The 72,089-nt window shown below is 37.9% G+C and overlaps 1 non-coding gene across 1 annotated transcript; it reads right to left on the reverse strand.

The window, feature by feature from the left end:
* Window positions 1–38,857: 38,857 nt before the first annotated feature.
* On the reverse strand, window positions 38,858–38,964 carry LOC141604434 (small nucleolar RNA R71). Its single transcript, XR_012526134.1, has one exon. It is a non-coding gene; the product is annotated as a small nucleolar RNA R71 (small nucleolar RNA).
* Between the last annotated feature and the right edge of the window lie 33,125 nt (window positions 38,965–72,089).

Consider the following 72,089-nt stretch of genomic DNA (forward strand, 5'->3'; position numbering starts at 1 on the left):
GTCTCTTTTTTTTCTTTCTTTCTTTTCTCGTTTTTCTTCTTTTTTTTTTTTCTTCAATTCAACACATTTTTCTTTCTTTCCCTTCAATTCTTCCACCATATTCTGAAATCAGATGAAATAACCATATTGCAATAACATACTCCAAGAACTACTCGTTACTAGCTCAGCTAGGGTAGGAAATATTATAGGAAGTAGTTGATGGGCAAAAAGGCAATTTGGCTATGTGAGGCTCATGGGTAGAATGAAATAAGGGGGATTGCCTCTCCTAACACGTGTCACCATCCACAGACCGAATGCATACAGGTATTAAGAAGACTAGACTCATGCTTATGCAAATTGATGTTACATGTCTTAAAGAGAGTACTACTCACATCCTAAATGAAACTGGTCATGAATGTCACCAGTTTAATAAGCTCTAACCTCAGAATGTTATTGTAGCTTGCCGACATAAAGAATCAAGTCTATTCGTTCAGACAAAAGAGAAATAAAAACTCGTAGACTATGCACATAAACACGCCAGCTAAATGTCAAGAAGATGCAAGGCTCAAAATAAAATTCAATGTAGCGTCAGTGTTCAAATGTTCCGACTCAATTTAAAACATGAAAATATGGAAAATTTTTTTGAATTTTATGATTTTTTATATGATGATTTTTTGGAATTGATTAAAACAACAATGCATGCGGAAATAAATAAACGTGCAAGCAGAAATGCAAGAAACATGCAGACACAGATATGGATGCATACCTCCCCAAACCAAACCGTACAATGCCCTCATTGTACCAAAGATAGGGAAAGAAATGCAAACTGAAAGGAAAAGGAGGAGTGGAGTCGGAAAACTTACAAAACGTCAAATAGCGGGACCTCCCCAAACCGACCATGAACATGGGAGGTCAAAGAAGGTCAAACAGCAGCCTTGCAGACGTAAAAACAGCGGCTGGAAGTCATAGCCACTCGATCGACCGCCTGGAACAGATCGATCGAGTGAGCAATGTATGGGAAAGGCTCGATCGAGTGACAACCAACTCGATCGAGTAATCATGGGTATGGATCTGGTCGATCGAGGACATAACCCCTCGATCGAGTGGCAGCCGCGTCAGAAAGTGCTCGATCGAGCTCAAAACCTTTCGATCGTGCACTTTTATTCTGCAAAAGACGCATAAAAGCAAGGAAGCATAAAATTTGTTCAAAAGCAGCGTCTAATTATTAACTTAAAGTGAAAGAAGAGCAAAAAAAAACTGAAAAACAAATAGTTCAACAAAAGCACAAATAAAACTGTCCGGGCTGCCTCCCGGAGAGCGCTGGTTTAAGAGGTCCCGCACGACCTTTCTGGTATCAGGTTACTGCTGCGTCGAGCTCGTCGAAGTGCAGGACTTCAACGGGGTTGTCCGCTTCACTCGCCTCATAGTAATGCTTCACGATCGGCCATTCACCTTGAATCTGTGGCCCTCGGAGTCTTCAAGTTCTACGGATCCAAATTTGGTGACGGCTGTCACCGTGTATGGACCGATCCATCCGGACTTGACTTCCCAGAAAACAGTCTCAACCGGGCATTAAACAGCAACACCTTCTGCCCCACATGGAACTCCCGAGGTATGATCCTCTTGTCATGCCATCTCTTCGTCTTCTCCTTGTAAATGCGTGAGCTATCATAAGCATTGAGCCTAAACTCCTCTAACTCATCAAGCTGCAAAAGACGATTCTGACCACACAGTTTAGGATCATAATTAAGCTCACGAATTGCCCACCAGGCCTTACATTCCAGCTCAACAGGTAAGTGACATGATTTCCCATAAACTAACCTATAAGGTGATGCACCAATTGGTGTCTTAAAGGCAGTTCTATAGGCCCATAGTGTGTCATCTAGCTTAAGACTCCAGTCTTTCCGTGATTTAGAAACTACTTTGGACAAGATCTCTTTCAGCTCGCGATTAGAGACCTCTACCTGACCACTAGTTTGGGGATGATACCCCAAACCACGCCGGTGTTGGACACCAACTCTAGACAGTATGGAAGTGAGTTTCTTTTCCTTAAAATGCATCCCCCCATCACTAATGACGACCCTAGGGACACCAAAACGGGGGAAGATGATCTTTTTGAACATTTTAATCACGGTCTTACCATCGCAATGGGGTGAAGCAATTGCCTCAACCCATTTTGACACATAGTCTACAGCTACTAAAATGTACCTGTTACCTTTACTGGATGGGAACGGTCCTTGGAAATCGATGCCCCAGACATCGAAAACCTCAACCTCTAGGATGCCGTTTTGTGGCATCTCATGTCTCTTCGAAATGTTCCCTGATCGTTGGCATGCATCACAAGCTGAAACAAAAGATTTGGCGTCAGCAAACAAAGAAGGCCAGTAAAAACCAGACTGAAGTACCTTAGCCACGGTGCGCGATGGACCGTGGTGACCACCATATGAAGAGGAGTGACAGCCTTCCAGGACTATTTTGGTCTCCCACTGCGGAATACACCGTCTGTAGAGACCGTCTGCACATTCCTTAAACAGGTAAGGATCATCCCAGAAGTACTGTTTAGCGTTATAGAGGAAACGCTTCTTCTGCTGAGAAGAAAGATCAGGCGGCAGCTTGCCACTGACAACGAAGTTAGCTATATCTGCATACCAGGGCTCCTGGTCAACAATAGACGATATAGCAGCAATTAAAGTATCGTCAGGGAAAGAATCATCAATAGGGAGAGAATCTTCCCCTTCTTGTCGCATCAGCCGCGACAAGTGATCAGCTACAACGTTCTCAGCTCCTTTCTTGTCTTTGATCTGCAAATCAAACTCCTGAAGAAGGAGTATCCATCTCAGTAGCCGCGGTTTGGCCTCCTTCTTAGCAAGGAGATGCCTCAAAGCTGCATGGTCAGTAAAAACAGTGACTTCTGACCCAACTAAATAAGTACGAAACTTTTCTAAGGCATAGACTACAGCTAAGAGCTCCTTCTCAGTGGTAGTGTACTTCACTTGAGCCTCATCCAGAGTTCGGCTCGCATAGTAGATCGCATTCAGGGCTTTGTCTTTCCTCTGGCCAAGCACCGCTCCTAGTGCATAGTCACTCGCGTCACACATGATCTCGAACGGCAAGTCCCAGTTGGGAGGCTGTATGATCGGCGCGGAGACTAAGGCCTGCTTTAACCTGTTAAAAGCAGAAAGACAAGCATCAGTGAACACAAAAGGGGCATCTTTAAGCAACAGCTGTGTAAGTGGTTTAGCAATTTTGGAGAAGTCCTTGATGAACCGGCGATAAAAACCGGCGTGACCAAGGAAACTCCTCACCCCCTTAACATTAACAGGAGGCGGTAATTGCTGAATCACTTCCACCTTTGCCTTGTCAACTTCTATTCCCCTATCAGAAACCAAGTGCCCTAAGACAACTCCCTCGTTGACCATGAAGTGGCACTTCTCCCGATTCAAAGACAAGGTTAACCTCAATACAAGTACGCAACACTTTCTCAAGGTTAGACAGACAATCGAAAAATCACTTCCATAAACACCGAAGTCATCCATAAAAACTTCCATGATAGACTCAATATACTCGGAAAATATCCCCATCATACACCTTTGGAAGGTGGCGGGGGCATTACACAAACCAAAAGGCATTCTGCGGTACGCAAAAACGCCCTTAGGACAAGTAAATGTAGTCTTGGCTCGATCATCAGGTGGATAGGGATCCGAAAGAACCACGAATACCCATCTAAATAGCAGAAAAATTTATGAGAAGCTAACCTTTCTACCATTTGATCAATAAAAGGAAGGGGAAGTGATCTTTCTTGGTGGCGGCATTCACTGTCTCGTAATCAATGCACATCCGCCGACCCGCCATTACTACTCGGGTAGGTATTAATTCATCTTTATCATTCTTAACTACAGTTGTCCCTCCCTTCTTCGGGACTACCTGTACTGGGCTTACCCATCTAGAATTACCTACCGAATAGATAATACCGCATCCAGCAGACTTCATTACCTCGCCCATCACAACATCCCGCATCTTACGGTTCAGCCGACGCTGACCCTGTCTGCAAGGCTTGTGATCCTCCTCCAGCTCTATCCTGTGCATACAAATATCGGGACTAATCCCCGTGATATCATCCAGTGAATAGCCCATTGCCTTCCTGTTTTTCTTAAGTACGGCTAACAAGGAAGTTAGCTGATCATCACTAAGCTTGGCACTAACGATGACGGGATACTGCTCTGTATCGTCTAGAAAAGCATATTTAAGATGAGAAGGGAGAGGCTTACGTTCCGGTACCTTTACCTCAATGGAGCAAAGAGTGCTGATCATTTGCTCCACCTGCTCTCCGTCATGCTCATCCAAATCATCAACAAGTAAATCCAATGCAGCGTCATCGTCCTCTGGGCTATCTGCACACTCATCAAAAAGCATGAGAGCTTCCAGTGGGTCCTTCATAAAAGAACCCGACCAGAAGTCATAAATAGACTCATCAATGATATCGACCGAATAGCAAGTGTCCTCTATCATTGGGTGGGCTAAAGTCCTGGGCAAACTGAATGTGATAGCGTCATCCCCTACTGCAAGAGTCAGACGCCCTTATCTGACATCAATGACGGCCCCAGCTGTACAAAGGAACGGTCTTCCTAAAATAATTTGGGTCCGGGTGTCCTCAGCTATATCCAAAACAATGAAATCTACGGGGATGTAAAGCTTGCCTATTTTCACAGGCACATCCTCCAAGACACCTAAAGGTCTCCTAACAGATCTATCAGCCATCTGTAGGGTAATGTTAGTCACTTTGAAGTGACTCAGTTTCAATTGCTTGCAAACAAGAAGGGGCATGACACTGACACTGGCACCCAAATCACAAAGGGCGTTATCAATAACCAAATTACCTATGACGCAGGTAATAGAAAAGCTGCCCGGGTCTTTCATTTTTGGAGGGGCCTTATTTAACAGTAAGTTACTAGACTCTTCCATAAATGAAATCGTCTCAAATTCGCTCAAATTCCTCTTACGCGTCACGACATCTTTCATAAACTTCGCGTAAGTGGGAACCTGAGTGACAAGTTCAGAGAACGGAACAGTTACCTGGAGGTTCTTCACGATGTCCACGAACTTACCGTACTGTTGCTCGATCCTCGCGTCCTTCAGACGACTTGGGAAAGGTACCCTGGTAGCTATGAGTGGTCCTGCGACCCTTCCTTTACCCTTGTCAATTCGTGACGTCTCCACAGCAGGGGGAGATGACACGGTGGCGGTATTAATTAACAAATTGGGATTCCCGCCACTTACAAAGATCTGGATCGAACGTCTTCACCGGTCGATCGACCGTTTCTTCCTCAACTTCACTCGATCGACTGTCCGGCACTCGATCGAGTGCTTCCTTCAGCCTCTTTACTCGATCGACCAACCTGGGGCTCTGTACTTCTCGATCGACTGTCAATGTCACTCGATCGAGTGACTGGGTGATTAGAACCACTCGATCGAGTGGTTACTGCACATGCAGCAAGCATTTCCTGCAGGAACTCATCTAAATCGTCCTCTTCATCAGCTGTCAACACCTCGTTTCCTTCGTGAAGAAGGTCACTTTGGAAATTCATCCCACTGACGGGATCACAATTTGGAGAAGTCTTGGCTTGATCTGCCGCGAGTGTTAACTGCGCGACTTGCTCTCTTAACTCCGATATAACAGAATCCGATTGTAACATGATGGATTTCGGTTCGGCAATTGCTTCTCTTGAAGAAGGAGAACCCTTTGTGATATTGGCGTAGAAGGGGTTGAAACGCTCTTTATCTCCTCATACAACTGGGAGAAAGGAACTCCCTGCTTGAACTTCTTGTATGCAATGGCACGCTCTACACCTGCCGTGCACTCATAAAGGTCATGCCCTTCCTCGCCGCATCTACCACATGGCTCTGTATGCTCTGTAATCGTAGGCATCTTGACAAATAGACTGTTATCCTGCAAAACTAATCAAAGCTTCGCGAAAATGAGATCAGTCTCAAGGAATGAATCCCTTGAGACGAAAGACAAGCTTAATTAAAGCAACAAAGATTGCGCCACCTCCCCGGCAACGGCGCCAAAATTTGACACGCCTGTCGTTGACCTGTCAAAAATAAAACCAACTGGTTCCAACTAACTAATATAGCTAGGGAAGTCGGGTCGAATCCACAGAGAGGTAGGAACTTTTCTGCTAAACTAAGTTCGTCAAGGTAACCAAAATGGGGGTTTAATAATTGTGATTTCTAAACTAACAGAGAAAAAGGGAAGAGAAATAAAGAAGGAATTTAACAGATAAGAGAGAATAGCTAAGACAAGCGGTTCGCCATAATCATCAGGTCGAGTAATCTAGGTCCTAGGTCAATGTAGTACAGTCTAAGGGGTAGCGAACGTCGCCTTTCGGTCCCTAGTTCACCCTAAAGCGTAAGCAGTTTAACTTTCGCCCTCGCTGCGATACTCTATTGTTCGCTACTAGTCTCCCCCTTCCAACCTTTCGGTCCAGGTCAAGGTCCACCAAGAATAAGGGTCTAATTGCGTCGACTCAATTAGGCAATTACAGTTATATGTAGCATTTTAACAACGAAGACGGTACCGGTATTAACCTAGTGGTTCGATTACCCTCCCTTCAAATCATGGGTCCCCTATAGTCTTAGCATAGGGAATTAGTTACTCATAATTACCAAATTAACGGAAACAATAACTAGACAATTTGAATTAAGCATGATGAGAAATCTAATTGATTGAACAAGTATGAAATAAAGAGAGGAAAGGAATTAAAATAACAAATACGATAAGGAATTAATTAGATAGATAATACCGAATTTGGGTAACAAAGTAGAGAATCGAAATCCAAGGAACAGTGACAAAGTAACCAGTGAAATGTACGCAGTAAAAGGGAGATAAAGAGATAGGAGTAACGTAGTGTTCTCCTCAGTCTTATACTGTAAAAATGTCTTAAACCTAATCCATAGACTGATTAGCAAAGCCCACGAGAGATTAGGCGGAAAAATAAACTAAAAGCAGACGAAATCCTCTCGATCGAGTAGAGATATTACTCGATCGAACTCCACGTCACTCGATCGAGCTAGTGCGTCCACTCGATCGAGCACTGCTGTATGAACTTCCTCGATCGAACTCCACTAACCAGTCGATCGACCATCTTCAATGTAAAAAGCATTCGATCGAGCAGTAAAACCACTCGATCGAGCTATATAAGCACGTCAGGACTCGTGTTTCTCCCTTGCTCAGCTCATGCGTACTCTAGGTGTGAAATTCCTAAGCTCCGGCTCCATATTTCCCATGAATGCATACAATTGGGACAATTAAGGCTCATTTTAGCTCCTCCTCGGTCAATTCCTGCAAAATACAACAAACGGACCAAAGTAGAATATTCGGGGGTATTTGTAGCTAGATGCTACCTAAAAAGCACAGAAATGCGTGTAAAAATGAGGTAAAAACCTTATATAAAAGACACGCATCAATGTCATAATTAATATAACATGTAAACATAAGAATATTAATATGAATCACACATAGCCTTAGCATATAGATGCTAGACAATCGTGCTTATCATGTGTACAACAATATAACAACACATAGTCCTAGCATGTGAATACTAGACCGACTCATACTACACTATCATGTGAATCACATAACATCCAGGAATCCAAACTCTATCAACCATAGCCGGCTTGCATCTCACCTTCTATGATTCATAGAATTATCAAACAAGAAAGGGCAATATATCAACAACAGGCATAAGTTCTTAGCACCGTCAATAGTCACTCTGTAACTCGAGTCTATACCACGAGGTAGGGAAGGTAATCGAACCGGTATCTTGCTCAGAGGTCTATCAAAACATGGCCAAGACACAACACAACCCTAGTCCTAAATCTGCGCAGACCTAGACATGCGGATACACACCACCGCACCCAAGACCCACAATTTTTTTAAAACAAAGTGAGTACCCTAAGGAGTCCACCAAAGGGTTGGCTAGTACTTAAGCTGACCACTTACTCTCAAAATAAGTAACGAGGTCATGCCCCAACTTGGATATAAACCCACCAAGTCAGGAACACAAAGGCTATTAAGCAGTGAACATATACTCGTCAAAGACTATAAAGACCTATCTATGATGAAGGCCGGAATACTCACCTAGGACCTAAATAAAACCAATCTAGGTCCCAGCTTGAATATTTTAGCCCACACCACACAAGACAAATAGGACACCCACTTAACCATAAGAGGGCAAAGAGTCCAACTTACCAACATAAATGCTAACATTCTATCATGTGAAAGGCTATATAAATGTCTATTCAGCAGACAATCCAACAATATCCTCAATATCAATAATAATCCAAACTCCAGCTAACCGTTAATCTCATAATTCATGAGAACAAGCTAAAATGGCAACAAGGCAAGAAGACTCAAGTATAAGGCAACCAATTCATCCAACAACCAACATGTGAAATGATAATTACAAATATCAAGGCATAACATAAAACATCCAATCTCACCTCAAAGACAAACCCTCGACCCGAGTCCCGCGACGGGTCATCGGTCAAATCGAGGTTGACTGGTTTAAACCTAGTTTGACCAAACTCGTTCGGTCAATAACGGCCCACTCGAGTCTTGGCCTACTTTGGCCCAAATCACAAATTTTATCGCAATATTATTCTCATGCTATTTCCAATTTCTATCATGTGAAAAACGAAAGTAACACATTATCAATCACCTAAACACTTAACAAACAACAAACACCACATCAACTACTAATGTGACATTAATTCGTCGAGTAACTCGGAATAGTTACCTTAAGCTAGCAAAGAGACAAGCAATAAACTTGAGAAAGCTTCTAAAACCCAAAATTACTCTTCATCTTCAACCACATGTGAGGCACCTAAAATAATTATGTGAAAGGACGATATTAACGAATTATCTTTATATAAAATAAGAGGCGGAAATTAATTTAATTATATTTTAAATAAACCAAACTAGCGTCAAAACAATTTATAGACACGGCCCAAAAGTTATTATGACAACCTCAAACTCGGCCTAACCCCCAACTACACATGGCCTCAAACTCGTGACTTAGCTAGGCCACTGCCTAGGCCACGGCCAAAGCCATCGCTAAGCTGACCCGCCAAAGCCACACTGTCTCCAACACTCCACCTAAACAACTACCCATCTCAGCCACTAAAACCCATGCTTGACTGTTCTAAAATCAGCCCACTCAATCACGTTAAAATAGTCCCAAAACCTTGCAACAGAACATCCCAAAACAACCCCATCGCAGTCCATGAACAACTCTGAAAAACCTGCACAAAGTGACCTCAAAACAGTCCTAAAATAGTCCCTCATCACCCCACGAAACAGCCTACTCAACACATTATAGCGGTCCCAAAAATACACAGAAACCGTCCAACATCGGTCACTCTTACGCCCTAAAAACAGTCCGAAAGGCACCATTTTATCCATCCCAAATCGCCCCAAAACAAACCCTACATGTCGGTATACACCGTCTCAAATATAAAAGACAACAATTAGCACCCAAAACAATCCATACATGTCAAAGATACACCGTCATAAATATACCACTTACTAGCTAGCATCCCAAATGATCCCTAGAGGTCAGTATACACCGTCTCAATCATCTCCACATATCAGTATACACCGTCTCAACTATACAACTGACTAATTAACATCAATAAGGATCCCTATATATAATTATACACCGTCTCAACTATAAAACAGACTAACAAATCTTCTACCATACCGTCTATTTTAGTACATACAACCGTCTTATAATAAATAAAGCTGAAAGTATAAATTGGGTTTGTAGACATACATAACGAAAATGAATGTTACTTACATCGGAATGACGAGAACGACGAGAGGAGCGCTATGGAACAAAAATAGTTGAAAACGGATAAGGAACGAAGTACCGACGTCGATTAACAGATCAAATTTTGAAAAGGAAATAAAAATCGCCAGAAGAAGAAAAAAAGAACCAAGAAGAAGAAAAGAGACGTGAGAAATTGGAAATGAGACAGCAGCCTGCTAGCCTGCTATTTATTATACGTATCTTTCTTCATCGTTAAGTAATTTCGCTCGTTTTTAAAACCGTCTCGAGTTAATAAAATCGGTTTTAGTGAAAGTTTTCAAAATAAAACGAGTCAATAATAAATAAATTTATTGAGTGAAAATATAATAAACTTTGACTAACGGAAATAATAGGAATTCGATTCGAATCGGAGTTATTAACGATTTTTACTAAATTAGCGGAGTTTAACGAAATTTGATAACTTAGCAAAATAACTCAAAATAGCTAATTGGATGACTTTTCCTAAATCCGTTTTGAATCCACTAAGGGCCGACTTTCATAAAGGACTCGTAAAAGGAACATAATTTATTAACGATTATTAAAATTTAACGTAACGAATTATAATAAAATTAATTAATTAGCTGAGAAAATAAATATATAAATCGTTAACCAACGTAATTAAATACAAAGTAGCAATTAAAATAATTTTATCCAACTTAATAAAATACGGGGTGTTACAATCACCCCATCTTTTAAAAAGTTTCGTCCTCGAAACTTGAAAGTAGAAATGAAAGGTTATAAAAATAAAACTGAAATTGGAATCGGTAACCAAAACATTTTAAAGGTTATTTATCGTAAGAATCAAAATTCTTTCAAAAGTTTCAAATAAAATTTTCCGACAGAACCAGACTCTCATCAGAGGAACGGAAGTGTTCTCGTTACGTATTCAAGAACATCTCATTCCAAATCAAAGATAAGGTCAAAAGGCAAATCATTTGTATAAATCAAAAATCAAAATACCTTCAAAAACATTAATGAAGAGTTTTCAAAAATATAAGTCTCATTCATGGAACGGAATTGCTCTTGTCGTGCACACAAGAACGCTAACTTTCCAAGTCAGAGACAAATTTAAAACAAATACTATTCGCCGACAAGCGTAGAACAAGTTATCAAACGTTTCCAATAACTAGTTCTAACCTCTGATCAACGTTAAAATCAAAATAAGAGAAAGGTAATCTACTCAAATTTTCTTTTGCAAAAAGCCAAAATAGAAATAAAGGTTTCACTTTTAAACCCAAATGGGGGTCAAATCCCTGAAAATGTAACATTAAACTTTGACAAAGAAGTCATAAATAGATCAAAGTTAACAGAAATTGGATAAAATTTAAAGAAATCTCGGGTTTAGCGATTAAAATCATGATAAAGAAGTCTGTACTCAAATAACAAATATGGAATTAAATCAAATTTTCATTTTCAAATCTTTAAAAATAGGTTAGGTTTGCAGAAGTGACATAAACTTTTAAGAATGAATCGAAACTGGTAACTTGAAAGTTTAGAAGTTGTACAAAAAGGAAAGTAACTTAGATAGCATAAAAACAAAGTATGTTAAGAGAGCTCAAACTTAACCAACAAGAGAGCTATAATGACTTTCATAGGGTAAAGATTGAAGTCAAAATTACAAGGATGTCAAAGATAGAGTTTCACAAGATACAAGTGTCAAACTTAAAGGAGGAGAAAGATGAAGCGAGGAAATGAGGTATGAACGGTAACGCTTATGATCAAGGAGAAAGGGAAATTAGCCAACAAGGGAACGCCAGACACTCTTATCTCAAACAACAACATCACTCAAAACGGTTCCGAAAACTTCCTAACAACAAAACTCATAACCACATCACTCCCAAGGGTTTCCTCAATCGCTTATGTTACCTCATCTAATCTATTCCCTAAAACAAGGTACTCCACTATAAGTGTTATCTCATCGCTCCAAATCCTCAAACATCCAGAAACAACTTTCACAAGCCTAAGGTCAAGGCTTCCGACAAAGTTATATTCGTATCCAACTAGTGTCAACTATGGGTTCCTTAAAAAAAAATAAACCTTCAATCAAGAATCCCAATACCAAGCTCTAAACTCCAAGAGAAGGTTCCTCAAATATTCCATAAGGTTCTCATTTCAAAACAAGGTAGTAACATACCAACCCCAAAATCTGAAAAATCAATAGGATCTCAAGTTTCTCTATCCTTTTACTTATCAAGGATTCCCAAAAGCGGAACTACACTCAGCTACACTCAGCTACGACATCATCCCATCATCTCAAGTACTCAATGCGACCTCAAGGTCTATACAACTATAGGGTTAACAATTTCTTCTCAATACTAAGTCTCTCTCAACTCTCATACCATACCTCAAGTAGTAATCAATATCACTCACTAAAACCAACTAATAATCCCACCATTAGCTTTTCTCATATGGTTATACACATTATCAAACTCTCATGTCCAAAGTGATTATGGAAGCCATTCACAACTCGACTTACTTAGTCAATCCTATATCCTCAAACCCACCATTCAGTTTCATCCATTTTAAGTCAAGTACTAAGCACTAGTATCCCAAACATAAACAACAATGCCATGTTCCATAACTTTAATCACATAGGCAACTCATTCCTAACACAAAGAATCCACCAATCGATTATACTTACTTTGTCAAGGAACTAGGTATAAGAATCACTAAGTATGTCTCATCACCTTACCTAAGTCTTTCTAACATCACGACTTCTCAAAGCCAGGGTTAAGGGTCAGACACAAACAATCTCCTCAAAAGTCGAATTTTCCAACCCAGGTCAACATTCCTCACAAGAAAGAGTACTATCAAATGGCGTTAAGGGAGGATAAGCAAGGAAAAAAAAAAGACAAGTTAGGAGTACAAGCGTAGCTTTTAAAGTAAAACAGAAGGGAGTTTAGAAGGAGGATAAGCACCAAGAGATTAAGAATAAGGCGAGATACAAAAAGAAAGAGAAACATCTTCAAGGAAGTAGAAGCATTCTTCAAAGGTTGAACAAATCTTCAATCCTCAGCAATAGGCACTAAATCTTGATCTTCGTAAAATATAAGTGTCCTTTCAATGGAACGGAGATACTCTTGGCGATCACTCAAGAACATCAATATTCCAATTCAAAGACATAAAAATACATTTTTACACCAACAAATGATAAAACTAATTATCAGACGTCTCCAATAACAAGCTTTAACACTAATTGACGTTAAAACCAGTGAAAAACTTTAAAATATTTTCAAAACCTTTAGTTCAAATTTTTTTTTTTTATAATAAGGGTAATAACTCCATTAGCTATAGATAAGCTCACGGTCATTGATCCAAGAACGCAACAATTACAAAATGACAATCAACAAACATGTTAGTACCTAACAAAGAGCAATCACAAGGAGACTACAACATAAGGTCCTAAGTCTACCCATCCTACCCATCTCTCAAGTTTGTTATTTTAAGGTCAAGTTATTTATATTGGGGTGCACAAACGTGCGTCGGGAGCAAATATGCTCTGATACCAACTGTGACACCCTCAATTATTGCGGAAAAGTAAACACGTAATTCTAGAATAAAACTGCATGGATATGTTTGTAATAGGTTCATTATAGTAAAAACCTGTAATTTTTAAAAACTTTTCTAAACCATTCACAAACATTTCCAAATGAAGAGTGCCAAAACCTGCAAATACTAACAAACTTATTTACATAACAATACTAAGTTGTGAGAATAAAGTGATACAAACCAAAGTAAAAGAGGGACATATGTTCCTAAAATGTATGTGACATAAAAAGGGTTTAAGGGTCACAATAAAATAAAACCAGTCTAGGTCCCAAGGTTACTTTGCTCGCTAGCTCGTCCATGTACCCCATATATGCATCACCTACCTGTCATTCGCATTTTATACAAATACGAAAGCCCAAATCAAGTGGGGAGTAACTCCGAGTTCTCCCAGCCACGAAATGTCATAATTAATATAACATGTAAACATAAGAATATGAATTTGAATCACACATAGCCTTAGCATATAGATGCTAGACAATCGTGCTTATCATGTGTACAACAATATAACAACACATAGTCCTAGCATGTGAATACTAGACCGACTCATACTACACTATCATGTGAATCACTTAACATCCAGGAATCCAAACTCTATCAACCATAGCCGGCTTGCATCTCACCTTCCATGATTCATAGAATCATCAAATAAGAAAGGGCAATATATCAAAGACAGGCATAAGTTCTTAGCACCGTCAATAGTCACTCTGTAACTCGAGTCTATACCACGAGGTAGGGAAGGTAATCGAACCGGTATCTTGGCTCAGAGGTTCTATCAAAACATGGCCAAGACACAACACAACCCTAGTCCTAAATCTGCGCAGACCTAGACATGCGGATACACACCACCGCACCCAAGACCCACAATTTTTTTAAAACAAAGTGAGTACCCTAAGGAGTCCACCAAAGGGTTGGCTAGTACTTAAGCTGACCACTTACTCTCAAAATAAGTAACGAGGTCATGCCCCAACTTGGATATAAACCCACCAAGTCAGGAACACAAAGGCTATTAAGCAGTGAACATATACTCGTCAAAGACTATAAAGACCTATCTATGATGAAGGCCGAAATACTCACCTAGGACCTAAATAAAACCAATCTAGGTCCCAGCTTGAATATTTTAGCCTACACCACACAAGACAAATAGGACACCCACTTAACCATAAGAGGGCAAAGAGTCCAACTTACCAACATAAATGCTAAAATTCTATCATGTGAAAGGCTATATAAATGTCTATTCAGCAGACAATCCAACAATATCCTCAATATCAATAATAATCCAAACTCCAGCTAACCGTTTATCTCATAATTCATGAGAACAAGCTAAAATGGCAACAAGGCAAGAAGACTCAAGTATAAGGCAACCAATTCATCCAACAACCAACATGTGAAATGATAATTACAAATATCAAGGCATAACATAACACATCCAATCTCACCTCAAAGACAAACCCTCGACCCGAGTCCCGCGACGGGTCATCGGTCAAATCGAGGCTGACTGGTTTAAACCTAGTTTGACCAAACTCGTTCGGTCAACGGCCCACTCGAGTCTTGGCCTACTTTGGCCCAAATCACAAATTTTATCGCAATATTATTCTCATGCTATTTCCAATTTCTATCATGTGAAAAATGAAAGTAACACATTATCAATCACCTAAACACTTAACAAACAACAAACACCACATCAACTACTAATGTGACATTAATTCGTCGAGTAACTCGGAGTAGTTACCTTAAGCTAGCAAAGAGACAAGCAATAAACTTGAGAAAGCTTCTAAAACCCAAAATTACTCTTCATCTTCAACCACATATGAGGCACCTAAAATAATTATGTGAAAGGACGATATTAACGAATTATCTTTATATAAAATAAGAGGCGGAAATTAATTTAATTATATTTTAAATAAACCAAACTAGCGTCAAAACAATTTATAGACACGGCCCAAAAGTTATTATGACAACCTCAAACTCGGCCTAACCCCCAACTACACATGGCTCAAACTCGTGACTTAGCTAGGCCACTGCCTAGGCCACGGCCAGGCCACTGCTAAGCTACAGCCAGGCCACAGCTGTCTCCAACACTCCACCTAAACAACTACCCATCTCAGCCACTAAAACCCATGCTTGACTGTTCTAAAATCAGCCAACTCAATCACGTTAAAATAGTCCCAAAACCTTGCAACAGAACATCCCAAAACAACCCCACCACAGTCCATGAACAACTCTGAAAAACCTGCACAAAGTGACCTCAAAACAGTCCTAAAATAGTCCCTCATCACCCCACGAAACAGCCTACTCAACACATTATAGCGGTCCCAAAAATACACAGAAAACCGTCCAACATCAGTCACTCTTACGCCCTAAAAACAGTCCCAAAAGGCACCATTTTATCCATCCCAAACTTGTTGGGAAATGTGTCCTCAACAATAGTGCGATCACATGATTTAAATATCATTATTAAATCTCATATAAAGAATACGTAAGGGATGATTCAATTATATAGTCAACTGATCAACATTAATCGGTAACGATTGGCTTGCTAGAGTTTGACGTTACTGTCGTGAGACGGTGGTGGTCAGTTGATCCCTTTAGGTCACACCTATAGGATGAGGCCCAAATAGATATTTAATTAATTGTATGCGATACGAATTAATTAATTTCTTAATTATGGGAGTGCAATTTTGCGTCTTATTTTAATGTGATTAAATAAGATTAAATTTAGTAATTAAGTGTTATATTACTAAATTAGTTGAGGTATTAATATAAGTTTTGAGGTAGAGGTAATTAGTTATTTAAAGTTACAAGAAGTTGTAATTTTAACTAACTAGTAATTATGGGACCCATTATATGATGATATAATGGTAGTATACTACTCAAAAAGTGGAGTGTATATTATATTATTAATTGTAATATTTAAGAGTTAAATGATTACATTAATAATTAATTATGTAAGATAGTTAAACATATGACTTATAAGCATTTGTGGGACAAATGACAAAAGGCAAAAATGGTCCATAAAAAGACCAATATTTCAGCCAAAATAAGATGAGCTAAGATGCTCTTTTGTCTTATGTTGATGTTGGTTATTGTGTGAAAGAGACATTACATACTAGCCTTTTCATACTATATCTTACACTAGTGTTCCCTATACACTACTTATTCTAAACAATAGCTAAAGACAAAAGGAAAAAGATTCCTACACTTGATGATGCCACCGGTTTTGGCACATACAAATGGGCATTTTGGTTGCTCATTTTTTGTGTGGTTTTGTCTTTGCTAGTTTTTGCATATATCTCTCTAACTTCCCTCACATGCAAAATTAATAAAAGCTCTCTACAATACTAATACTTATTATCCTATTACTAGAGGTAGTAATACAAGTACATTAGTATTATTAAGGATATATTTCTACTACATATCTAGTTAATATTAGTAGGAATTTTTGGGATTAATCTTGGGTGCAATTTATTGGAGTGGCTTCTATACTTGGAGTCTTAGGAGGATCATCCATAATTATAAGCTCAAGAACAAGTGAAGGAAGGTGACCTTGCTTGTGCCCATAATTTCGAACCAACCAACAATGTAAGGAACATTGTTTCTCTTATAAATCTTTCATTTTGTTATGCATGCACTAGATCTAAAGAACAAATAATTAACAAGTTAATTAGTTCACTATTAGAGGAGTCTAATAATAGGTATATGAACCTAACAAGTGGTATCAGAGCATAAGGATGTTGCATGCATAATCGGTTATTGTTTTTCCGAGTTAAAAGGTTAACATATAAAACTTAAAAATTTGTGATTTGTAAGTATAAGCCACGAAATCACCATGCATGTTATATATTCTGGTCCTAAAATATTTTTAGGTCATTTTTATGATTCATGGAAATTTATTGCTCATTTTAAGGATTTTTGGTCATTTTATTACATTTTTATGACTAAAATGGGAATTAAAATGCTAAAAATAGTTAAATTTCGTTTCTGACCTTGGAAAATTTATATGACCTCACATGCATATTTTACAAGTTGTGTGTAAAAGGACGAGTTAATTTGATTAATTTTGCATGATTTATGATTTTTATGAGATAAAAATGGATTAAAAGAGGTAAAATGGTTAAAATTAGTTAAATTTCGAATTAAGCCATGATCTTTTAATATGATGTCACATGCAAGATTCAAAGAGAGTATGTAAATTTCTAGATTTAAATATCTTTATTAGCATGATTTATGGATTTTTGAGTAAAAATGGCATAAATAGTGACTATTTTAGCAATAATTAGCTAAAACGTATTGCATGGCTTGAGAAAATTATTTTAAGTTGCATTAATATCCCAGTAATCAGATCTAAAGTATTAAAAATTATTGGTTTAATTTTCGTATACTTTATACATTTTATGAGATAAAAAAACGATAAAAATGCAACTATATTTTCTCAAAATTAATTCAAAAATTTTAACCATGTTTTTTGACATTATGAGGGTCATGGAATTATTCCAGAATGTTCAAAAATTTTAAATTCAAATTTTGAAACTTTTATGATTTAATTTGGATTTATTTCATATAAATTATGATTTTAAGGTTAAAAATGAGCATAAACTTAAATCAAGTTGAATTATTGTCAAAAATTTAGTGTTGACTGATTTTTGAGTCCTAAAATGTGTTAGGATAATTAACTTGAGCTTAGATGTGATTTAAGTGTTAATTAGTGATTTTAAAAGGTTATTATCACGCATTTCCATGAAACCGGGTTATATGTACGACATAAGTTAAATAGGGCGATTTGGTACATCATTTGGCATGATAGGAACATATTATAATGCTGCATATTTCAATTGTTGAATGTCTTTTATTTATATAATTTTGAATTATGTAATTTTATCTTAGTATGGCCTTAGTTTTAATCGATATTACCCGTAATGAAAGGGAATATTGATTCGGTTGTAATTTAATGTGATCTCGTATCACTTTTACTTTTATTTTTATTTCATTAGTTTTTCCATTTTACAAATGTATAATAGGAATAGCTTTGTATTTTTATTATTATTTGTAATTATGGAGCATCTTCAAAGACGGTGCCATTCGGAAAGGTGATCCGACAAAGACGGTGTCTTGGGAGGCGTGCCATTTGAAGATTCAAGGGACCAAAGGAGTTGGTTTCCGAATATGTAATAGATTATTTGATTTTCTATTTTTAGGAAGGCCATACTAGGAATTTTATTTATTGCTTTGCATTTCTTTTAATATGTTGTATGCATTGCCAAATCGCCATAACAACACATGCATATCATATCGAGTCATCGACCGTGTCAATTATAATTATCGTAGTTCACCGCTTTAGTTCACTTAAAACGTGATAGATAATAAATTGACAAGACCTCTCACATATTAAAAATTGAGAAAAAGCCTTACCAAATAGTAGAAACCCATGAAGTACCAATTTCATAAGGGAGTTAATCCGGCTTCACCGTAATACAAACCTTGTTACATTGGCGAAGTGGGGTAGTAAAAAGTTATTACATCGAAATTTGGATTGAGCTCAACGGAAGTATTGTTGACCGTAGTCGCATGTGTTCCGGGCTAAAGATGAGAATTAGAGTAATTTTTATCGACCGAGAGTTCTAAAAGTAGAATCGATTAAAAAGTTAATCCACCGAGTTATATTAGTAAGGGATGAATCGGCTCACCGTGCCCGAGTTGATATGAACTTGGATCTCGGAATCATTTATGTAGTTGGGTGGAGGTCACTATATAAATGCAATGCTTGTAGTTAAATTTACGAGTATTATTAAAACGATAGATGATAATTATTTCATTCATTTCCGTTTTTGTAGTTAATTATTCGCAATGAATTCATCTAATACTCCTACACCAATCACCGTTGAAACGTGGCTCCATTCATACGATGGAAAATGCTCCGATTATGACAATAATACGATTAAAGAATTACGAGTTGGCTTTAGTGAGGATGGAAATCTTTATCTCTTTACTACTTCTTCACCTCCCACTCACATACTCATGCCTACCTCTCAGGTAAGAGGATCATATGAGGGGAATCTCACAGATTCCAAGATATCCTTGTTTGATGAAACAAGGAGAAATATCATATTAAGTGGGAGTTCTAGCAAGAGTGTCCTTGCAAATGAAAGAAGTGTTGGTATTAATAAAGGAAAAGCAAAGAAAGGTAAAAGAAACCCAAATCCGATTGTGAATTGGAAGTTGATAGTGAGACTACCAAGATGGGTATCCAATCCTACCATGAATATCATTATTTTAATGTCATGGGCCATTGGAAGCGAAATTGCCCCGAGTATTTGGAAGATATCAAAGTTGGGCTTGTTACTCCAAGTGGGACATGGAAATGTGGAAAAGCTAAACAAGAGTGATATGAATCTCCGACAATGAAATGGAGCTCAGGTAGCCGCCACTTCAAGAGAAATTTATATACTTGTTTTTGCTAATAGCTTTGAGTTATGATTTACATAATTATTATTATGTTCCCACTTAGTCTAAAACATTATTTCCATTTCTATGTGAGACATGAAAGGATTTATATTTTGTCATCAAAGACAATTGTTGTATTTTAATAAAAATAGACATGGATGTGAGCCATATCACTTATCTTTATGATACACAAGTTTTAGACAGTTCCAACTCATGTAAAGATATCTACATAATATACACCAAAAGACTCATAACTGGTAATCCAAATGATTTGTACATTTGATTTTTCAATTAGGTTACGTAAATAAGAAACGCATTAAATGCTAGTGTCGACTAGAATTATTGGACCATTTGATTTTCAATCATATGGAATATGCGAATCTAATCTCCTTTGCAATATAATTTGTACTTCCTTTAGTGGTAAAGGAACACGAGCAAGTGATTTGTTAGGACTAATACATGCCGATGTATGTGTTCTAAATATGCATCACCGCAAGGGGAATTTATGACTACTTCGTCACTTTTACCTACGATTCAAGTAGATAAGGGTATATTTACTTAATCAAATAAAAGGTGAAGCATTTGAGAGATTTGAGAAATTTCTATAATGACGTAGAGAACCAATTGAACAAAGACGAAAGCATTACGATCCGATCGTAGTGGCAAAGATCTAAGTAATAGATTTGATTTATTAAAGATGGATTATGACCTAGCGTCACTACCCATAAGATCAAACTAATATGAGTCGATTTGAGTTGATGAACTCAATTTTGGGAATTTTCAATCCAATACGAACAAGTAATTCTAAACGGATGGTCAACCATGAGATACCAAGAATAGAGAGTCTATTAAACCAAATTACATGGATCAGACTGTCATATTACATGTATCTAGCTGCCATGTTTGTGATGGCCTTTTGAAAGCTAATACGTAGTCTAGGTAAACTCCTAATACTCCGTTAAACATATATGTTTGTGTCTCACAAAACTATCTCTCAAGAAGATAGATGTATTTCTGAGAGATAGAGTGGGAGAAGATTGAATCGTCACAAACATCTCTTATAGTTGAAATGTTACTTTGTGAAAGTAATAGAATTATAGAGTGGGAGTTGGTATTGAACTAATTATCTATGAAGATAGTATAAGAGCATAGTTCAGTGGGAGTTTATCGCATATGTCTTATTGTTAAAATATTACTTTGTGAAAGTGATGGTATCATGACCTTGTTACATACAAGCCAAAGCATTACAATCCGAAAATCGTTACTCAAGAGTAGATTTACTTTAAGGCGCGGGTCTCCTCAAAAGTAAAAAGAGCTCTGAGTACACATATGCATAAAGATTTACATAAAGATGTTGATCAAGTTAAATTGTGTTAGGAATTGCTGCATTTCATTTTAATGATGAATGGCAAATAAAATTCGCTTTTCTAACATGGGAATTTAGAGAAGGAAGTGTTTGAAACACAAAATCTTAGATGAAGATCTAAGAATCCTAACATCTTATGCGTAGCTTTCTTAAGTGATCTTAGTATGATCTTAAGCAAGCATTAAAGGATTATACTTTTCGTTCATGAGATTATAGTGAATTGTTTCATTCACATGATTGAAGAATCATGATATACATGAAGTTAAGTGGGAGCTAGAATTGTTTCTCTATGTCTTATATGTTGATAACATATTACTTATTGAGAATAATGTACCAATGCTCTGTTCTGGCAAGAGTGATTGGGAGACTAGGAAAAGGTGCAATATACTTTAGATTACCGAATCTATGTGAGAGTATATTGGCATAGAGTTGAGAGTCTTATGAGGATAAGATCTTTCGTATCAGTTGTAACATCAACAAGGTTGAATGGCTTATTCATGATGATGAAAGTGGAATTACTATGATGGAATCATAGTCGTTCACTGAACCCATTAAGTTGTTGATTACATGAAATCGATTGCTAATGTTTCCGCCATTAGAACGATTATGTATACCAACAGACGCATGTGCTGTGATGAAACATATGCCTAGGGCATTATAAGTCAATAACAAGATAATTCCCGATCATATGGTTTGTGAGAGACTTAAAGAACATCCTTGAGATTCTTGAGAAGAATCAAGGATTCGTTCACATGTTTGGATGACAAACTAAGTTACGTGTTGAAGGGTTACACAAACTTTAGTTTCCAAACCAAAAGGGATTTGTTGAAATCCTAGGGTGTCTTATTGACAAAGGAGTAAGAGACTAAGAAAGGTGTTTTAGTTTCGTGCATTGCAAATATTTACAAAAGGAATCTAAGTAAGTTGTGATAAAATGGTCAACGTAAGGATTAAGGGTGAATCCCTCTACAAATGACTTTATCACAAGTTATGCGATAACAGTGGGAGCATCTTTCAAGTTAAAGAGCTCATGTCTAGTAAGATGTCTAGACATATACTTGGATAAAATTCGTGTCATTAGAGATGACATTAATTGAAAGGAATAGCAATTAATAAAGTTGGAATATATGGATATCAGGTATATCCACTTGCCAAGCTTGTATTGCATTTTAACTAGTGTTTTAATACACTAAAGATTATAGAATATGAAGTAGTAATAGAGTATTGACTGTTCATATGTGATAATCACATTTATCGTTTGAGTTTTATTAAACTCACTCGCTACCTTGTCGTATCCGAATGGGTTGTAGAGACAAATTGAACCCCATTAAAGTGAACTGGATTGACATGGTATTTGCCCCTAGTTACTTATATGAGGTGACGTCTCCAAGTGACTAGAGTGTGATGCGATTGATGGCAAGTTCAAGTGCCATAGAGTCATATGGGATGACTAGTCGATCACATAGGCGGATGTATGGGACAACGTCGGCAAAGTGACCGCTTATAGAGTTCTGGTAATTCATAAAGCCTGGTCGTGGCAAGAGCTACTATAGTATTCTTATGAGTCAATTCTTTCGACTAGAGACTATTCGCCCAAGTTGGCACAACTTCTGATTAGCTTTGATTTATACTCTACGATTTCGTAAATGAGGTCAAACTGGGTATATTTTGGGTTATGATGGACTGTGGCTGAACGAAGGGAATAGGGCGATAGGAATTGTCCACCCCTTGTCAGGGTTGTTTGAAATCTCAAGGCCACTCGAGGAGTAGTTAACTGGAAATGCGTGGCCACGCTCGGAAAGCATCTATGATAGATAATTCCGGTCAGACAGTTAATCTCCAGATCGAGAAAACCACTCAAGATATGATCAAATGTAAGTACGACCTGCAAGACACCTTGCATTGAGTGGGAGATTGTAATAGGATAAGAGAATTGGTGACGCACACTTGTCGAGGACAAGTGGGAGATTGTTGGGAAATGTGTCCTCAACAATAGTGCGATCACATGATTTAAATATCATTATTAAATCTCATATAAAGAATACGTAAGGGATGATTCAATTATATAGTCAACTGATCAACATTAATCGGTAACGATTGGCTTGCTAGAGTTTGACGTTACTGTCGTGAGACGGTGGTGGTCAGTTGATCCCTTTAGGTCACACCTATAGGATGAGGCCCAAATAGATATTTAATTAATTGTATGCGATACGAATTAATTAATTTCTTAATTATGGGAGTGCAATTTTGCGTCTTATTTTAATGTGATTAAATAAGATTAAATTTAGTAATTAAGTGTTATATTACTAAATTAGTTGAGGTATTAATATAAGTTTTGAGGTAGAGGTAATTAGTTATTTAAAGTTACAAGAAGTTGTAATTTTAACTAACTAGTAATTATGGGACCCATTATATGATGATATAATGGTAGTATACTACTCAAAAAGTGGAGTGTATATTATATTATTAATTGTAATATTTAAGAGTTAAATGATTACATTAATAATTAATTATGTAAGATAGTTAAACATATGACTTATAAGCATTTGTGGGACAAATGACAAAAGGCAAAAATGGTCCATAAAAAGACCAATATTTCGGCCAAAATAAGATGAGCTAAGATGCTCTTTTGTCTTATGTTGATGTTGGTTATTGTGTGAAAGAGACATTACATACTAGCCTTTTCATACTATATCTTACACTAGTGTTCCCTATACACTACTTATTCTAAACAATAGCTAAAGACAAAAGGAAAAAGATTCCTACACTTGATGATGCCACCGGTTTTGGCACATACAAATGGGCATTTTGGTTGCTCATTTTTTGTGTGGTTTTGTCTTTGCTAGTTTTTGCATATATCTCTCTAACTTCCCTCACATGCAAAATTAATAAAAGCTCTCTACAATACTAATACTTATTATCCTATTACTAGAGGTAGTAATACAAGTACATTAGTATTATTAAGGATATATTTCTACTACATATCTAGTTAATATTAGTAGGAATTTTTGGGATTAATCTTGGGTGCAATTTATTGGAGTGGCTTCTATACTTGGAGTCTTAGGAGGATCATCCATCATTATAAGCTCAAGAACAAGTGAAGGAAGGTGACCTTACTTGTGCCCATAATTTCGAACCAACCAACAATGTAAGGAACATTGTTTCTCTTATAAATCTTTCATTTTGTTATGCATGCACTAGATCTAAAGAACAAATAATTAACAAGTTAATTAGTTCACTATTAGAGGAGTCTAATAATAGGTATATGAACCTAACAAAACTGCCCCAAAACAAACCCTACATGTCAGTATACACCGTCTCAAATATAAAAGACAACAATTAGCACCCAAAACAATCCATACATGTCAGCATACACCGTCTTAAATATACCACTTACTAGCTAGCATCCCAAATGATCCCTAGAGGTCAGTATACACCGTCCCAATCATCTCCACATATCAGTATACACCGTCTCAACTATACAACTGACTAATTAACATCAATAAGGATCCCTATATATAATTATACACCGTCTCAACTATAAAAAGGACTAACAAATCTTCTACCGGCACCGTCTATTTTAGTACATACAACCGTCTTATAATAAATAAAGCTGAAAGTATAAATTGGGTTTGTAGAAATACATAACGAAAATGAATGTTACTTACATCGGAATGACGAGAACGACGAGAGGAGCGCTATGGAACAAAAATAGTTGAAAACGGATAAGGAACGAAGTACCGACGTCGATTAACAGATCAAATTTTGAAAAGGAAATAAAAATCGCCAGAAGAAGAAAAAAAGAACGAAGAAGAAGAAAAGAGACGTGAGAAATTGGAAATGAGACAGCAGCCTGCTAGCCTGCTATTTATTATACGTATCTTTCTTCATCGTTAAGTAATTTCGCTCGTTTTTAGAACCGTCTCGAGTTAATAAAATCGGTTTTAGTAAAAGTTTCAGTAATAAAACGGAGTCAATAATAAATAAATTTAATGAGTGAAAATATAATATACTCAGCCAGCTAACGGAAATAATAGGAATTCGATTCGAATCGGAGTTATTAACGATTTTTACTAAATTAGCGGAGTTTAACGAAATTTGATAACTTAGCAAAATAACTCAAAATAGCTAATTGGATGACTTTTCCTAAATCCGTTTTGAATCCACTAAGGGCCGACTTTCATAAAGGACTCGTAAAAGGAACATAATTTATTAACGATTATTAAAATTTAACGTAACGAATTATAATAAAATTAATTAATTAGCTGAGAAAATAAATATATAAATCGTTAACCAACGTAATTAAATACAAAGTAGCAATTAAAATAATTTTATCCAACTTAATAAAATACGGGGTGTTACAATGACGGCATAAAAAGGTGCTTTTGTAAATGGTTTTAAAAACCTGTTTGAAAATCGTCATTACGGCGGCATAAAAAGGTGCTTTTTTAAACGGTTGTAAAAACCGGTTTAAAAATCGTCATCACGACGGCATAAAAAGGTGTGCAACGGTCGGCGAAAGACCGAGGTTTGAAATGGACATTATAACGGCGTAAAAAGGTGTTTTAAAAGTTTGGAAATGACACGGAAGGACTTATGGTCACATAGCACATAAGCACTCGCAGTTCATTATATTATGCATAATGCTGACACGGGTTTTGGCTTAATAAGGGTGGTTACACACCAAGCGATAAATCCCCGATTTTCGAGAGAGATACCAATCCAAACAAAATGTGTAAGGAGGGTGCCCTAATCTCGTGCACGAAGGAAATGAATGCTCTTTGACGAAACAGAAAATGTGTAATGCCAATGGTATGCTTGACGCAATCGGGATTCGAAGCGCGGGGACGAGAAAACTCACGCCGACGGGACGAGCCAATTGGTCGATAAAGGTTAGGTTATGGGCCCGGACAAGGAACACGACTTATGACCGTAATATCAATTAATGCATTTCAACCAAGACCTCGTTCGAGTCTCACCATCTAGGGATCGCAAAGCCACAAGTGTCCTAGTTATCCCCAGCGGAGTAGCTAATCTGTGGACGTGGGCCCACCTATACGCCGATCTGTGGACGTGCAGCCGTCTGAAACCCACGCTCGACGGCGTAATAGATGCTTTCGACCAGATTGTTTTAGATCGGACAGTTTCGTCTCGGCAAGGGTCTCGAAACGATGCTATAGATGTGAGGAGTCGGCACCAATAAATATAATTATGGGATGCCTTGAAACCGTTCGAGTCCACTTTATACGTAGGTCAATCAAGGCAAAAAGCGGTGCTTGACATAGGTACTAAAGATAAGGAATCGTCTCTATTTAGCATTCTATCGCTAGAATGACTCTCGTTCGCCCTGGTTAAGGTCGTCCACTATCCAAAGTTTCTGAGTAAGAGGTGAAGGTACGTATTGGGAAGCCTTTAATCGGACACCCAATCACGCCCACGGTAGCGGCCTCTACTGATCGATCTTGGTTGGTTGAATGCAAAAGTTGATAGAACGGATAAATGCATGAATGCGCATCCACAAGTTTAAACCTAACATGTGAAGTTTGCTATGTCAGTTGTTTATCTAAAAATCAAGTAATTGATGTCAAGTTGGATTTAATGTTGATTTGCATGCAAGACGGAAATTAAACACCCATCTATCGAGTTAGGTTTATGGTGCATAACGTGATCCATTTGTCTTAGAAAAATGTTAAAACATAGTGTAAAATGTGGACTCATCAATTTGATCCGTCCTGTATTCGGGTTAACCGAAGTCGGGATCGTCCTAAACGAGTGCTGAAAACGAAACAGGAACTGCATCAGGCAGCCTATTGAGACGCGAGCCATGAGGGAATGCAAGAGAGCCTATCCAAGTTTGAAAACTGGAAATCGGAGGGCCTATTTAGGCACGGGGTAGGCGACGACCTAAAGGGGTGTCTCTTGGTTGCTGAAAAATGTTTATGAAATTGTTTGTAAAAGGGTGTTAGAACCCATTTTTGTTGGAAAGGGTCGTTAAGACCGTTTTTGTGTTAATATGAAGAGCGGGACTTAGAATAACCATCATTATGTTCAGAGTATTCGATGTTGGGTTCGGTTTTCCAAGCTTGACATGAATAGTTTTGTGAGAAAATATGCAAAAATATTTGATATGAACTAAATATGTTAAGTTCATTGCTTTGTAAATAAATTGTAAAAGATGCTTGATATGAACTAAATATATTAAGTTCTTTGCTTTGTAATTAGTCAAAATTCATCATCGTACTCGAATTAAACCGACATGGTATGTAGAACCAAGGATGATTATGCATGTATAACTAATATGGTTGTTTTGCAAATGTAAACAAATGAAAAGGGGATTTTAAATAGCCACTGATATGTAATTAACCAAATATTATCACCGAAACATGGATTAAACCATCATGGTATAAGGAACCAAGGGTGAATACAATTTATGGTTAAAAATACTATAAAAATGATTTGAAACGGTAAAAACCGATTGTAAATAAGAAATAAAAATGGAAAGAATGAACTCAAACACATTTGAGTTCTGGCCTTGGCAGGCAGAATAGGCGCGAGCCAGCTAGTTATGACTAGGGGTTTCTACTTCAGGTCAAAACTCAGTTTTGGCTCATTCAATCCATATTTGGGTCCATGTTTTATACATGTTTTAGCATGTTAAGGTCATAAAAACAGATAAAAGAACATGAAAGAATAGGATTAATTACACCCTCATACTTACATGCTAGGTTGTTGACGAGAAATCGATAAAAGTGTAGAAACTTATTGAGTCGGAAAACTCGGTTTAAAACCGTTTTTGTAAAGTAAGGAGTGTTGCTTTGTTTAGTGATGGTGTAGTTGGTCGAAATGGTCGGTCAAGTGATTTAATGCATGATGACGGTACCAAACAATGTGTAAGGCTCGTATTTTCGACTGGTAGGTCGGAAATACGTGTTGTTTTTTGACTCGGGAAGTCGAGGTCTAGAATTTTAAGGGAGAAAAGAGGGGGCGGACGCTCGCGTACCTTCAAATAGTGGCATTTGAGGGATATTTATAGGGGATTGTGTGGTTGTGTGCGTTTTGAGCGACGTAGCCATGTAGGCTACTCGAAGAGGCACGAGCATGTCCGCGGGTCTTCGAGCTGTCTTTTCACTATCACGCATTTGGAATCATGGTTTATTTTATTTTAGGTTTTGGATGTCATTATTGTTGTACTTGACCATCAAGTATACCGTGTATACTTGGCATGGAAGGTTTGTGATGTTTGTTTTTTATGTTTGACTCGGTTTGACCCATTGTTGGAGTCGGGATTTGAATTTTCGAGTCGGTTTTTGGTCCGGTGTCGGTTTTGACTCTAATTAGTGTCATTCCGACCCGTTGTCTTACATAAAACACTTCAGGTACTTTTGAAATGTTCTGTAAATGTTTTGTTTTCGAAATTGTTTTGAGTTTTCCGACTTATAGTTATACAAATTGTCGATCAAACATAGCGATTCATAAGCATGTCGTAGTCCGATAATCATCGGGTATTTGTTGGAGATTCAACAGATACTGGGTATTTACACCTCCCCATAAGAAGCATTGTGTCTTCCTATCATTTTTGTCGCAAATCGACCTTAGGAGCTTTGTCATTTACATTACTTGAGAAATTGAGAAAAACAGGGAAGTGTTTTTGTATTGATAATCAACTTGATATACATCCATGCACATATATACTACTCGAAACACAAAGAAACTTTAGATGGCCTCCCACAACTAATGGCAACTAAATTATTCACTTACCTATCAAAGAAGATTGTATACATTGTATAATATACTACATAATATCCTCAATATCTTTACTATAATTCTATTACTCCCCCTCAAGTTGGAGCACTTGGTAGTCCTAGTCCTAACTCGAATTGTAGGTGATCAAATGCTTCACCTCCAAGCGCCTTAGTAAATAAATCCGCAATCTGTTCCTTACTCCTGACATGAGATGTGGTAATGGTATTAGTAACCAAATGTTGGTGCACAAAATGACAATCTATCTCGATGTACTTTGTTCGATCATGAAAGACGGGATTCTTTGCTATATGTATCGCCGCTTGGTTGTCACAATATAATTGCATTGGTTTTTCGTGGAAAACTCCCAACGATGCTAAGAATGCCTTGACCCATATTAATTCACTTGTCACTGCTCCCATAGCTCGATATTCCGCCTTCGCGGTGGACTTTGCAACCATTACTTGTTTCATTGCCCTCCATGAAACTGGCGACTTCCCTATCGACACAAAGAAACCACTCAACGATCTTCTAGTTATCGAGCAACTTCCATAGTCCGAGTCACAATAACCTTTAACTTGCAAATCCGAGCTTTTCTTGAATGAAATACCTTTACTAGGATTTTGCTTGACATAGCGCACTACCCTAAGAGCTGCTTCCCAATGCTCCTTCCTTGGTTCATTCACAAATTGTGATAATATATGGACTGCATACACTAGGTCCGGCCTTGTGATAGTTAAATACACCAATCTTCCAACAAGGCGAAGATATTTTATGATATCCTTCAAGATATTCCCCTTCGCTAAGGCCAAATTATGGCGTTGTTGAATTGGCGTGTAAGCCGTCTTCGCGCCTTTCATTCCTGTCTCCTCAATAATACTTATCGCATACTTCCGCTGATTTAGAAACAAACCATCTCCTCCGTGTACCACTTCTATCCCAAGGAAGTACTTGAGCTTTCCCAAGTCTTTAATCCCGAAACTCTTGTCAAGAAACCTTTTGAATTTCTCATAAGCTTGTCCATCATTACTAACCAATATCATATCATCAACATACACCAATACCCCCATGAATACTCAATTTCGATTGAAAGTGAAAAGCGAATAATCCGTTATCGATTGAACAAATCCGTAGCCCTTCATTGATGTGGTTAATTTTGGAAACCAATTTCGGGTCGCTTGCTTCAATCCATATATCGATTTCATCAACCTTTTTTTTTTTTGGGGGGGGGGGGGGAGGGAATGTAAGTATATTAATTAAAGCATCGAAACAACATTACATTTTCCACCTATTTTCAGAGTTTTCTTACCCTGAGTTACATAACCTATCAATCTATATGCTAGCTCTTCGTGATAGTAGCCTTCCATTCATGAGTTTTAATCGCATACACATACTAGCTTTGACCTGTTTAACAACTACGACAGGCCGTGGCATTACATTCTCTAACCTGCATTTGTTTCTTACTAACCAAATCTCATAAATGAGGCTTGCAAGACAAGCCGCTATTACTTGCTTCCGTATCAGAGATCTGCTTCTGAAGAGTCTATCACGGTAAAAATACTTGAGAGAGGGGGGGTGAATTGAGTATTTAAAAACTTATGCCCACTTTTTATTTTATCTCTAAGTAATTAATTATTTAAATTTTATTGATTAAACTTTAACTAATTAACTAAACGATTATAAACGTAATGAAATGAACGGAAAAAGAAAACAACAAGGACACACGATATTTGAAGTGGTTCAGCTTCACACGTTGAAGCCTACGTCCACTATTCTCGATTAATAATTTTAGTAACTTTCTCCGGATTACAAAATTATCAACCCAACTCGTATAACTAACTCTAGTTATAACTCGATTTGAATATTACTAGATATTAGATTTGACTATCTTAAGTTACTAAGAAAGCACTTGATTATTCTTCTAGGTGTTCACACAATTGAACGAGGAAGAAACAATATAAAGTACTATTATCTTATAACGTAACCTTAAGAATAACACGCAAATTAAGAGCACGACTTTTCGTAAAGATTTTCAAATATGAAACAATAAAAATACTTGATTAAAAATAAACTCAAATTGTTTGCAAGGGATTTATGTATTTCGAAAAGCTTATTTAAATTGATGAATATCATGAGTATATATAGTAGAGGAGACACACTAGGGTTTTGATCGAAACCCTAGAGGTGTCGTGGGGCATGATAAAATTGTTCAACAAGAAACAAATCTTATCTCTTCTTAATTTAATCTACTAAATATCTTGATTAAGTAAATAAGGTAAATCTAATATAATTGGTAAGATATGGAAATATCTTATGGCAATATAATATAGATTTCACCTAATAAGATTTACTTGCATAGGGAGTAAGTTCGGCCTTCACACGGCTCATAAGCCCACCTTGACCGAAACCCTAGGTCAAAATATCAAGGGTTAGATTAGGGTTAGGTTTAAATAATTTAGCAAACCCTAGGTAGCATGACGACTCATAAGTCATTTTACTAACCAACAGGATAACGTAAATTATTCATTCTAAACAACCCGTATTTCATCTCTATTGTATACACACATCATTTCGAAACATATTTGAAGAATTTTATCTTTTGAAAATTGATTTTAAAACTATTAAAATCGTGCCTTGAAATGCAATCCAAAGTTATAGTAGAAATAGCTATAACCTTAAGTTTGGTAAGTAAAGTTATAGGTGAAATAGCTATAACTTTACCTTACCAATATTACTTCTTAAGATACCGTTATTAGATGAAGTCCTATATTAGCTAATCTTGCTGGAGATCTTCAGCAATAGGATCTTCTTTTTATCTTGATTATAAGCTCTTCATCATGAGATTCTTACACATTTGATCGAGCCTGTTGCTTGAGTAATCATCATACTTGAAACTTGTTACAGTTACTATGACGCTTTAAGAATTTTCGATGTTATAGCTCAAGCTGCTATAACATTACTTGAATGATTCTTCACAAATCTTCAATGTTATAGCCAAGACTGCTATAACATTACTTGCTTATATTATAAACTTTAATTAATTTATTAAAGACTAACAAACGATTACGGGCAAGAGTATATATAATACAAAGCACACACTTGTCATTATCAAAACTAATCATATACCTATATGGTCCAACAAATTCCCCCTTTTTGATGATGACAAGTCTCTTATGATTTGTAACTAAGTATAAGTTCCCCCTCAACATAATACTATAGAAGTCATAGTTAGTTGAACGCAAGAACAATCCACTTATATACAAAGTATAGCATCTAAGGACCTTAAGAGATTAAAGGTTCTGATAAGGAGAAAGCTTAGGGAAATACTTAAGTCACGATCATTTTCTTCCCCCTCTTGACATCATCGAAAAGACGAGAAAACACATTAAACAACTAGAATAATATAGATCGAGACACTTATTAATCATGCAAAGAGAGATTACAAAACGAGAAAGTAATCTACGATAAGCATGCAAAATATAAAATATGTCTACTACAAACCATGGAGTCTAATGCCAAAGGACCGAATAGATAATAAGTTTAATGCCTAATAGGCCGAACAGATAAGTAAGCCAAAATTGGCCGAATTAGACAAATTATCCAAAATATAAAGTCTAATGATTAGAGGCAATGCAAAGTAAGGATAGAAATAGTTTAGGGCATGCGGTGGTTAACACGATGAGGATTGACATAATCGGGACGAGTTCGGAACTCGAATGAAGAAAGACGATCAAGGCATGACCCATGTGCGCAGACTGAGCTGTAAGACAACGATCAAAGTTAAGCACTTTCATTGACAAAGCTTTTGTTGCCTCAAAGATCAAACCCATCTCCTCCCTCATAGCCCGATCCTCCATCATGATCGCACCACCTTGACTGCACAAATTGGCCAACGAAGTAGTTTGACGGATGGTCTCATGCATACAAGAGTCAGCAGCCCTTTCGACAACCGAGAGATGTGCTTCGAACGCGTTTAAACGAGCTAGCACTTCATCAAAACCACGGCCAAAATCCCGAGGAGCCACAACCGATTCTTTACCCGCACCTGAGACCAATTTTTCGAATAACCTAGTTTGATTTCCCATGACCGCACCTATATTCTCCATAAACAAATCAAATTTCCTTTCCAAAGCAACAACCGAATCATTCGGCTTTTCCTTAACACCACCTTTCGGTGTAAAAACCAACTCGGGTCCAACCGCCATAATACCCATTTAACCGAGATATTTATCACCCATTGAATCAAACGCCTTAACACCATAGCTACCCGGATTGACCACCCTTTTAATTTCCAAAAGACGGGATATCCACATCCTATATGGTAAATCAAAAATGGTCAAGAACTTTTCACCGGTCATCGACAAACTAACTTGAATAATCTTATAAAAGATAAGTAATGGAAGACTTACTTTTTCGCCTTCGAGCCATGAATAAAGAAGAATTAATTCGTAGCTTGAAACCTTGTCTCGGCCATTCTTTCTTGGAACGATGGTGTTCCATAAATAATTTAAAAGAACTTCAATTTTGGAGGAAACAATCTGGCTAAGACATTTTTGTGAAATGTAGCACCGTCATCAAAATAGCGTTTGATGATCATCTTCTTTTCATCCGTGACATTGCCCCATTCTTGACTCAGATTGCTTTCCAAACCATCTCGTGGAACCTAGAAAGCCGAGCAGAATTCCTCGATGGAGATTTCAACCTCATGACCATTCACCATTGCATCGAAGACCCCATTATTTGCCGAAACATAGGCAAAGAATTGAATGACTTCAATCGGGTAAACCGAATCCGAAAACTTACTTATGGTCTCCCATTCTTGAAATTTCAAGAAATCGCAAAAGAACTTGAGAGCATCAATTTTCGTGTACCAAGAAGAAGGATAATATCGACCTCCATGGATAGGATAACGGAGAGTACGATTAATCCGAGTTCTTTCATCATTGGTAAGACGGACTTTATCCAACCCGGCAAGAGTAGCATGTTCTAAAGCTTCCCGAAACAGAGTACGCTGAAACCCATCACGCACAACAACCTCACTGACCTCATCTTCGACTACACCTTCCTCAAGAACAAACCTTTTTCGCCTTTGCGAGCTTCCGTCTATTCCCACTTATATCAATATCCGCACGCTTAAGGTTAGGATTGGGCAAAGTGTGGTTCGATGATGGTGAGGCAGTGGTTTGAGATTGATGGGAGGGATTGCATGGTGTTTTTGGAGTCTCGGACTTAGTGAAAGACCGAGTTGAGTGAAACTGGGTTTTGGGTTTGGGAGACATGATGATGATGAAGGTTGAGTGTTGGTAAAATTTTTGAGTGAATAATTTTGAGGGATTAATTATGGTGATAGGCGGTGGAAAAAGGAGGAGTATTTATGGTGATGGTAATTGTATGGTTGGGTAGGATTAGAAAAGTGGAGTAGGGTGGCGTGTAGAGGTAGGTAAAGAAGATTTTGATAGATTTTTTTTTATATAAAAGATATAAAAGATTAGGAAATATAGTTAGGGTAAATCTTTTGGTAAATATGATAAGATAAAATTAGGCAAAAGGATAGAATTATGATATAAATTTTGGTAAAAGGGGGTATGAAAGAATAATTTGTTACCGAAATTATGGTTCGTAATAAAAACACAAAATATACATGACTCGCAAACGGAATATTCTCGTAATATAATATTACAATTAACACAAATAAACTTGCAACGAAGAATACGGACACAGTCATACAATCTCGTCAAATCTAGTCAGTCATACGAAAAATAAAATATTTGTGACAAGTTTAGTTGCCACCAATTAAACCAATTTCCAACCGTAAAATCTCAAAACGTTCTCTAGCCAATGCTTTGGTAAAAATGTCAGCCCATTGTTTTTCTGTACTACAAAATTCCAGTTTTATATTGCCCTTATCTACATGGTCACGGAGAAATTGATGTCTAATGTCTATATGCTTAGTCTGTGAGTGCTGCGCAGGATTCTTAGATATAATTATGGCACTCGTGTTATCACATAAAATAGGAATACACCCAACATTAACACCGTAATCACATAACTCTTCTTTAAGCCATAAAAATTGAGAACATACCAACCCAGCGGCAATATACTCGGCTTCAGCTGTAGATAATGCAACGGAATTTTGCGTCTTTGACCCCCATGTAATAATACACGGTCCAACAAACGTAGGTATGCCGGAAGTACTTTTTATGTCAAGTGAACAACCTTCATAATCTGCATCTGAATACCCTATGAGATCGAAATTACACTGAAGAGGATACCACAGATATAATTTCGATGTACCAATTAAATACTTCAAAATTCTCTTAACTGCGATCATATGCGATTCTTTAGGGCACGATTGAAATCAAGCACATACGCATACACAAAACAATATAACAGGACGACTTGCAGTAATAAAGAAGCGAGCCAATCATACCTCGATAAGTTATCTCGTCAACAGACTTACCGTCTTCATCCTTAGTCAACTTCTTATCTGTAACCATAGGAGTTGGCTTAGAATTAGAATTTTCCATACCAAATTTATTGATCAGCTCTTTGATGTATTTCTGTTGGTGTATCATAATTCCTTCAGTAGTTTGTTGAATTTGAAGCCTAAGGAAGAACTTGAGTTCTCCCATGTACAACTAATAAATCGGAATTTTCTGATTTCAAGAATAGAGTTTTGTCGACAGATCCTTTTTTAAAACCGCTTTCAAGAAGATATTTTGACAATTTGCCTTACCAAGACCTAGGAGCTTGTTTCAAACCATACAAGGCTTTATCTAATTTTAAAACATGGTTTTGAAACTTGCTATTAAGAAATCCTGGAGGTTGCTCAACAAAAACCTCCTCATTTAAATAACCGTTAAGAAATGCTGTCTTAACGTCCATTTGAAATAGTTTGATTCCTTTGTTAGCTGCAAAAGCTATTAATAGCCTAATAGCCTCAAGTCTAGCTACGGGAGCGAAGGTCTCATCGTAGTCAGTTCCTTCTTGTTGATTATACCCTTGTACGACCAATCTTGCTTTATTTCGTACAATAACTCTCGTATCGTCCAACTTGTTTCTAAAAACCCATCTTGTACCAATAACAGTTCGGTCTTTAGGTCTCGGAACCAAATGCCAAACTTTGTTCCGTTCGAACTGTTGTAGCTCTTCTTGTATAGAAACAATCCAATCTGGTTCTGCAAGTGCTTCTTTGATATTTGCTGGCGCAATGGTGGAGAGGAAGGAGTAAAATGAGCAAAAGTTGTTAAGCTTTGTATGAGTTCTAACCCCTACATTTAAACTGCCTAGAATGGTTTCCATTAGATAAGAATCCTTATATCTCCATTTCTTAGAAATAGGAGGCACATCGTCATTTGAACTTGGCTCGCCTTCTTCGAATGATCGAGGTTCAAGCCTCGTTCCCCCTGAATCCAATCCTGGGGGTATAACAGAATCAGGTATAACTTTGTGATGTGACCATAATTAGCGCATATTTAGCCCCCGAATTAGCCTTGTTCCCATGCTTTTTAGTGCATATTTGGGTCATTTATTGTCTTTAGTTCTTTGTTTTGCATATTCTTTGAGATTTTGATCCCTTGGTAGGAAAGGAGTGCAAATCTTGTATTTTCATGGCAAAACAAGACTAAATTTATTGAATTCAATGACTAAGCATCAAGGAGAGACAAGATTAGAAGGCCTTTGTACATATGATAGTAGATGAGCAATGTTGAGAAAGGATCATTGCATCCCCGAGGAAATCCCCAAGGATTTTATGAAGAAAAGGGAAGAAAAGAAGAAGAAATAGTGCTGAGCTACAATCCGAGCGGATTGTCCACAATCCGTCCGTCCTCCTCAAGCACAATCCGTGCGTCTTCTTCCAAAGACGCCCGGACAGCAGCCACAGAATCCGTCCGGATTCTCCTGAAGACGCCCGTCTTCCCTCGCCTGAATCCGCCCGTCCCGACTCCAATACGCACGGATTCCAGTGCAGCCAAATTTCGTCTTCTCCAAGCTACAAAGAAAGAAGCCCTTCCTTCGAAAAATACCGGCTCCTCCCTGCTCAATCTAAAAAGTGTAATTACTAGTTTAGCCTTTAAGTAACCCTAATGCATCCACCTAATTTCCACTAAAAATACCCCATTAGTCTAATTAGAAGAGCATGTTCTTCTTATCAATATTTAGAGTAGTTAATATCAATCAAATCTCTCTTTAGTATTGTAATCAACAATTAATCAAGTTCTAATACAAGTTTTATTTCCTTAATCTCTCTTTTGTTCATCTTTTATTTTGGGTAATTGAGGATTATTTGGGTTATTATTGGGAGATTGACAACCTCTCAATCAAGCATCAAGTACTTCTTTTATTCTTTGCTTTATTATTGGAATCATTAGTAGGTATAATTCTCTTAATCCCTCTTTAATTATTGTTAATTACTTTCATTTATTCATCATTTTTCCTTTTGTTGCTATGATTGAAAACCTTGCTAGCATGATCAACATGATAATGAGTGAGTAGTGACCTAGCTAGGGTTAATGGGTAATTAGGGGAAACCAACATGGGGAATGATTCATGCTTAAATTAATATGCTTTCATGGTTTATTTGCTTGCTTGTTTTGATCTCAACTCATGCACATGTTATGTTTGATGAAATGTGAGCCTATGAATCCTTGCATTTTTACCCATCACCTATCTTTTCAATGAGACTTGTAAGACATAAACCAACTCGAGTCTCATTAGACCATGCATGTTGTTGAGTAGGGAAGACTAAGTCGACTCGTAGGTGTTGTACAATCTAATCGATTCGGCTCCGGGACCCAAACTTTCCTAGGATTGTAAGATATAACCCAACTCAATCCATCACAACAATAATTGCTTGCTTATAATTTGAGAACATGTTTGTATGATCAATTCCCATGATTCCCCTATGACCCCATGACACCCTAGTGCTTTTTATCAATTGTTTACAATCCTTTTAATTCATCTTGCTTATTTACTTCCATTGCTATTTAGTTTAGTGACCTTTTACATCAACCCAATTTGTGACACCCCTAAGACACCACTAGTTTCAATAGAAATCTCATCTCAATTCCCGTCCCTTGGGATCCGACCTTTACTTGCCTCTTTACTAATTGTAGAGTTGTTTGTGAAGCTATAAATTGTGTTTTGATTCGGACGTGACCCAACGACAACATCTATTAAATTGTGAACACGAAACGGACCGATCAAAAATGGCGCCGCTGCCGGGGACGGTGTTTAGTTGATTTAGATTTTCTTATATTGTTATTAGTTGTGTCTTTCTTTGCCTTGGGGAAGTAAAACTCCTCAAGGTTTGTTCTAATTGTTTTCGAGTTGTTTGATATTTTGCATGTCTAGAAGGTCACAAGGTGATTTGTTACCTTTTGACCGTGAAATTGAAAGGACCTTGACAAACAATAGGAGATTTGCTAGGAGGAATTTGAGAGGTATTAGTGAGGTTGTTCAACCAACTATTGAGTTCATCAACCCTTTTGCAAGAGAAAGTGAGGAGAACCCAACACAAAATACCCCACAAAATCAACCTACAATGCCGAAATTTTCATCACATTCCGTACCCACCGAGGAGAACCTACCAAATGGTACTCCCACACCCCAACATTTGACCAGAAATTTTATTGCCAAATCCGCCTTTATCCAATTAGTCGAAAGGAGCCAATTCGGGGGGATGCCTAGTGAAGACCCTCATTCTCATATGGAAACCTTTTGTGACTATTGTGATGCGATTTCTCAAACCGGTGTGACTCAAGACCAAATTCGATGGGTCTTATTTCCTTTTTCTATAATCGACACCGCGAAACAATGGTTGAAGGGCCTTGATAAGGCCACTCTCGGAATAGATTCTTGGAAGAAGTTGGCTCTAGCTTTCTACAAAAAGTTCTACCCACCGGAAAATACTAACATGCTAAGAGCTCAAATTACGGGTTTTAAGCAAAGGGATGAAGAATCTTTGTATGAAGCTTGGGAGCGGTTCAAGGGAATTTGTCGCTCATGTCCTCACCATGGACTTAGCCAGTGGTTCTTGGTACAACAATTTTGGAACGGTTTATATGAAGATTCAAGGAACATTCTCAACATGGGATCAAATGGAATGTTCACCGAAGTTGATGACAATCAAACATGGAACAAGATTGAGGAAATAGCGATCCATAACTCACAATATAGTAGACCTCGCAAGGCTACTAGAGGAGGAAGGCATGAAGTGGACTCCGTTACTCAATTGGGTGCTCAACTTAGTGCTCACATTGACACAATCAATTTGAAGTTTGAACAAGCTATGGCTAGACTTGAGGAAGCCTCAAAATCACCAAAGCATCATGTTAATGCCATGACGGCATCCTCATCAATCCCAAGTGGGATATGTGAGAATTGTGGAACTTTGGGACATTACCAAGGTGAATGTAGGGGAACAAATGAACAAGTGAATGCTTTCCAAGCATACAAGAGTGGTACCCCTTATTCCAACTATTACAATGAAAACACCAAGTTTCATCCAAATCTCTCATACAAAAGCCAAAATGTTCAAAACCCTCAAACAACATACACCCCACCTCCCATGAGAAACCAAAATCAAAGACCCTTTTTCAACCAAAACCAAGGCTACCAATACCAAAATCCATAGAATCACCAAAGTGACCAAGGTTTCGATGTTCAAAAAGCGGTCCTCCAAATGCAAAAGAATCAACAAGAGTTTTTCACTCAAATGCAAAAAGATAGTCAAGCAAAAGAAACCACCATCAACAACATTCTAGCTCACACCAAGATGTTGGAAACACAATTGACTCAACTAGCATCTTCAAGCTCACAAAGACAAAAGGGGCAATTACCACCTCAAAGTAATCCCCCAAGACATGAAACGATTAGTGCCATTCACTTGAGAAGTGGTACAAGGTATGAAGCACCGAAGAAGCAAGTTGAGGATGAAGTTGTGGAAGCTAGTGATAAGGAAGAAATTCTGCAAAACTCCAAAGATGGAGAATCATCAAAAGAAGAGATTTCAAAGAAAAGTGAAGACAAGGCCAAGGAGAAGGAGCCCATTGTGATTAGACTTCCTTTTCCAAGTCGTCAAGCCAAGCCCAAATTTGATGACCAACTTGGAAAGTTTATGGAAATTGTGAAGAATTTGGAAGTCTCAATTCCTTTCACGGAATTAATCAATCACGTGCCGGCCTATGCGAAATACATTAAAGACATCCTCACAAAGAAGAAGTCGATCCGGAAACTTGAGACTATCGCCTTCACTAAGGTGAGTAGTGCAATACTTAAAGGGAGTTCACCTCCAAAACTAAAGGATCCGGGAAGCTTCCCAATACCGTGTACCATTGGCGACACCACGATTAACAAAGCCTTATGTGATCTATGGGCTAGTGTGAGTGTTATGCCGTACTCGGTGAGTAAAAGGTTGGGGATGGGAGAGCTTAAATGCACCAATATCACACTCCAAATGGCCGATAGATCGACGAAGACACCATTAGGGATATGGGAAGATGTCCCCGTGCGAATTGGGAAGTTTTTCATCCCGGTGGACTTTGTCATTGTTGATATGGAGGAAGATTTCAACATTCCAATCATTCTAGGAAGACCCTTCTTACACACCGCGGGTGCGGTGATTGATGTAAAACATGGTGAGCTCACTCTAGAAGTGGGAGATGAGAGTATAACTTTTAATCTTGACAAGACTATGAGAGCTCCCCGTTTACATGAACCGTGTTTTATGATCGATCATTATAGTCGGAAGGATGAAAGGAAGAAGTCGAAACTCTAATGGAAGAAGAAAATTGAAGATGCTCCATTCAAAGAGCAAGTGAATTGTGACAAAGAGAGCTTGCAAGGCTCATCAATGACAATCAATGAAGAAGATGGCCTCATTGGCCAAGAAAAGGAAATGGGAAAGTTGTCTCCATCAAATCAAGAGATTTTCAATGATCAACTTAATGATGTTTGTGGTCTTTGGGACGACGAATTTGAAAGGATTTTTAATCCCTACATTGGTAATGCCATCGATCAAGACCGATAACAAGGGCCAAGGTCTATTGAAGACCTCTATCATGATAATGAACAAGCTTTTGATTACTTTTTCAAGGTGTTGAGCAACATCAGCAACACCTTGAACATGCCCCCTTGACATCTCATCAAGAATGAGAGTTTGGTGGAGTCCTCCCTAAACCACCATTTGTAAATATTTCTAACTCCCTAACTTGCATTTCAATTCTTGTATTGCATTTTTGTTATTTTTGGATTTTTATACTTTGATCGAGATAATTATCATGTTTGAGAGAAGTGAGGGAGGGACTAATAATTTCAATTAATGTGTAGTGCTTTAGCTTAGTGTGGGGATGGCAATTGCCTAGGCTATCCATGCCTTAGTAGTGCCCCCACAATGAAGAACACAAAATATGAAGAAGAATGGAAGAATGACAAGGGATATGCGTTGTACACGGATGGAACTGAATCCGGGTACAAAGGGGTCGAATCCGAGCGGATTCAGAAGAATCCGCCCGTCTTCAAGCAATCCGGACGTATTGGGTAGAAGACGCACGTCCTGAAATGAGCTGAACTTTTGATATTTTTGACTGTCAGCGAATCCGGGCGTCCTGCATCCAAATCCGCCCGTCTTCAAAAATCCGCCCGTCCTGAAGGGTAGACGCCCGTCTTCTTGGCTGAGGAAAACAAGAAAAAATTCCTGGACTGAAATCCGCCCGTCTTCTACAGAAGACGCTCGTCCCGTGTTTGCAATTCCGAGCGTCTTCACTGAAAGACGCCCATCTTTAGGCGAGATTTTCCAAACCCAGAAAAGGCAGAATCCGCCCGTCTTGCCCCTGCAGTTCAAAATTTTCGGGTTTTATAAACCCCTCCCACATTCATTTCTTCATTCCTTCATTCATAACACTACTCAAAACCCTCAAAACCCTCATCCTCTCCATCACAAAAACAAAATTCCTCAACAACATTCACCAAAATCAAATCAAAACATCCTTTTAACAACAAATCAATCACTCATTTTTCAACAAAAATCAAAACCAAGCACAAAATCTTCAACCTTTGAGTCGATTTTTGAATTCATAAAGGCAGAGCCTTTCATCTTTAAATCGATTTGGGTGCACTAGAAATTGAAGATTTTTCACTCTTTCTTGGTTAATTCATCAATGGCAAGGACTAAGGGATCAACAAAGGCACCAAATGCAAAGACACTTTCATTAAGTCAAAAGACTCTTCAAGCAAAGAAAGCATTGGCTATGGTGGTAGCAAACCCAAACTTGGAAGTACAACAACAACAACAACCTCCCATGGGAGCAACAACATCTACTACTCTGGAAATTGATCAACTTGCAAACTATCCGGAGGTAATTTTCATTTCAAAATCCCATAGGGACACTTTTGCCAAGTTTGCTAGAAAATCATTCCAATCCATCAAGTTTATTTGTGAAGATACCTTAGAAAAATTGGGTGTCCTTGAGCAAACTAGAGCCTTTTTCAAAGCCATGGGGTTGGAGAAATTGTTTGAATCAAAAGAATTGACATACCCCTCCCTTATCTTAGAATTTTTGAGTTCTTTGAAAGTTAACAAGGTTGAGACCATGGAGACCATCGAGTTTCGTCTAGCTAATGTTAGTAGGCGCATCTCCTTCGAGGAAATGGGTAAAGCTTTGGGTCTTAGTGATTCTCCGAGTTATTTTAAGAATGTTGGCAAATATGACCCCGACCCTCTTTGGGAGGCGATTTCCGGAAGGAAATTTGAAGACTTTCATGCGAGTCGTGCTCTTTTGGTCCACCATCCGGGCACAAGAGTATGGCACAAGGTCGTGGGGAACACCATCAATCCAAGAAAAGACACCAACCATTTCACCAAACTCGATTTTGTTCTTCTTGAGCCAGCTTTGAACGTTGGTAGGAAATTCACCAAGCCTTTTAACTTTCTAAGGCTCTTGGTGGATAGATGGTTAAATATTGATTGTGGAAAGAAAGGCACTACCGTTATTGTGAATGGAGGCCTAGTCACTATCTTAGCTAAATACTTTGATCCTAACTTCAACAAAGATAACAAGTATGAGGCGAAAGAAGGTGGTCATCTCGTTGATTTGCATACTATGATACACAAGTACAAGTGGGTTGCCCATAACCCTCTTGACACCAAGTATGGATGGCTCACTAGTGAGGCTAGTTCTTTCACTTTGCCTTCAAAGATTTGTCGATTGAGTGTCCACCGGACCAACTATCTACTTCCCCTTTCAAAAGAGGCCGAGTATATTATCCAACAACAAAAGGGTGAACTTGAAATACCCTCCTCTTCCATTGTCACACCACCTTACCCTTTTGAGTACCAAGAGTTCAAGCCGGAAGGTGTTGAAGCAAGAAATGATTATTTGACTCTTCTCATGCAAGCAATGCACAAGCAAGCCTTTGAGGATCGGAAAAATGCTTACTTAGCTCAATATCCACCCCTCTTACACTTAGATAGGCAAGGACTACTTGACCGATCATGTCCTTTGCCTTGTTGGGCGGATAAGGAAGTCCTATTTCCGAGTGCATCTAGGGTTGTTCTGGGTGATAATGAGGTTGTTGGTAATGAAGAAGTTGATGATAACATTGATGAGGAAGCAAGTGAAGAAGGAGAAGTGGATGATGAGCAAGATGAAGAAGAAGGTGAAGAAGAAGGTGAAGAAGCAAGTGAAGAGGGAAGTGGTGATAAGACCATTTCTAATGAGGATGATGATGATAGTGATGATATGACGGAAGATTAGCAAGCTTTGGAGGCTCCTACCCTCTCAAGGTTTGTCTATTTCTCTCTTTGTTCTATTTATTTTTCTTGATCATTGTTGGAGTAGTCCTAGCACCATTGAGGACTCACACCTCGGTACTTTTGAGGTGTTCCCCTTTTATTGTTCCCACCTTTCAAAATCCAAAATGACAAAATTAGTTTCATGCATTGCATAGTGTGTGCATGAACTACACCCATCCTTGGACATTAGCAATAATGTCTAGATCGGTTTGGGGAAGTTAATGCATACACAACGAGAGGTAATCTAAATTATCCTCTCCGTCATAAACAAAAACCATGCATCATGTAGTATAGATTAGTATAGCTTGCATTTAGTGTAGAAATCATGCATCATGTTTGCATAATTTCCCATCATTTTGGCCATTGAGGACAATGCCCATATTAGTGTGGGGATGGGGAATTCTAACATAACTTTTATTCAAAAATCCAAAAAAAAATTGAAAAATTTCGAAAAACCAAAAAAATTTGAAAATTGAAAAACCCAAAAACATGTTTATTCCTTTTGTAGTGTAGTTATATTTATATATATATTGTATATATTGTGTTTGTTCTATCCTTGTTCACATTGAATGACTACGCCACATCCGAGATATGAGGATCATGAAGACCGCATGGTATGATCTTTCCAATCTCCTTTTTCCTCTTTATGTTAATGACTATGTGGCTTTATTTTGATTGATGCGGTATAACAATGTGAACTTAGGACTTGGATTTAGTTTATATGTCATATTAGTTGATAGAATCACTTGCATTAGGATGTATATATTAGTTGCATCATGGCATGTAGTTGTATTTAGATAAAACATTTTTAAAAGTGCCTAATTGAGAACTTTGACAAGAGCAACTAAGCCATTATAAATACTTTTTCAACTTAAGACTTTGCCTACTAGAATGGTTGTAAAACACCCTAGATAGTGTCATACTAGTGTCTTTTGACCCATGACCCAAAGCCTAGTCAAGGGTTTGCATGTGAGTCACCTATCCAACCCCGTGATGCGATGTGGACTTGGTTAACTTGTCTAGGTGACCTTGATTGACCTTGTGGTAAGGCAACCCAAAAATATTTTCTATCAATAAGCTTGAAGTGCTCATTTCAAAGAATTTTGTCATGTGGAAGTAATTTAATGCCAAGGAAACCTCAAATGTTATGAAATGTTGAGAAATTTAATTGTTTTGATGGAGGCGTACCACTTCGATGTGCTTTGGAGCGGGATCCATTGAATTGGGCCCCCACACGGTTGTGAATTCGGCCGCCCAGAGACAGAGTGACTATCACCCCGAAAAGCTATTGTCTAGAGGTTAACCGGTTGCCTAATAAGCGATTGGCGAAAGCAAAGGACACTAGCCCGAAAGGGACAAACCCCATCTTAAATTTTTGAAATGTGAAAGTGAAATGAGGACAATTTTGAATACTAGTCATATCCACCCTTTGTTTATAAATATTTGAGCATTTCATTCCCAAAAAGCCTTTTGTCAAGCCACTTTGTCGAGCTTGGGACGATCCATGACCTTTACTTTTGTAGAGAATTCGAGACTTGTCATGTCATATGCTACTAGCATCATAGGGATCATCATTCCACCACCATCTGATCGCTCTTGACGAAATCATTTGGAAATTGAGGACGAAAGTAGTCTAGTTTAACACCATTTGGAGGTGATTTAGTGCCATCCTCTTAGCCTTAGTAATTTGTTGAACTAGTATTTGTGAAGGATTACATGCTCTTAAATTTGTTCTCTCTTAGTGCCTCCGCCACTTGATGAGGAAGTGGCTATTCCTTTTGTAGATGCATCCATTATTTGATTTTGTGTGCTTAATGTTTGGATATGTCGCCATTTTGGCAAGACCCACCTTGCCTTGCAAGAAGGCATCCTACCTCATGGTTGTCTTGTTGTGAGTTGAAGGGGCGGAGTGAGACCCCTAATTGTCTCATATCGGCTATGTTATTAGGTTAGATTAAAATGGTCCTAGTCTTTGTCACCTCTTTACTCGGGACGAGCAAAGGTTCGGTTTGGGGATATTTGATGTGACCATAATTAGCGCATATTTAGCCCCCGAATTAGCCTTGTTCCCATGCTTTTTAGTGCATATTTGGGTCATTTATTGTCTTTAGTTCTTTGTTTTGCATATTCTTTGAGATTTTGATCCCTTGGTAGGAAAGGAGTGCAAATCTTATATTTTCATGGCAAAACAAGACTAAATTTATTGAATTCAATGACCAAGCATCAAGGAGAGACAAGATTAGAAGGCCTTTGTACATATGATAGTAGATGAGCAATGTTGAGAAAGGATCCTTGCATCCCCGAGGAAATCCCCAAGGATTTTATGAAGAAAAGGGAAGAAAAGAAGAAGAAATAGTGCTGAGCTACAATCCGAGCGGATTGTCCACAATCCGTCCGTCCTCCTCAAGCACAATCCGTGCGTCTTCTTCCAAAGACGCCCGGACAGCAGCCACAGAATCCGCCCGGATTCTCCTGAAGACGCCCGTCTTCCCTCGCCTGAATTATCCGCCCGTCCCGACTCCAATACGCACGGTTTCCAGTGCAGCCAAATTTCGTCTTCTCCAAGCTACAAAGAAAGAAGCCCTTCCTTCGAAAAATACTGGCTCCTCCCTGCTCAATCTAAAAAGTGTAAATACTAGTTTAGCCTTTAAGTAACCCTAATGCATCCACCTAATTTCCACTATAAATACCCCATTAGTCTAATTAGAAGAGCATGTTCTTCTTATCAATATTTACAGTAGTTAATATCAATCAAATCTCTCTTTAGTATTGTAATCAACAATTAATTAAGTTCTAATTCATGTTTTATTTTCTTAATCTCTTTTTTGTTCATCTTTTATTTTGGGTAATTGAAGATTATTTGGGTTATTATTGGGAGATTGACAACCTCTCAATCAAGCATCAAGTACTTCTTTTATTCTTTGCTTTATTATTGGAATCATTAGTAGGTATAATTCTCTTAATCCCTCTTTAATTATTGTTAATTACTTTCATTTATTCATCATGTTTCCTTTTGTTGGTCTGATTGACAACCTTGCTAGCATGATCAACATGATAATGAGTGAGTAGTGACCTAGCTAGGGTTAATGGGTAATTAGGGGAAACCAACATGGGGAATGATTCATGCTTAAATTAATATGCTTTCATGGTTTATTTGCTTGCTTGTTTTAATCTCAACTCATGCACATGTTATGTTTGATGAAATGTGAGCCTATGAATCCTTGCATTTTTACCCATCACCTATCTTTTCAATGAGACTTGTAAGACATAAACCAACTCGAGTCTCATTAGACCATGCATGTTGTTGAGTAGGGAAGACTAAGTCGACTTGTAGGTGTTGTACAATCTAATCGATTCGGCTCCGGGACCCAAACTTTCCTAGGATTGTAAGATATAACCCAACTCAATCCATCACAACAATAATTGCTTGCTTATAATTGGAGAACATGTTTGTATGATCAATTCTCATGATTCCCTTATGACCCCATGACACCCTAGTGATTTTTATCAATTGTTTACAATCCTTTTAATTCATCTTGCTTATTTACTTCCATTGCTATTTAGTTTAGTGACCTTCTACATCAACCCAATTTGTGACACCCCTAAGACACCACTAGTTTCAATAGAAATCTCATCTCAATTCCCGTCCCTTGGGATCCGACCTTTACTTGCCTCTTTACTAATTGTAGAGTTGTTTGTGAAGCTATAAATTGTGTTTTGATTCGGACGTGACCCAACGACAACATCTATTAAATTGTGAACACGAAACGGACCAATCACTTTGGATCCTGTTATTTGATTTGGATTTGATGTTATAGCATCATCAGCTATAACTTCAGTTTCCAATTGCTTGGATTGAGAAGAGGTTATAGTATCATCAACTATATTCTCAGTTCTCTTTCCTTTATCATTCGAAGGGCTTTCTTTTTCATCATTTTTACCCTCAATTTCTTTATCTTCCTCATCCAATTCTGGAAGATCATCCCTAGATAGTCGAAAATCAGGTTCGTTCAAATCTTCTTCCTCATCCTATTCAGCTTTATCAAACACATTATTCTCATCAAAAACAACATGAACACTTTCTTCAATGCATAAGGTTCTCTTATTGAAGACCTTATATGCTTTGCTATGATTAGAATAACCGAAAAATACAGCTTCGTCACTTCTGGGATCGAATTTGCTTAATCTATTTTTACCATTATTATGGATAAAACATTTACTCTCGAAGCAACGTAGATGTGATATATACATACGGATTCTTAAGGCCGGTAGTTGGTTATATATATATATATATATATATATATATATATATATATATATATATATATATACTTCGTTACTTTTACCGTAATGTTAAGTAGATATGAAAACCTCATATCTATTTAATAAGACATAAAAGTGATTTTTGAAACGTGGAATATTTTCAAAATGAAGTAGTAAACCAAAAGCACGTTAATATCAAGATGTTGATCGGAAGTTTCAAAGTAATGACTTTGAAGATGAAATGGGTAATATCAAGTAATGACCTTGATAATCACTAAGAAGATTGTGAACCAGTTCACATAATACCTTCTCCTTGGGACACCATAGAGTATGATGTAGTCAAGTATATAAACCGAACTTTATGAGATATAGTTTGAGGTTTTTCGCAATTTTTGTAAGCTATTTTCCCACTAAAAGTTTAAAACCCGACTATAGTAGCCTAAATGACTCCATATGATATATGGATAGGGAGAGTCCCTAACTTGTCTTTTTATACATTTGGTATCATAAATGTTTATGTTTAGAACCAATTTGTGTATTTGTGAGGGTTATCCAAAATTGAACCACTTGGTTTTTACTCCAAAATGAGAACGAAGAATTTGTGGCTCATAATACTGTCTTTCCAGAAAGATTTTCATTTTCTGGAAGATAGAGTGGGGGTTATCCAAAACTGAGTATAATGCAAGAAGACGTTCTTTATTGTGGCTCAGTGGTTATAAGGAGATAATTTTGCGATAATATTGCGTTACTTTTCAAAAGTGACGAATCGTAAACCCTCATCAAAGGCTTTTCTATAGTATGAACTCTATGTGATGGCGTGTCACCATGCAATTCAAATTGATCTCCTTGCACACGATGCGATAAGGAAAGAAACACGAGATGTTTTCGAGACTTGATTTAAGGTGAATACTTTGGTTGGTTACCTTGATCTTTTCGTAAAGGATACATAAGATGTTTAAAATTTGGGCTTGTTATAGAGAGTTTGTGACAACCCAAATGCCTTTATCAATTCGTATGGTCTTAGTAATATAGCCTTTCAAGTGGTATCAGAGCTTAGGCTTGTAATTTACACGTATTTGTGCGACGAATATGAGAACCAAAATGGACCCGTAAATGGGCAATTGGACCGTGTAACATAGAGTGTTTAGGATGATTAGTGGGCTTATGTCCTCTAAGAAGCTCATAGGGAGTCTTCTTGAGAATGGGTCTAACCAAAGCTCGATTATGAACATAGCATGCAATACTAATGGCTTCAGCCCAAAAATTACGAGGTAGTCCACTACATAACAACATAGTAAGTGCTGTATCCTCCAATGTTCTATTCATACGTTCAACAACACTATTTTGTTGTTGGGTTCATGGTGCTGAGAAGTTATGCCCAACACCATTCTCCCTACAATATTCTATAAAAGCATGGTTATCAAATTTGGTGCCATGATCCGTACGAATAGAAACTGATTTTGATTTATACTTATTTTGGGCAAGCTTCATTAGAACTGCAAACTCTTCGAAAGTTGCATCTTTTGAATTGAGAAAAATTGGCCAAACATATCTAGGGTAATCATCAACTAGAACGAAGACATACCTGGATTCGCCTCTACTTCTTACTTTCATTGGGCCACATAGGTCCATATGCACGAGTTCTAGTGGTTCATTGGTACTTACTATTCTCTTAGGTTTGAACGAAGATCTCAAATGTTTGCAACGAGCACACGAGTCACATAAAGTTTCTTGATCAAATTTGATTAAGGGAAGTCCTTCAACCAAATCCTATCTCTTTAATTTATTCAAAGTAGTTGAACTAATGTGAGCAAATCTTTTGTGCCAAAGACAGGGATCATCTGTTGTAACTTTCATGCATGTGAACGAGTTAGTAGGAATATTATTTAAATCAATCATATAAACATTCCTTTTACGCTGTCCTTCAATCACAACACTACTTATTCCTTCAATTATTATCTGACAAGAATCTGAATGAAAAACAACTTTATTTCCCTTGTCACATAATTGAGAGATACTTAGTAAATTATGCTTAACACCACTAACAAGATAGACATCACTAATAGCATGAGAAGAGGATATTCCAACTTTACCAATACCGATAAACTTACCCTTCTTATTGTCACCAAATGTAACTTTACCTTCGTCGAAGGGTTTAAGTGAAAGAAATAAATTTATATCTCCAGTCATGTGCCTTGAGCATCCACTATCAAGGTACCATAGGTTATTTTCTTTCACCACAACCTGCAAAATAATTAGATACAGTTCTTAGGTACCCAAGCTAAGTTAGGTCCTTTGACGTTAGTCACTCTAAAACTAAATCTTTTCTAACCCAAACTTGTCTAAAAGTCATTTGTTTTGGAAATGAATAGGTTCGTCTAGGGATCATCTTAGGATGTATTTTGGGTTCTTCATGACGTGGTCTTTCAGGTTGTTTGGGGGGAGTTTTGGTTTTGAAGGGCTCTTTAGGCTTAGGTGATTGTTTTGATTCGGCAGCCCTCTTAAAGTCGAAACTCATACCATAGAACCAACGATGATTATTGTTATGTCCTTCACCCTCATACTAGGTTCAGATGGGGGAAGTCATTATCCTCTAAAATAGTGTCAGTTGCTTTAACAAATTTGATTCCTTTTCTTAAATCCTGATCGTATTTGACACAGTTTTCTTGGATATGACCCGTATGACAACTGTAATTGCAAATCAAATATTTAGGTAGATTGACATATTTTCTCTTCCTGAAATCTTGTTCGGAAGGAGTTGATTTGCATTTAGAGTGGTCTCTACGACCATAGCACTCATGTCCTAATCCCATTTTCATATTATAATCTGGTTGCTCAGTTAGGAAGTTTAGGACACGTGTGATACCTTCCCTCTTTTCGTGAACCTTTCTAGCATGTAAGAGTAAGTCTTTTAAAGACTGAATCTCTTTATCGCATTTCGAATGGTCTGACTCTATAACTTTGGTAGGATGAGTCTCTTCATAATTGTCATGAAAGTTTTGGAATCTCTCGTTAAGAACTCGTACCATCTCAGTACGCATTCTTTTTGTATTTAGAAGAACGGTTTTAGATTCCTTCAATTGCTGAGTTAGAGAGTCAATTTCCTTCTTTTGATCTGAGATCACAGCTTCTCTATCTGTAACCATTGACTCAAGAAGCTCCTTGACTTTTCTCAATTCTAAGGTTATAGCTTCATTAGCTGTAACCTTGGCTTGAAGATGCTTAATGTTGAGTTTCAGATCTGAGGTTATAACTTTAGACTCAAGGATCTTTTCATCATTGCCCATTTCACTTTATTTATCTACTTAGACCTCAAGTGTTGGTCTTCTCTTTGATGCTTGGTCATTAGATGTGATCCATTTAGCTCAATTTCGCCTCATAAATGCAAGGTTAGCAATCCTCTCCGACTAAGGACACAAAACCTCAAAGAATATGTAAAATGGGAAACTAAAGATAAGAAATGACCCAAATATGTGCTAGAAAGCATGGGAACAAGGTTAATTCGGGGACTAAATGTGCTCAAATATGAGTCACATCATAAAGGCACACGAGCAAGTGATTTGTTGGGTCTAATACATACCGATGTATGTGGACCGATGACTATCATCGCTAGAGGAAATTATGACTATTTCGTCACTTTTATCGATGACTTAAGTAGATATGGGTATGTCTACTTAATCAAGTATAAAAGTGAAATTTTTGATAAATTCAAGGAATTTCAAAACGAAGTAGAGAACCAACTGAACAAGAAGATAAAAGCACTACAATCCGATCGTGGTGGTAAATTTCTTAGTAATGCATTTGATTCACACTTAAAAGGATGCGGCATTTTATCACAACTCACTCCACCTGGTACGCCACAACTAAATGGTGTTGCTGAGAGGAGAAATCGAACCTTACTTGATATGGTTCGATCAATGATGAGTCAATCGATTTACAAACTCCTTTTGGGGATTTGCTCTTCAATCGGCCGTTCACTCACTCAATCGTAGCCCGACTAAAGCAACTGAGAAGACTTCATATGAGATGTGGAAAGGAAAGGTCCCTAATTTGTCTTACCTTAAGATTTGGGGTTGTGATGCTCATGTCAAGGTTAAGACCGACAATAAGCTAGCCCCAAGGTCTCAAAGGTGTACATTTGTAGGTTATCCAAAGGAAACATATGGCTTTTACGTCTACATCCGTTACAAGAACAAAGTGTTTGTGGCTCGTGAGGCTGTCTTCTTAGAAAATGATTTTATTTCTAGAAGACAGAGTGGGAGAAAGTTTGAACTTGATGAAGTTCAAGAGCCACAAACTGAAGAGAGGACCCAAGAAGATGTTCCTTCCTCGTCTAACACAGACAATGTTCCTTCCGAACCTAGGAGGTTAGGTAGAGTCATTCGCCAACCTGATAGATACATAGGTATTATCGAGGGAGATGGCAACTTAGATGTTTTGTAAATCCGAAAAATCCTAACAAGGTATACAAGCTTAAGCGATCAATCTATGGTCTTAAGCAAGCATCAAGAAGTTGGAATCATCATTTTAATCATGTTATAAAAGAGAATGGTTTCACTCGAAGTGTCGAGGAACCGTGTTTATACATGAAATTCAGTGGGAGCAATCTCGTCCTCCTTAACTTGTATGTAGATAACATACTACTCATTGGAAATGGTGTACCAATGCTTACCTCTGTCAAGGGGTGGTTGGGAAATCATTTCCAGATGAAAGATTTAGGAGAAACACAACGCATATTAGGTATCCGAATCTATAGAGATAGATCTAAAAGGATATTGGCATTAAGTCAAGAATCTTATGTTGATAAGATTCTTCGATGTTCCAACATGGAAAAATCCAAAAAGGGTTTTATTCCAATGGGAAGTGGAATTACCTTGAGCAAGCTCAGTCACCTACTGAACCTGAAGATGTTGAACGCATGAAATTGATCCCTTATGCTTCCGCTGTTGGATCAATCATGTATGCCATGATATGCACTCGTCCCGATGTTTCGTATGCTGTGAGCATGACAAGTAGATATCAAGCCAATCCAGGTGAAAGTCACTGGGTAGCCGTCAAGAATATCCTTGGGTGATACCGAGCTATGTTTGAAGGGTTACACCGACTCAAGCTTCCAAACTGATAGGGATGACTTGAAGTCCCAGGCTGGCTTCATTTTCATGATCAATGGTGGTGCCGTTAGCTGGAGAAGTTTCAAAGATCCAGTCGTTGCGGATTCTACAATGGAGGCTGAGTACATTGCAACATCTGAAGCTGCCAAAGAAGTTGTATAGATAAAGCAATTCTTAGAAGGACTAAGGGTAGTCCCTTCCGCCAAAGATCCTATCACACTTTATTATGATAATAGAGCGGCCATCTTCAAGCTAAAGAACCCAAGTCTAGCAACAAGTCTAGACATGTATCCAGAAAATTTCATATGATTAGGGATTACATTGAAGGGAAGGAAATAGCGATTTGTAAGGTTGGGACAGATGATAATATTGCTGATCCTCTAACCAATACTCTACCGCAGGTTGTGCATGACCAACATGTAGTTTCCATGGGTCTTAAACGCATGCCTAATTTGTATTAGATTATGAGATATGAAGTAATAATATTGTATTGATGTTCATATATGACAATCGCATTTATCGTTCGAGTTTCATTTTAAACTCTTTTATTTATTAGTTTGTTTTATCCAAATAGGTTGTTGAGACAATATTGAACCCTACTAAAGTGAACTGGATTAACATAGTAATTGCCCCTAGTTACTTATATGAGGTGACGTTTCTAAATGACTAGAGTGTGAGTCGATTGATGGCAAGTTCGAGTGCCATAGGGTCATAAAAGATGACTAGTCAATCACATAGGCAGACTGTAAGGGACACTCTGTCGGGCAGTGACCGCTTATAGAGTTCTGGTAATTTATATCGCCTGGTCGTGGCGAGAGCTACTATGGTATTCTTTTGAGTCAATTCTTTGACTAGAGACTGTTCGCCCCAGTTGGCACAGTTTCTGAGTGGCTTTAAGTTATGCTCTACGACTTTCGTAGATGAGGTCAAATGGGCATCTTTTGGGTCATGATGAACTGTGGCTATACAAAGGGAATAGTGTGATAGGAATTGTCCACCCCTTTATCAGGGTTATTTAAAAATCTCAGGGCCACTCGAGGAGCAGTGAACTGAAAAATGTGTGGCCACGCTCGGAAGGTATCTACGGTAGATACTTCCGGTCACACAGTTACTCTCCATATCGAGGAAACCACTCTTGATGTGATCACATGCAAGTACGACCTACAAGACACCTTGCATTGAGTGGAAGATTGTAATAGGATAAGAGAATTGGTGACATAAGCCCACTTGAAAGCATGGATCTATGATCTTTCAAGTGGGCTTATGTCCTCTAAGAAGCTCATAGGGAGTCTTCTTGAGAATGGGTCTAATCAAAGCTCGATTATGAACATAGCATGCAGTACTAATGGCTTCAGCCCAAAAATTACGAGGTAGTCCACTACATAACAACATAGTAAGTGTAATACTCCGTATTTATATGTCTTGGGGTACTCTATCGAGTAGCCCTTACTCTGTCGAGTAAGGGCAAGTTGCGAAATAAAATAGTTTCTGACCTATTGGGTACTCGATCGAGTAGCTGGGGTACTCGATCGAGTAAGGGGGTACTCGATCGAGTACCTTGGGTACTCGATCGAGTGTCCGGTTTACGGGGAATTTTTCTCGGGTTTTGTTAATTATGCGATTAAGGTATTTAAACATAATCGTCATTGTTTTAAAACACTTTTACCAAAACCTAAAACCTGTTTAAGAGAGAAAGCAGTCATTCATATTCCTAATCGCATCCTTAGCAATTCCCGGAGTTCAGACGGTCAGTTCGTGTCGTAGTTCGTATCGTTGAGTTCCTTGCGTCGAGGGTAAGCTTCTAATACAATTTTTATAATGTTTTGCTAAGTTTGGTTAAACCCTAATTTAGGGTTTGGGGGTTTTATGAGTAGTAAGTGATTGGTAGTCTTTATGTGCTATATGATAGGAGGAGGATTCGTAGAAGAGGCGTTTTGATACAGCTGTAGATACCGAAATCGCTTGTTGTGCTTTCGGGTAGGATTTCTACTCGGTATTAGTCCCATAATGGGATATTGGTGATGTGCTGTAGTTAGTTGTTTGATATGATGATTGTGATTGTGATTGTGATTGTGATTGGCTGTTGATGGTTCTCGAGATGCGTTCTCGGCTGAGTGGGGTCACTTGCGGGAGTGACTTCACGCCCTAGTTTCGCCCTTCGTGGAACCCGCCACGGAAGGGGATGTGCACATTAATGGACAGGGTTATCGCTCGTACGATGAGCGGGGCTTAGGTGGGAATGGCTGCGGTCCCCCATCGGTAATGGGTCCGGTGGGATCGTATTGAGATGATGGGAGTTGGTGGTGTGTGTGTGTGTGTGTATGACGGTATTTTGTCTGTTTATCTTATTATTGTTATCTATATTGATTGTGTGATTAGTATCGACCCGGTGTTGTTTTGTAAACTGCGGTGATCCATTCGGGGATGGTGAGCGAGATATTGAGCGAGGTATTGAGATGAGTCTGGGATAGCCGGGATGCCACGACAGATGATAGGAGTCTTCATTTTGTAGCCTTAGTTTAGTTACTTTTCGTTAGAGGAGTCATTTGAGAATACTGTATCGTACTTTGGTTTGGTTTTGAGGATTGTATTTATTCATTAAACTATTTATAATAAACGTTGTTTCTGTTTTGTCTATTTGATTATCATACCTCGGGCGACCGAGATGGTGATATCTTCATACCTGAGTGGTCCTGGTAAGGCACTTGGATTATGGGGGTGTTACAAATGGTATCAGAGCGACGATCCTGAAACCTGTAACCAATAAATCCAATGAATATAGGGAGTCAATTAAAATGAACCCGGGGTAAAGGTTGTAGGAGCTAATGCAAAGACTTGGGAGACGTCCTAAAGTCGCGAACTCGCCCTATAATTTTGAACCGGTCACCATGGGATATGTGTCGGGATCGTTATGTGCTTATCGTATGCTGTGTGTATCTATGTAGTAGTATGTTGTATGAATCCGTGGATGTATGTATATGGAGAATGGGGAATGTGTAGAAAAGATGGTGATGATGTGATTTCGTATGTTGTTGATTGAAAGCATGTTGCATGATAGTTGGTTTACAATGTGGGTTGGAATTGTTAGAAAAGTGTATGAGAATGATGGGTAATGTGGTGGAAAAAGGGAGTAGTTCATATGTGGTGTGATTATACGTAATTCTGTTTGTGTAATTTTATACAATGATTTCCTATACATGCCTACTATTGTTCAAAGGTACATGTTGTATGAAGAATGTGGTTGAAATAGATGAACTGATTGGAAAAGATGGAGTGTCAATTGCATGAGAATATGGATTTTGTGAATATGAATATGTTTAGATGACGAAGTGGATTTGAAATAGTGTTGCGCTAGTAACATGGAAATAGGATTTGTAATGTATGAGAATGTTTTGTGTTACAAAAAGTCATAAAATTAAAGCATGTGGGTAGTGCATGATGAATGTTGTTGCTTTGCTTTCGAAAATAGTAATATGTGATTGGGGCTACTGGTTTTATGAGTATTGGGTTGTTTATGTTTACCTTGTTGTCGTTTAAGTAGTTTGGAAGTAAAATCAAGTAGTTGTGTTTCCGATTATAAAGAGGTTGTCTTTAAACTGTTATAACTTGAGATTTATAAATGATTTTAATGTGATTCCAATTGGAGGTGATAGCTTGTTCTTTTACGATTCTAACGATAGGTCACACGCCCAAAGCGACCAAGAAATGAGTGAGTTATGACTGTTTTACGAAAACTGGACAGTGCTGAGAAATGCGTAGGTACTCGATCGAGTAGCCTTGTTACTCGATCGAGTAGGGGGTACTCGATCGAGTACGTCAGGTACTCGATCGAGTGTCCCTGGTAATTTGTTTTACGTGCTTCTGATCTTCACCTACTCGATCGAGTAAGTCCCTTACTCGATCGAGTGGCCTGTACTCGATCTAGTGACCCCTGTTTTGGGTCATATGCTTATCTTTTGACTTCGTTGCATATTATGTTTAATTCAAAGGCGTCATTTTGCTTCTTTATGCATTGTTTTACATGTATGTTGGTCTTGACGCGTAAGTTACCCAATTTTGTGGTGTAAAGAGTGGCACCTATGATGAGTATGAGTTCGGTGGGGAGGACATGATTTATATGTGTTGGGACTGGTAAGACTTAATTGAGGCATAGAGCATGTTGTGTGAGACGAGATGAGTGACATGATTGTATGTTGAGTAATGAAAATGTAAGTGAATGTGAGCAAGGCATGATGTAAGTTTAAGGAACGTGAGAATGAAAAGAGGGAAAGAAAGGATGTGGATAGTAGCAACCTGAGATGTATAATAAATTATGGAGGGAGATGGTTAGAAATAGTGTTGAGTAAGAATATATGTAATGAAAGGTCATTTGGAAATAGTGGTATAAAGCGAACTTAATGGGACATGTCGCGACGTGGATTAGCAGATAGTGACTGAGTTTGGAAATTTGTGTTATCGAGAGACGAAACTAATGTGTGATTTCCTTGGGAAATTAACGGTATAAAAAGAATTTTGATTTCTAGAGATGTACGAAGGAGATGCAATTGTTTGAACAGTGAACGTTGATTCTATGGATAGATTAGTGGTAAGTGTGAGTGATAGCATAATAAGAGAGGATCCATGGTAAGAAAGAGTGAGATGATATCGATATGAAATAATGAGATTGGAGTTTTGGAGCGATGAGAGGGTATTTGGAGCACTAAAGGGTTAAGTAGAAGTAATAAGGAGTTGAAATAGTAAATGGAATTGTTGAGTATAAAGAGCAAAGAAGGATAAAAGTAAGCTGAGTAAAATGTTCACCGGAGTTATGTGAGATAAAAGTAAGGAATCATCAGGATGTATGATATTATCAAGAGTAAGTAAGTTAATGGTTATACGGAAGTTTCAGGACAACATGATTAGTCTTGAGTTTTGAGGAATCAAGGAAAGTAAGAAGTTGGTAGAATATCTGCATGATATGAGATTTTGGTGGAGAGTTAGATGATGATACAATTAAGGATAGTATTGGGAAGAATGTTGAGGTAAATTTTGTTGGTGGATTCGATGTTCGTAGTTTGGGATGTTAACCAAAGATAGAAAAGAAATCGTGATGTTTAGAGATGAGTGTAAGAGGTTTGATGTCCGAACGGTAGTTGTGTGGAGGTGTTGTCGCTAGTGGTTAAGGTTAATGATAAATAGGAAAGATGGCAATTCTAAAGAGACTGATTTTATAGAGATTGAATTGATAGGTATGGTTGTGAGGAAGTATAAGACATAGTCTTAGGAGGCGGTTTCTCATAGTGAGTGTTAGCTGTATAGTTAAGTATGGCAGAAGGTGCTGGTTATGTGAATGGAAGAATGTGATGAGGGGCATGCGAGTTAAGCTCGGGCGACAGGTAACCTTTGTTGAGTGGTAACTTACATGGTCAGGAATGACTAGTTGGTTGTGATTACGGGTCTATGTCATATATAAATGTTTGTGTGAGGTTTTGACCTCACAAGAAGTGGTATGGTGTGATAATTATATAGTTGTTATCTAAATGTTCTGTAATACATGTTGGATACGATAGCGTAATGGAATGATGTTTAAAAGGTAATAATTTGACTGTTTTGGCATGACTAGTTATGCTTCTATGTATTCATGATACATGTTAATCTGTGATATGGTAAGGGGATGATATTCACGAGGTTATTATCTGTTTAATTCATATAATCTGTTGCGATGTGATTTAGTAAAGTGGATTTGAATAAGTTTTTCTTGTCTGAGAAGTTATTTTGAGTCCGTGTTTATGGGAGTTGTATGTAGCTGTGATGTCTATCGATGTGGTTGATGTGCCTCGGGTGGTGATCCGGGCACGGTACGTAGTGTTGTGATGCAGATATTTTCGCACTGCAGTGTGGCTGTTGGTGGCGGTGTTGTGATGCCGTCACCAGTTGTGGTGGAGTAGGCGGGATGATTATGATTCGAGTTTCGAAAGTACATACCAGTTATACATAGATTGTTGTTTTGTTCGATGTTGCTCCCTGCGAGTTTCAGTTTGTGCAGATAGACAGTTGTCCTGTTTATTGATGTTTCTTATCAGTTAAGTTTTGGATTGAGGGTAGAGTTTAATATAAAGAGAGTTCTATAGGTTTTCGTTGTTGTCATGGTATAGAAATGCTCTGTTGATGGGACACAGTTGTCGGGAGTTGTTACAGAACTTTTGATCTTGTTCTAGATAAGGCTTTAGTAGACATGGTAATGACAAGTGTTTCGTGGAACATGTGTGGTAATGATCTGAAAGCTGCAGGTGGTTCATAACCTTTTGTTGGGACAGTGAGTGTAGGGTGTTGGGGGAATTAGTGTCATGTTAAGTTGTGTATGAGTTTTGCGGTAATGAAAGAAAGAACTTGAGGATCTAGTGTGCGTGTACGTAACGAGTGCGGATCGTGAGTTATGCTTCCGGGAGATAAGTGCCTTACATAGAGAGGTATGTTGTTTGGCAGTAATAATGAAGAGTGGATATGGTGATTTGCCACGAGTTTATGGTATAGGTTAGGTGCTATGCCGAATGAGTTGAGGAATGAGAAATGTTTATGTATGGGAACCTTGGATATAATAATGGTGAGTGTTTGGTTTATAGACGGTTATTTTTGACATGTGGTGGTACAGGGGGTAATGAGATATAGATATGGTTTAGTATTGGTGAGTTACGAGGACGTAACATTTATCTTAAGAGGAGTAGGATGCGATAAAAGAGATTTTGATGATTGTTCATATGGTAGTATATTTGGAAGTAGAGTGTTGGTGTAGCATAAGATATGGATTTGTATATGTTGTGGTTGATAGTGTTAAAAGGTCACGGACGTGCTTGTAGTAGTTTGATGTTAGGAATGCAAGAATATTTCGCTAGTGTTGACAGTTGGATGATGAGGTTACGAGTGTGAGTAAACTTCGAGGACGAAGTTCCTTTTAAGGGTGGTAGAATGTAACATTCCGTTTGATGTCTATGAGTGTCTTGGTATTGGATTTGTTAGTTGATGATATTATGGAGCTAGCAGCATTAGAGGATGGTAGTTGATTATGTATGGAGTTGGTGTCGTGAGAGATATATATGTGGTAGATACGATATAGTGAGTCATGTTGTGGAAGTAAACATAGTTGGTAGAATGGGGGTTAAGAGTTCATGTTCTATGTTCGGTCGAGTTCTTGAGTCCTTAGCTAAGTTGTTGTGTCTTGGTCGAGTCAGTATGGTTGTTTTTATGTATGGGTTGAACTTCGGGGACGAAGTTCCTTTTAAGGAGGGAAGACTGTAATACTCCGTATTTATATGTCTTGGGGTACTCTATCGAGTAGCCCTTACTCTGTCGAGTAAGGGCAGGTTGCGAAATAAAATAGTTTCTGACCTGTTGGGTACTCGATCGAGTAGCTGGGGTACTCGATCGAGTAAGGGGGTACTCGATCGAGTACCTTGGGTACTCGATCGAGTGTCCGGTTTACGGGGAATTTTTCTCGGGTTTTGTTAATTATGCGATTAAGGTATTTAAACATAATCGTCATTGTTTTAAAACACTTTTACCAAAACCTAAAACCTGTTTAAGAGAGAAAGCAGTCATTCATCTTCCTAATCGCATCCTTAGCAATTCCGGAGTTCGACGGTCGGTTCCCGTGTCGTAGTTCGTATCGTTGAGTTCCTTGCGTCGAGGGTAAGCTTCTAATACAATTTTTATAATGTTTTGCTAAGTTTGGTTAAACCCTAATTTAGGGTTTGGGGGTTTTATGAGTAGTAAGTGATTGGTAGTCTTTATGTGCTATATGATAGGAGGAGGATTCGTAGAAGAGGCGTTTTGATACATTTTGTAGATACCGTCTCGCTTGTTGTGCTTTCCGGTAGGATTTCCTACTCGGTATTAGTCCCATAATGGGATATTGGTGATGTCTTTGTAGTTAGTTGTTTGATATGATGATTGTGATTGTGATTGTGATTGTGATTGGCTGTTGATGGTTCTCGAGATGCGTTCTCGGCTGAGTGGGGTCACTTGCGGGAGTGACTTCACGCCCTAGTTTCGCCCTTCGTGGAACCCGCCACGGAAGGGGATGTGCACATTAATGGACAGGGTTATCGCTCGTACGATGAGCGGGGCTTAGGTGGGAATGGTGCGGTCCCCCCGGGTGGTCGGGTCCAGTGGACGATCGATTGAGATGATGGGAGTTGGTGGTGTGTGTGTGTGTGTATGACGATTCATTTGTCTGTTTATCTTATTATTGTTATCTATATTGATTGTGTGATTAGTATCGACCCGGTGTTGTTTTGTAAACTGCGGTGATCCATTCGGGGATGGTGAGCAGATATTGAGCAGGTATTGAGATGAGTACTGGGATAGCTGGGATGCCACGACAGATGATAGGAGTCTTCCGCTGTAGCCTTAGTTTAGTTACTTTTCAGTTAGACAGTCATTTGAGAATACTGTATCGTACTTTGGTTTGGTTTTGAGGATTGTATTTATTCATTAAACTATTTATAATAAACGTTGTTTCTGTTTTGTCTATTTGATTATCATACCTCGGGCGACCGAGATGGTGATATCTTCATACCTGAGTGGTCCTGGTAAGGCACTTGGAGTATGGGGGTGTTACAGTAAGTGCCGTATCCTCCAATGTTCTATTCATACGTTCAACAACACTATTTTGTTGTGGGGTTCATGGTGCTGAGAAGTTATGCCCAACACCATTCTCCCTACAATATTCTATAAAAGCATGGTTATCAAATTTGGTGCCATGATCCGTACGAATAGAAACTGATTTTGATTTATACTTATTTTGGGCAAGCTTCATTAGAACTGCAAACTCTTCGAAAGTTGCATCTTTTGAATTGAGAAAAATTGGCCAAACATATCTAGAGTAATCATCAACTAGAACGAAGACATACCTGGATCCACCTCTACTTCTTACTTTCATTGGGCCACATAGGTCCATATGCACGAGTTCTAGTGGTTCATTGGTACTTACTATTCTCTTAGGTTTGAACGAAGATCTCAAATGTTTGCAACGAGCACACGAGTCACATAAAGTTTCTTGATCAAATTTGATTAAGGGAAGTCCTTCAACCAAATCCTATCTCTTTAATTTATTCAAAGTAGTTGAACTAATGTGAGCAAATCTTTTGTGCCAAAGACAGGGATCATCTGTTGTAACTTTCATGCATGTGAACGAGTTAGTATGAATATTATTTAAATCAATCATATAAACATTCCTTTTACGATGTCCTTCAATCACAACACTACTTATTCCTTCAATTATTATCCGACAAGAATCTGAATGAAAAACAACTTTATTTTCCTTGTCACATAATTGAGAGATACTTAGTAAATTATGCTTAACACCACTAACAAGATAGACATCACTAATAGCATGAGAAGAGGATATTCCAACTTTACCAATACCGATAAACTTACCCTTCTTATTGTCACCAAATGTAACTTTACCTTCGTCGAAGGGTTCAAGTGAAAGAAATAAATTTATATCTCCAGTCATGTGCCTTGAGCATCCACTATCAAGGTACCATAGGTTATTTTCTTTCACCACAACCTGCAAAATAATTAGATACAGTTCTTAGGTACCCAAGCTAAGTTGGGTCCTTTGACGTTAGTCACTCTAAAACTAAATCTTTTCTAACCCAAACTTGTCTAAAAGTCATTTGTTTTGGAAATGAATAGGTTCGTCTAGGGATCATCTTAGGTTGTATTTTGGGTTCTTCATGACGTGGTCTTTCAGGTTGTTTGGGGGGAGTTTTGGTTTTGAAGGGCTCTTTAGGCTTAGGTGATTGTTTTGATTCGGCAGCCCTCTTAAAGTCGAAACTCATACCATAGAACCAACGATGATTATTGTTATGTCCTTCACTCATACTAGGTTCAGATGGGGGAAGTCATTATCCTCTAAAATAGTGTCAGTTGCTTTAACAAATTTGATTCCTTTTCTTAAATCCTGATCGTATTTGACACAGTTTTCTTGGATATGACCCGTATGACAACTGTAATTGCAAATCAAATATTTAGGTAGATTGACATATTTTCTCTTCCTGAAATCTTGTTCGGAAGGAGTTGATTTGCATTTAGAGTGGTCTCTACGACCATAGCACTCATGTCCTAATCCCATTTTCATATTATAATTTGGTTGCTCAGTTAGGAAGTTTAGGACACGTGTGATACCTTCCCTCGTTTCGTGAACCTTTCTAGCATGTAAGAGTAAGTCTTTTAAAGACTGAATCTCTTTATCGCATTTCGAATGGTCTGACTCTATAACTTTGGTAGGATGAGTCTCTTCATAATTGTCATGAAAGTTTTGGAATCTCTCGTTAAGAACTCGTACCATCTCGGTACGCATTCTTTTTGTATTTAGAAGAACGGTTTTAGATTCCTTCAATTGCTGAGTTAGAGAGTCAATTTCCTTCTTTTGATCTGAGATCACAGCTTCTCTATCTGTAACCATTGACTCAAGAAGCTCCTTGACTTTTCTCAATTCTAAGGTTATAGCTTCATTAGCCGTAACCTTGGCTTGAAGATGCTTAATGTTGAGTTTCAGATCTGAGGTTATAACTTTAGACTCAAGGATCTTTTCATCATTGCCCATTTCAGTTTATTTATCTACTTAGACCTCAAGTGTTGGTCTTCTCTTTGATGCTTGGTCATTAGATGTGATCCATTTAGCTCAATTTCGCCTCATAAATGCAAGGTTAGCAATCCTCTCCGACTAAGGACACAAAACCTCAAAGAATATGTAAAATGGGAAACTAAAGATAAGAAATGACCCAAATATGTGCTAGAAAGCATGGGAACAAGGTTAATTCGGGGACTAAATGTGCTCAAATATGAGTCACATCATAAAGGCACACGAGCAAGTGATTTGTTGGGTCTAATACATACCGATGTATGTGGACCGATGACTATCATCGCTAGAGGAAATTATGACTATTTCGTCACTTTTATCGATGACTTAAGTAGATATGGGTATGTCTACTTAATCAAGTATAAAAGTGAAATTTTTGATAAATTCAAGGAATTTCAAAACGAAGTAGAGAACCAACTGAACAAGAAGATAAAAGCACTACAATCCGATCGTGGTGGTAAATTTCTTAGTAATGCATTTGATTCACACTTAAAAGGATGCGGCATTTTATCACAACTCACTCCACCTGGTACGCCACAACTAAATGGTGTTGCTGAGAGGAGAAATCGAACCTTACTTGATATGGTTCGATCAATGATGAGTCAATCTGATTTACCAAACTCCTTTTGGGGATTTGCTCTTCAATCGGCCGTTCACTCACTCAATCGTAGCCCGACTAAAGCAACTGAGAAGACTTCATATGAGATGTGGAAAGGAAAGGTCCCTAATTTGTCTTACCTTAAGATTTGGGGTTGTGATGCTCATGTCAAGGTTAAGACCGACAATAAGCTAGCCCCAAGGTCTCAAAGGTGTACATTTGTAGGTTATCCAAAGGAAACATATGGCTTTTACGTCTACATCCGTTACAAGAACAAAGTGTTTGTGGCTCGTGAGCCTGTCTTCTTAGAAAATGATTTTATTTCTAGAAGACAGAGTGGGAGAAAGTTTGAACTTGATGAAGTTCAAGAGCCACAAACTGAAGAGAGGACCCAAGAAGATGTTCCTTCCTCGTCTAACATAGACAATGTTCCTTCCGAACCTAGGAGGTCAGGTAGAGTCATTCGCCAACCTGATAGATACATAGGTATTATCGAGGGAGATGGCAACTTAGATGTGTTACTTTTAGAAAGTAACGAACCTGCGACCTACAAAGCCGCAATCTCTAGTCCAAATTCAACTTTATGGCAAGAAGCCATGCAATCCGAAATAAATTCTATGCATGAAAATCAAGTTTGGGACTTGGTCGATTTGCCCGAAGATGTAAAACTTCTTCAATGCAAATGGATCTTTAAGGTAAATAATGGCATAGAAGGGCATGATGATGTCTACAAAGCAAGGTTAGTGGCAAAAGGTTTCACCCAAATTCATGGTTTACACTATGATGAAACTTTTGCCCCTACAGCCATGCTTAGATCTATTCGGATAATGTTAGCGATTGCCGCATTTCATGACTATTATATATGGCAAATGGATGTTAAGACCGCCTTCCTAAATGGGTATTTAGAGGAGGAAATGTACATGACACAACCAGAGGGTTTTGTAAATCCAAAAAATCCTAACAAGGTATACAAGCTTAAGCGATCAATCTATGGTCTTAAGCAAGCATCAAGAAGTTGGAATCATCATTTTAATCAAGTTATAAAAGAGAATGGTTTCACTCGAAGTGTCGAGGAACCGTGTTTATACATGAAATTCAGTGGGAGCAATCTCGTCCTCCTTAACTTGTATGTAGATAACATACTACTCATTGGAAATGATGTACCAATGCTTGCCTCTGTCAAGGGGTGGTTGGGAAATCATTTCCAGATGAAAGATTTAGGAGAAACACAACGCATATTAGGTATCCGAATCTATAGAGATAGATCTAAAAGGATATTGGCATTAAGTCAAGAATCTTATGTTGATAAGATTCTTCGATGTTCCAACATGGAAAAATCCAAAAAGGGTTTTATTCCAATGGGAAGTGGAATTACCTTGAGCAAGCTCAGTCACCTACTGAACCTGAAGATGTTGAACGCATGAAATTGATCCCTTATGCTTCCGCTGTTGGATCAATCATGTATGCCATGATATGCACTCGTCCCGATGTTTCGTATGCTGTGAGCATGACAAGTAGATATCAAGCCAATCCAGGTGAAAGTCACTGGGTAGCCGTCAAGAATATCCTTGGGTGATACTGAGCTAAGTTTGAAGGGTTACACCGACTCAAGCTTCCAAACTGATAGGGATGACTTGAAGTCCCAGGCTAGCTTCATTTTCATGATCAATGGTGGTGCCGTTAGCTGGAGAAGTTTCAAAGAGCCAGTCGTTGCGGATTCTACAATGGAGGCTGAGTACATTGCAGCATCTGAAGCTGCCAAAGAAGTTGTATAGATAAAGCAATTCTTAGAAGGACTAAGGGTAGTCCCTTCCGCCAAAGATCCTATCACACTTTATTATGATAATAGAGCGGCCATCTTCAAGCTAAAGAACCCAAGTCTAGCAACAAGTCTAGACATGTATCCAGAAAATTTCATATGATTAGGGATTACATTGAAGAGAAGGAAATAGCGATTTGTAAGGTTGGGACAGATGATAATATTGCTGATCCTCTAACCAATACTCTACCGCAGGTTGTGCATGACCAACATGTAGTTTCCATGGGTCTTAAACGCATGCCTAATTTGTATTAGATTATGAGATATGAAGTAATAATATTGTATTGATGTTCATATATGACAATCGCATTTATCGTTCGAGTTTCATTTTAAACTCTTTTATTTATTAGTTTGTTTTATCCAAATAGGTTGTTGAGACAATATTGAACCCTACTAAAGTGAACTGGATTAACATAGTAATTGCCCCTAGTTACTTATATGAGGTGACGTTTCTAAATGACTAGAGTGTGAGTCAATTGATGGCAAGTTCGAGTGCCATAGGGTCATAAAAGATGACTAGTCAATCACATAGGCAGACTGTAAGGGACACTCTGTCGGGCAGTGACCGCTTATAGAGTTCTGGTAATTTATATCGCCTGGTCGTGGCGAGAGCTACTATGGTATTCTTTTGAGTCAATTCTTTGACTAGAGACTGTTCGCCCCAGTTGGCACAGTTTCTGAGTGACTTTAAGTTATGCTCTAGGACTTTCGTAGATGAGGTCAAATGGGCATCTTTTGGGTCATGATGAACTGTGGCTATACAAAGGGAATAGTGTGATAGGAATTGTCCACCCCCTTATCAGGGTTATTTAAAAATCTCAGGGCCACTCGAGGAGCAGTGAACTGAAAAATGTGTGGCCACGCTCGGAAGGTATCTACGGTAGATACTTCCGGTCAGACAGTTACTCTCCATATCGAGGAAACCACTCTTGGTGTGATCACATGCAAGTACGACCTACAAGACACCTTGCATTGAGTGGAAGATTGTAATAGGACAAGAGAATTGGTGACGCACACTTGTCACGGACAAGTGGGAGATTGTTGGAGTATGTGTCCGCAACAATAGTGCGATCACATTATTGAAACTCATGATAAGAATACGTATAGGGATGATTCATTTATATATGCCAACTGATCATCATTAATCGGTAATGATTGGCTTACTAGAGTTTGACATTACTGTCGTTTGACCGTGGTGATCAGTTAATCCTTTAAGGTCACACCTAAAGGACGATTCCTTTAATAGATAATTTAATTAATTGTATATCGATACAGATTAATTAATTCCTTATAATTGAACAATTTATATTTTGAGTGGGAGCTTTGTATCTTATTGTAATATAATTAAATAAGATTCATTTTAGTAATTAAAATGTTATATTACTAAAATTTGTTTATGAAATAATTAAGAGAGAATGGTTAATCTTAATTACAAAGTGTTGTAGATAATATTAACATGATCCATTTTATAATATGTAATTGTGAATTACCTTTTAATTAGTTAAAATTGATTTGTTCATTTTGTAAATAACATTTAATTTGTTAACTGTAAATTAGTAAGACTAGTAACATGTGAATTGTCATATATCACACGACATTACAAAATGACAATTGACAAAAATAAAATAGGTGTACACATTGTGATATGGACCGAAATTATGGGTGTTTTATGGTTATTGTAAAATGTTTTTAAATTGTTTAAAAAACATAATCATAACGTAACCTTCTATAGCTTATACCCTAAATATTTTGGTAAGAGAAAAAGAAAAAGGTGAAGGCCATGTATTGGCCTTATGTGGCACCCCATCCGACCCTCTCCCTTTTAGAGGGACTTTTGTTTTTCTTTTTCCTCACTTCTCTCTAAAAATAGTTTTAGATCCAAAAGAAATTGTTCAAGAAAAATCTAATAAATCTTTCTATATTACTATAGTAGAAATATTGTTGTTATTAGATTTAATATAAGAATACTAATTATATTACCTAGTTAGTAATTTTAATTAGTATTAAGGGATAGTCTTGGTGCAGTCGAGAGGAGAATCTCTACTTTGGGATTTTGAAAGATCATCCATATACATTGTAGCTCAAGAACAAGTGGAGGAAGGAGTCCTCACTTGTGCCCTTTTCGTGCCATACCTACAATGTAAAGAACCTCATCCATCTTCTTTTTATTTCATGTTATGCATGCACTAGATCCTCATCTAAATCAATAAGTTATTTAGAACTATAATTAAATGAGTTTAATTAGAGGGTTAAATATCCTTTCAAGTGGTATCAGAGCATTAGGTTGTTACATGCATAATCGATTTATAGTTTTTTCGAATTATAGTAACTTAAATAAAACTAAAAATTTGTGATTTATTAGAAAATGTCATGAAATCTTTTTGCATGTTATATATTCTGCTCCTAAAATTTATTTAGGTCATTTTGATAGTTTATGGTATTTTATTGCTCATTTTAATGATTTTTAGTGATTTTATTACATTTTAATGGGTAAAATGGTATTTAAAATGCTAAAAATAGTTAGACTTAGTTTCTGACCTTGAAATTTTTATATGACCTCAAATTAATATTTTACTATTTGTATGTAAAATTTCGTATAAATTTGATTTATTTTTCATAATTTATAATTTTTATGTGATAAAAATGGAATAAATTGAGGTAAGATGGTTAAAAATAGTTAAACTTCGAAACAGGCCATAAAATTTTAATATGTTGTCACATGCATATTTTACTCACTGTGTGTAAAATTTGAGATGAACATGATTTATTTTGCATGATTTATGAATTTTTAGTGTAAAAATGACATAAATAGTGACTATTTTAGCAAAAATAGCTAAAACGAATTACATGGCATGAAAAAATTATTTTAGATTGAATTTATATCCCACATATCAGATCTAAAGTTGGAACATTGATTAGATTAATTTTCATATGCTTTAGATGTTTTATGAAGCATTGATTAGATTAAAAAAGGCTAAAATCGTCATTACGACGGCATAAAAGGTGCATTTTGAAACGGTTGTAAAAACCGGTTTGAAAATCGTCATTATGATGGCATATAAAGGTGCTTTTGGAAATGGTTGTAAAAACTTGTTTGAAAATTGTCATTACGACGGCATAAAAAGGTGCTTTTTGAAACGGTTGTAAAAACCGGTTTGAAAATCGTCATTACGACGGCGTAAAAAGGTGTGCAACGGTCGGCGAAAGACCGAGGTTTGAAATGGACATTATAACGGCGTAAAAAGGTGTTTTAAAAGTTTGGAAATGACACAGAAGGACTTATGATTACATAGCACATAAGCACTCGCAGTTCATTATATTTTGCATAATGCTTACACGGGTTTTGGCTTAATAAGGGTGGTTACACACCAAGCGATAAATCCCCGATTTTCGAGAGAGATACCAATCCAAACAAAATGTGTAAGGAGGATGCCCTAATCTCGTGCACGAAGGAAATGAATGCTCTTTGACGAAATAGAAAATGTGTAATGCCAATGGTATGCTTGACGCAATCGGGATTCGAAGCGCGGGGACGAGAAAACTCACGCCGACGGGACGAGCCAATTGGTCGATAAAGGTTAGGTTATGGGCCCGGACACGGAACACGACTTATGACTGTAATATCAATTAATGCATTTCAACCAAGACCCCGTTCGAGTCTCACCATCTAGGGATCGCAAAGCCACAAGTGTCCTAGTTATCCCCAACGGAGTAGCTAATCTGTGGACGTGGGCCCACCTATATGCCGATCTGTGGACGTGCAGCGGTCTGAAAGCCACGCTCGACGGCGTAATAGATGCTTTCGACCAGATTGTTTTAGATCGGTCAGTTTCGTTTCGGCAAAGGTCTCGAAATGATGCTAGAGATGTGAGGAGTCGGCCCCAAGCAATATAATTATGGGATGCCTGGAAACCGTTCAAGTCCACATTATACCTAGGTCAATCAAAGCAAAAAGCGGTGCTTGACATAGGTACTAAAGATAAGGAATCGTCCCTATTTAGCATTCTATCGCTAGAATGACTCTCGTTCGCCCTGGTTAAGGTCGTCCACTATCCAAAGTTTCTGAGTAAGAGGTGAAGGTACGTATTGGGAAGCCTTTAATCGGACACCCAATCACGCCCACGGTAGCGGCCTCTACTGATCGATCTTGGTTGGTTGAATGCAAAAGTTGATAGAACAGATAAATGCATGAATGCGCATCCACAAGTTTAAACCTAACATGTGAAGTTTGCTATGTCAGTTGTTTATCCAAAAATCAAGTAATTGATGTCAAGTTGGATTTAATGTTTATTTGCATGCAAGACGGAAATTAAACATCCATCTATCGAGTTAGGTTTATGGTGCATAACGTGATCCATTTGTCTTAGAAAAATGTTAAAACATAGTGTAAAATGTGGACTCATCAATTTGATCCGTCCTGTATTCGGGTTAACCGAAGTCGGGATCGTCCTAGACGAGTGCTGGAAACGAAACAGGAACGCATCAGGCAGCCTATTGAGACGCGAGCCATGAGGGAATGCAAGAGATCCTATCCAGGTTTGAAAACTGGAAATCAGAGGGCCTGTTTAGGCACGGGGTAGGCGACGACCTAAAGCGATGTCTCTTGGTTGCTGAAAAATGTTTATGACATTGTTTGTAAAAGGGTGTTAGAACCCATTTTTATTGGAAAGGGTCGTTAAGACCGTTTTTGTGTTAATATGAAGAACGGGGCTCGGAATAACCATCATTATGTTCATAGTATTCGATGTTAGGTTCGGTTTTGCAAGCTTGACATGAATAGTTTTGTGAGAAAAGATGCAAAAATATTTGATATGAACTAAATATGTTAAGTTCATTGCTTTGTAAATAAATTGTAAAAGATGCTTGATATGAACTAAATATATAAAGTTCATTGCTTTGTAATTAGTCAAAGTTCATCATTGTACTCGAATTAAACCGACATGGTATGTAGAACCAAGGATGATTATGCATGTATAACTAATATGGTTGTTTTGAAAATGTAAACAAATGAAAAGGGGATTTTAAATAGCCACTGAAATGTAATTAACCAAATATTATCACCGAAACACGGATTAAACCATCATGGTATAAGGAACCAAGGGTGAATACAATTTATGGTTAAAAATATTATAAAAATGATTTGAAACGGTAAAAACCGATTGTAAATAAGAAATAAAAATGGAAAGAATGAACTCAAACACATTTGACTTCTGGCCTGGGCAGGCAGAATAGGCGCGAGCCAGCTAGTTATGACTAGGGGTTTCTACTTCAGGTCAAAACTCAGTTTTGGCTCATTCGATCCGTATTTTGGACCATGTTATAGATATTTTAGCATGTTAAGGTCATAAAAACAGATAAAAGAACATGAAAGAATAAGATTAATTACACCCTCATACTTACATGCTAGGTTGTTGACGAGAAATCGATAAAAGTGTAGAAACTTATTGAGTCGGAAAACTCGGTTTAAAACCGTTTTTTGTAAAGTAAGGAGTGTTGATTTGTTTAGTGATGGTGTAGTTGGTCGAAGTGGCCGGTCAAGTTATTTAATGCACGATGACGGTACCAAACAATGTGTAAGGCTCGTATTTTCGACTGGTAGGTCGGAAATACGTGTCGTTTGTTGACTCGGGAAGTCGAGGTCTAGAATTTTAAGGGAGAAAAGAGGGGGCGGACGCTCGCGTACCTTCAAATAGTGGCATTTGAGGGATATTTATAGGGGATTGTGTGGTTGTCTGCGTTTTGAGCGACGTGGCCATGTAGGCTACTCGAAGAGGCATGAGCATGTCTGCGGGTCTTCGAGCTGTCTTTTCACTATCACGCATTTGGAATCATGGTTTGTTCTATCCTAGGTTTTGGATGTCATTATTGTTGTACTTTACCATCAAGTATACCGCGTATACTTGACATGGAAGGTTTGTGATTGATAGGCTTATCGCGTA

This window comes from Silene latifolia, chromosome 9 (genome assembly GCF_048544455.1).
Source record: "Silene latifolia isolate original U9 population chromosome 9, ASM4854445v1, whole genome shotgun sequence".
NCBI classification, from domain to species: domain Eukaryota; kingdom Viridiplantae; phylum Streptophyta; class Magnoliopsida; order Caryophyllales; family Caryophyllaceae; genus Silene; species Silene latifolia.